We start from the raw sequence: 72089 nt of genomic DNA, 5'->3' as shown, positions 1-72089 counted from the left end.
GGTATTGGCATCATGTGGATCCGTGGTTTGCGGACCACAAAACGCTAACAGTTGTGAGCATGTAGCCTAAAAGAGCATTCGTTGTGACATTGTGACACAATGTATAGAAATGGAGAACATCTCCATAATAAAGTATACGCTTTTAACTAGAGAAATACATATACCAAACAAATGAATGCAAAATTAGTAAGAGGAAAAGGACATAATAAACCAAGCAGTAAAACTTTACACCAGTAGCAAACGCCATCAGATTAAAAGTGCCAGAAGAATGACTTGCACAGCGTGCCTAAGATCATAGCCGACGTCAGAAATGCCTTCCTATTCTCACTATTAGGTATGTTCTAGTGACTGCCTTTATACAGTTTTATTGAATAAGGAAGGAGCTCTGGCAGAATGATACATTGCCAATCTCAGACTTTTTACAGGTACTTATCATTTTGAACTCCCCATTTCAATGGGTTGTGCCATGATTGATGTAAAAAAATGAAAATCAGACATAACATAGTATGTGACCCTCTCTTAGAACCAGCCCTGTACCCCACATGGATCCAGAGATCCCCCCATTCATTGATCTTCTAGATTTCAGGCTGACAGCTCAGGGGTTGTGTCCTCTTCTCAGGGGAAGTGTCCTTTCTGCTCAACTCTCTCCCTATCAGAGCTGAAGGGTGTGCACCTTCTGCTGCAGCTCTTTCCTGACACTGTCACAGCTTCTAACAGTAGATTTAGCTGGTGACCGTTAAAGGACGGAACTGAGCATGTGCAACCACCTCATATTACTATACAGTTTAAACTCCAGGTGCGCCATTATAACGAAGCAAAGAAAATCTCACAACTGGAAAAAAATTTAACAAAGGAAATTACAAAAGTAACTAGTTTTTCATGCTGAATTACTGTATCTTAAAATAACATTTAATGGTGGCGCAACCGCTTTAAACCTGATTTGCAAAATAGCTGAAGATACCACGATAACCATCGTTTTACATAACTATTTTTCTTATTATCAAGAACAGCCGCTTAAGGTAAAAATTAGTATTTAATATGATTAAAACATGTTATGTATAAAGATGAATAATAATAATAGATCTCTACTTACTAGTGGCAGGCCACTTTCACACTAGCGGCAGCTTTCTCCGGCAGGCTGTTCTGGCGGGGGAACAGCCTGCCGGATCCGTGCTGCCGCTAGTGCACGCCTGCTGCCAGAAGTCCACTCATGTCGTAGTTTTATTCCGGTCGCCTATCGACATGTGAAAGTGGCCTAAGTGTTGAAAAGTAATTAGCTAATAAATACTGACTGTAGCAGTGCAGGAGGTGGACAGCAGATGATTAGCTGTCCAGCAGACGGCAGCAGTGCTACCAGCGCCCATGGGGCTTCACTACTAACGATTCCTAACATTTCTTCTCCAGTCAAGTAGGACACAGGAGATTCTGGTGGATACCAGTAAGATACTTTCACACTAGCGTTAATGTTTTCCGGTATTGAGATCCGTCATAGGGTCTCAATATCAGAAAAAAAAATGCTTCCGTTTTGTCCCCATTTATTGTCAATGGGGACAAAATGTAACTGAACAGAACGGAATGCTCCAAAATGTATTCCATTCTGTTCTCATACCAGAGACAAAATTGCAGCATGCTGCGGTTTGCTTTTCGTCCTGGGATGCGGAGCAAGACGGATCCGTCATGACCCACAATGCAAGTCAATGGGGACGGATCTGTTTTCTCTGACACAATCTGACATAGAAAATGGATCCGTTCCCCATTGACTTTCAGTGGAGTTCATGACGGATCCGTCTTGGCCATGTTAATACAACCGGAACCATTCATAACGGATGCAGATGGTTGTATTAGCAGTAACGGAAGAGTTTTTGCTGAACCCTGCCGGATCCAGCAAAAACGCTAGTGTGAAAGTAGCCTAAATGTCTTGAAATTTGGTCTCCGTTTTGAAACGAAAAGACACAGTCAGTGATAAACAGCAGACGTTTGAATTTGGCTTCTTTCCAGCTGGTCATGAAGCAGATGCCTCCCTCCCTGGCACTTACATGCTTCCTATCACTGTCAAATCCTAACAAATGTGGACATCAGGACAGAGATTATTTTGGCTTAGGAAATACTACCGATACTAAATATATTTTTTTTTTAATATATATTCTATTAACCCAGATGAAATATTGTAACGTGTCATTCCTGGCAAAAACACGGCCCCATGTGTAGATATCCTAACTTACAGGGCCAGATTTATCATTACTCTGACAGCTCACTCCACTTTCACATATGGCTAAAGTCAGTTTTAGCCAAGTCAGATTTATGATCGGCCCTTTAAGACTGTAATAAATGTGGTTTGATGGTAGCAGTTTATCCGTCAGTAAGCAGCTTTACAGAAGTCGCACATCTTTATGAAAAAGTCGCACGTTTTTATGAAAAAGTCGCATGTTCTATTAAAAAGTCTCATAAGATAAGCATGGTCCTCACTGGAGTGAAATTGCGACTTTTTTGCGACTTTTTAAATAGTCCCAATAGTAAATCTGTCTAGAGATTCATTTACATAAGAAAACACGCCCACTTTCAGAAAACTGGCGAGCATAGTGCAGAGCAGAAAAAAGTCGCAAATTTGTGCGCAGTTTTAGTGTTTGGGACTTTTTTTTGGGACTTTTTCACCCCATTATTCTGACCTGAGCTAATGATAAATCTGGCCCACAGTCTGTACAGCCCAGAGTTGCCTGCACAATTCTGCGACATTGGTGACAGGTTCAGCTCCTCGTTTTTAGGACATATATTTTAAATTCCTGCACAAAGATTGCTGTTACACTCCACCCCCCATGCTCCACACAGACACTGAACCAGCAGGAGGAATCAGACAGATGTGAACTTAAGTATCTGCAGAATTGTGAATGCAGCTGTGGATGAAAATGGGTTATGATAAAATCCGGAATTAGACTTACCGGTAATTCTGTTTCCATGAAATCACCATGACGGCCACACAGGAGGTTGACCCATGACCTCTGTAGGGGCAGGAACAGAGAAGAGGTTAAATTGCCCCCTCCCACCACCACTCCTCAGTGTTTCAAAGATTACTAAGTGCCAGACTCATAACACAATAGTTCAAGGTATTACATCATACCTCAAAAAGGGGAACAAGGTATTACTTCATACCAATAACAAAAAGAAAGGGGAAGAGAATTATGGGCCATCATGGTGATTTCATGGAAACAGAATTACCGGTAAGTCTATATCCGGATTTCCATTTCATCACCATGACGGCCACACAGGAGAATTATAAAATTAAACATTTAGGGGGGGGGGGGGGGGGCAACCGCCTGAAGGACTTTGCGTCCATATGAAAGGTCGGAGGACCTCGATAAATCCAAGCGGTAATGTTTAACAAAAATGTGTATGCTTGACCAGGTGGCTGCCCTGCATATGTCATCTAGGGAAGCCCCTGATTTTTCTGCAAAAGTGGTGGAAACTGCTCTAGTGGAGTGAGCTCGAACGTTTGCGGGTGGATCCAGGTTCTGAAGTTTGTACCAGAGAGAGATGGTATCTTTAATCTATCGGGCAATAGAGGACTTAGAGACTTTTAAGCCCTTATTTTTTCCTGCAAACTGGATGAGAAGACTGTAAACAATAGGAGGGGAGGATGATTTCCTGGCTTCTGTGATAGTTGGAAACTACCTTGGGCAAAAACCCCGGATCCAGTCTCAAAACAATCTTATCGTCGGAGATAGTCAGATATGGTTCCCTTATGGAGAGTGCTTGTATTTCTCCCAGTCTCCTGGCCGAGGTGATGGCGATGAGAAAGGCGGTTTTGAATGAGAGTAATTTTGTTGTGCAGTCTTCCAGAGGTTCAAAAGGAGGATGCGCAAGTCTGTTTAGGACTAGGTTTAGGTCCCAGGTAGGAGTACAAGATCTTAGGGAGGGCCTTAACCTGGTTGCTGCTCTAATAAACCGCTTAACCCACCTATGATCAGCGAGACTGGTGTCAAAGAAAGTACTAATTGCGGAAATTTGCACTTTCAATGTAGAGGGTTTAAGTCCCAGCTCCAGACCGTTCTGTAAGAAGTCAAGGAGATTCTGGATGTAAGGTTCTCTGAGGTTTGGTTCTGTCTCCCCAGACCATGAGCAGAACTTCTTCCATATCTTTAGGTATATTGCGGATGTTACTTTCTTCCGACAGCATTTCATTGTGGAAATGACTTTGTCAGAAAGACCTTGGTGTTTTAGTATGGCGACCTCAGGATCCAGGCTGTGAGCTTGAGAAACTGTGGATGAGGATGAAGAATAGGACCTTGAGGAAGAATGTCCTGGATGGGCGGTAACTTCCAGGGTTCCTCTACTGCTAGTTTCTGAAGTAGGGGGAACCAGCTCCTCTTTGGCCAAAAGGTCGTGATCAGTATAACTGTCGTCCTTCCTTCCATGATTTTCTGAATTACACTCGGAATCAGGGTGAGAGGGGGAAAAGCGTATGCCAAACCCCAATTCCATATTAGTGAGAGAGCATAGATTCTCCAGGGGTGGTCTCTCGGATTTAACGAACAGAATGTTCTTAGTTTTGTATTTTTTCTTGAGGCGAACAGGTCTATCATGGGTAGGCCCCATCTTCTGGTTATTGTCTCGAATACCTCCTGTTTCAATGACCACTCTTACTGGTCTATTTTCTGTCTGCTGAGAAAGTCTGCTTCCTGATTCAGAGAGCCCTTCAAGTGGACTGCTGAGATAGATTTCACTTCTTTCTCTGCCCAGGAGAATATTTCTTCCGCAATGCTCTGGAGTCTTTTTGATCGTGTACCTCCCTGGTGCCTGAGGTATTAAACAGTCGTCATGTTGTCCGATAGGATCTTTACGTGGCGGTTCTTTAGAAACCCCCTGGCTGCGTTCAGGGTCTTCCAGACAGCGTACTGTTCTCTGAAATTTGATGATTGATTAGACGTTTCCTTCCCCCAGGAGCCCTGGTAGTATCTGTCTTTGACCTTTGCCCCCAGCCTGATTTGCTGGCGTCTGTGAGAAGCGCAATTGATGGGGATTTGTTCCATGGGACTCCCCTGGACAAGTTTCTCTCCACCATCCACCAGGATAGGGATATCTTCACAGAGCTTGGGATCCGCAATCTGATGTCTAAAGATCCTAGTTTTCTGTTCCATTGATTCAGAAGCCAGTTTAGCATGACACGATAGTGGGCCTGAGCCTATTCTACTGAGGAGATAAGGGAAGTTAGGAGACCCAAGAAGCTCATCGCCTCTCTTATAGAACATTCTCTTTTTGATTGGAATCTTCTGACTTTTTGTTTGAGGGACTGGATTTTGACCTGAGGGAGAAAAGGTCTTTTGCTTTTGTGAGTCCAGGGTTACACCTAGGAAGTTCACGCTCGTAGAGGGATGTAGAACCGATTTTGTCCTGTTCACAATCCAGCCCAGCTCCGACAAACAGGACAAGAATATTTCTAAGTGTGGTAGAAGGAGTCTCGTCGAGTCGCCTAGGATTAGGAAATCATCCAGGTAAGGTACTATGTTGAGTCCTTCCTGTCTCATAGGGGCTACCATCTCTATTACCAGTTTTGTGAAGAGTCCCGGGGCAGAAGAGATCCCGAACGGGAGGGCTGTGAACTGGAAATGAAGGATCCGGTTGTGTAAGTTGTGAACTGCGAATTGCAGGAATCTTTGATGGTTGGGATGGATTGGCATGTGATAATATGCAGTCCTTAAAATCGATCGAGCACATGACTGCTCCCATGTTTATTAGGGGGATAATCGACTTCAGAGATTCCATTTTGAATTTCCTGTACAGAAAAAATTTGTTCAAGTGTCTATTTATTATTGTGCGAAAGGATCCTTCTTTCTTTCTTACTAGGAAGAGAGTTGAGCAGAATCCCTGATTTATCTGGGAAACTGGGACAGGAACTACTACTCCCTTTTCTACTAGTTCCCGATGCCTAAAAGAATGTTTTGCTTGGAATACCTGGAGCCTACATTGGTGATGACGAATTTTGTTGGGGGGGATAGAGGTGAATTCTATTTAGTATCCTGACTGGATGATTTCCAGAGCCCAAGGATTTTTAGTCGTTCTCTCCCAGGGACCGAGGAAGTCTATCAGCCTCCCCCCTAATATGGCGTCATTGCTTGTCATCAGACTTAGACTGGGGTTTGAGAAGGAAACCCCTTCCTTTACCCACTTTAGGGTAGGCTTAGCAACCTGATTTGCCCATGACTCTATAGAGTTTGTTTTGGCTAGTGTAGGGACGAAAGGACTGGTTCCTTCTATAGGGTCTATCTTCTGGGAATCCCTTCTTCCTATCAGCAGCCTTCTCTAAGATTTTATCTAAGACAGGCCCGAAAACGTATTCCCCCGAAAAGGGGATTGAGCAGAGCTTCATTTTGGAGGTTTTATCTCCTGACCAGGACTTCATCCATAGGGCTCCACGAGCAGCATTAGATAAGCTCGCGTCCCTTGCGCTGAATCTAATAGATTCAGCCGAGGCATCAGCCAAGAAACCTGCAGCAGATTTTAACAACGGTAAGGACTGAAGAATTTCTTCTGTGGAGGTTTTGTTCTTTAAATGGTTCTCCAGTTCGTTCAGCCATAAGAACATGGATCTGGCTACAGACGTGGCCGCTATATTAGTTTTAGGTCCGTACATGGATGCCTCCCATGATTTTTTATTAGAAGAGCATCCGCTTTACGTTCCATGGCATCCCTAAGCTGGGCCGCGTCTTCGAATGGCAGGGCGGTCTTTTTTTTACTTTGGCCACCTGAACGTCGACCTTTGGAATTTCATCAAATAATTTTGACTGAGATGGGTCAAATACTAGGCGATTTTTAAATTCTTTAGATATTCCTAGTCTTTTCTCTGGTTCGGACCATTCTTCTAATATCATGTCTCTGATGTTCTTGTTTATGGGGAATACTCTTGCCCTTTTTACTCGCAGCCCCCCGAACATTTCATCCTGGATTGAATGAGACCTGGGGGCCTCCTCAATCCCCATGGTGGCACGGACCGCTTTTAGCAGGTCATTCATCTCATCCGCAGAGAAATAAAATTTTCTATCGCCCTCAAAAATTTCTCCTTCGGAAAGGGAGACATCCCCGTCCCATGTTTTGGAGGAGGAAGCCTCATCCTCTATGTAATCTGAATCAGAATAAGAAGGAGCTTTTACTCTTGGGCGTTTAGGTTGGGGAAGGTCAGATACCCCGGACTTGGCGGCTCTCAGCTCCTCCTGTACCACCGAACGGATGCTTTCCGTAAGCGAAGGCTATTCCTGGCGGATTACTTCCGAAATGCAGTCTTTGCATAATTTTTTAGCATATCCCTCAGGTAATTTTTTTGAACAAGTTAAGCAACGTGGAGGCTTTTTAATCTCTTTCTGTGCCTCTTTTACCTCGGGATATGGAAAAAAGGAAAGAATGGAGGAGAGCAGTCAGGGAAATACATCAAGAATGTAGTAGGTTAACAAAAAAAATGGGGGTCCCACCAGGGGAACTTACGGAAGGCAGAATGGGGGCATCCAGTTCCATAGAACCCTGTAGCACAGGACCCGACATGCTGGGGGTGCCAGTGGTAGCTGGTACTTACTCAGACCTCAGATCAGCGTCTGCCATGGCTTGCCTGCTATTTATTCCTCTGCTTTCCGTCCCAGAGAGTTTCCGGGTTGGGTCACATGACCGGAACCCGGAAGTGACGTCAATTGTCCTCGCCGCTACACTGCCCGCCCCACCGGGGGAGAGGAGGAACTATGCGGCCCGGGAGCAGGCTCCAGATAAACCGGAACGAGTCCTCCCGATATCCCCAGCCGAGAATAAGCACGCGGCCGCCGGCGGACTGGGGATCTCCCGTCTGGAGCTAAGGTAACACCAGGAGACCGTCTTCGGAACCTCCTGGAGACGAGAAAAACAAAAAAGGATAATTTCCTCTTAATCTCCCTGGCGCGCAGGGAGACTCTTCTCCGCCCCTGGCCTCAGTAGGGACAAGAACACTGAGGAGTGGTGGTGGGAGGGGGAAATTTAACCTGTTCTCTGTTCCTGCCCCTACAGAGGTCATGGGTCAATCTCCTGTGTGGCCGTCATGGTGATGAAATGGAAATATATATCTATTTACAGAATATCTGATTTGTATAATAAATTATATATAAGTTAATTACAAAGTTATTCATGCGTGGATTACAGAAACTGTAAGATGCTGTTCAAATGAAGAGTGGTAGTATGTGCATGCCAATACTAGTGAAGGACTGATGCTACAGCACTGCGTTATGACACACGACCACTGGGGCATATGTATGACAACTATCTTAAGGTGGCTTGGTTAAAAATATCAACCAATCACAAGCCATAAATGATAGTTTAAAGGAAATGTGTCATCAAAAATTTTATCTGCCAGTTAAAACCAGATTGCGACACATCTCCTTTCTTCAAATGTGTTTTTATTTTCTGATTGCAGAATTTTTTGTATTCTATTTGCTGAACATGATTATGGGGGCCATCTTGCCTGCGCTGTTCTTAACAGCATTTAGAAAGCATTAAGAAAATTGCTTTACGGCAGCACCATGGTCCATAGACGCAATGGCCAGGTGGGGACCTCATTGACTTCTATGGTAGAGTTTTCTGGGCATGCTTTGTGCAGAGATCATTGTACAAGGAAAGAATAGATAAGATTTGATAATCACCTATTGTGAATTTTAGATCCTCTCATCTTTAAACAGAGGTTATATCATTACAGGCAGGATTAGAATGACAGATAAGCAGATAACTGCAGCAAGGTGATCTGTACAGACCAAGAAGTGGCGGCAATTATTAGGCTTAGTGGCCAATGCAAAAACTGTAGGATTTGATGGTTTTTGTCTAAATATAGATATTGACATGGAAACTTAAAAATATCAAAAATTCTTTAAAAATATGTTAAACATAAAAATGTGATTTAAAGGGTTTCTACCACCACATTTTCACCTATTTAGCTGTCAGACACTAGCGATCTGCTAGTGTCTGCTCTACCTAACCATGCTATTGTAATCCATTTCTGTGCAGCGGTTACCCTAAAAAACGTAGTTTTATTGGTATGCTAATGAGCCTCTAGGTGCTATGGGGGCGTCTTTTCAGCACCTAGAGGCTCCGTCCACTCACCATTTCTGCCGCCCAGCGCGCTCCAGCCCGCCCCTCTCCTCTAGATTGACAGACTACTTCTCTGCATCTCGGCCGAATTCCCGCGCCTGCGCCGCGTGCTTCTGTATTCGGCACAGGCACAGTGACTGTCTCCCTGCGCCAGCATCTTCACTGCGCCTGCGTCGATTACGGCGCAGGAAGCAGTCCAACAGTCACTGCGCCGAATACAGAAGCACACGGCGCTGGCGCGAGTGGGCTGTCAATCTAGAGGAGAGGGGCGGGCTGGAGCGCCTTTCAATTTGGATTGTGGTGTCTGCGTGAATGGAGGAGAGCATGTAAACGTCACGCTTGTCTCTCCATTTCACCGCGAGCAGTTCTTCGTTACACTAGGCAGCCCTCTGCCCCCTTGCAAGATGGGTGGTAACGAGCCGTTGGGGGAAGCCCACGCGACTAGTTCGCGCGGTGCCACAGGCGCCAATCTGTTCTAGGAACAAATGCCTGAAGAGGGGCACACTTGTGTAAAAATTGTCCACATAAAGATGGTACCCCTTGCCAAATAAGGGTGACACCAAGTCCCAGACTGTCTTCCCACTGCTCCCCAGGTAGTCAGGGCAACCGACCGGCTCCAGGGTCTGATCTTTTCCCTCATAGATCCGAAATTTGTGGGTATAGCCTGTGGCCCTTTCACAGAGCTTATACAATTTGACCCCATACCGGGCACGCTTGCTTGGGATGTATTGTTTGAAGCCAAGGCGCCCGGTAAAATGTATTAGGGACTCGTCTACGCAGATGTTTTGCTCGGGGGTATACAAATCTGCAAATTTCTGGTTGAAGTGGTCTATGAGGGGCCGAATTTTGTGGAGCCGGTCAAAAGCTGGGTGGCCTCTGGGACGGGAGGTGGTGTTGTCGCTAAAATGCAGGAAACGCAGGATGGTCTCAAAACGTGTCCTGGACATAGCAGCAGAGAACATGGGCATGTGATGAATCGGGTTCGTGGACCAATATGACCGCAATTCATGCTTTTTAGTTAGACCCATGTTGAGGAGAAGGCCCAGAAAAATTTTAAATTCGGAAACTTGGACTGGTTTCCACCGGAAAGACTGGGCATAAGAGCTTCCCGGGTTGGCGGATATAAATTGAGTGGCATACCGATTTGTTTCTGCCACGACTAAGTCCAAGAGCTCCGCAGTCAAGAACAGCTCAAAAAATCCCAGGGCCGAACCGATCTGAGCTGTCTTAACCCGAACTCCAGGTGCGGCTGAAGTTGGTGACTGCCAATCAGGGTTTGCCAGCACCTCAGGGACTCTAGGGGCTCTACGGGCCTGTCTGCGCGGTGGCTGCGACGGGGTAACTACTGCACGTGCCACCGTACCAGCTTCAACTGCCCTTCTGGTGCTCGCCACTTCACCAGGTTGTACGGCAGTGCTAATACTAGGTCCAGGAAGGGCTGCGCTGCTGGTGTATGCCTCACGACGTGATCCGACAGCGACAGCCCCACTCTGCTGCTCTTGAAGCAGATCCTGCGCAACCTGTGGTCTAGCGACACGGGGCCGGGTACGCCTGGTGCTATCAGGGGCCTCCACCTCCTCGTCCGAACTTTGGGTCAGAGAGCCACTGCTTTCTACAGGTTCATATTCTGACCCGCTAGATTCGTCAGATGAGGGTTCCCATTCCTCATCCGACTGGGTCAGAATCCTGTAGGCCTCTTCAGAAGAATACCCCCTGTTTGCCATTTGGACTACTAAATTTAGGGGTATTCCCTGAGTCTACCCAAGAAAAAAAGCAAGCCTGTCTTACAAAGGGGAGGCTAGCGAAGTACCGGAGGCCGCTGCGGTTGATAAAAAATATCAAAACTGATTTTTTTTATCGCCGCAGAGCTTGGAAAGTGATTGTGCAGTGATCAAAAAACAAAAAAAATTTTGTCACTGCGGCGGGGCGGGCGTGGGTGAACGCACGTGTGGGCGACCGATCAGGCCGGATCGGGCAAACACTGCGTTTTGGGTGGAGGGCGAGCTAAGGTGACACTAATACTATTATAGATCTGACTGTGAACAGTTTTGATCACTTACAGATACTATAAAAGTACAAATGCTGATTAGCGATACGCTAATCAGCGAATCAGTGACTGCGGTGCGGTGGGCTGGACGCTAACCGATCGCTAACTACCTAACCAAGGGGCCTAAACTATCCTAAAACTTAACAGTCAATACCAGTGAAAAAAAAAAGTGACAGTTTACACTGATCACTTTTTGTCTTTCACTAAGTGATTGACAGGGGGCGATCAAGGGGTTAATTTGGATGATGGGGGTGATGGAGGGTGATCTGGGGCTAAGGGTAGTGTTTGGTGGGTACTCACAGTGATGTCTGCTCCTCTGCTGGAACCAACCGATGAAAAGGACCAGCAGAGGAGCAGACAAGCCATTTAACACATCATATTTACTAATATGATCTGTTATCTGGCTTTTGATTTGATTTTTTGAAAATCGCCAGCCTGCCAGCCACGATCATTGGCTGGCAGGCTGGTGTCGAAATACTTCTTTAACTTTTGCCGGCCCGCGATGCGCATGCGCGGGCCGGCAATGCCCGAAATCTCGCGTCTCGCGAGAGGACGCACCGGCGCATCCACCCAGAGTAACAGGACCGCCGCAAAGACGCAATCCTGCGTACGGCGGTCCTGAGGAGGTTAAACAATAGGCCACTTTCTGATGACACCTTCTCTTTAACTCTTTTCGCTTGTTACCTCATCATCACTGAGTGCTGTGCTGTTGTCTTTCAAGAGGTTACCCACTTTGGATAACTCCATCTCTCACTGCTGTACATGCTAGCCATGTGGAATTCACAAGCAAGAACAAGACAAGGTGCCCATGAAAAAAATACATTGCCCATCCACATAATTGATCCGTTTCAAGAACAGAAGTCATTTGTCAACGGCCACTGGAGACCTGGCTCTCCATTTTGCTGAAGAATAAGGTTCTGAGCTGGTTACACCAATATCATTAACAAAACAAGTTTTTATAGAACATATGCAGACAACCCCTTTAAGTGGAAAATACTGTAATAATACTGTATGAATAAAGCATGCTACCATTAGACAGATAAAAATCAAGGATCAAACGTACATCCATAAGGCACTAGAATGGTTTTCCCGGTTTAGATAAAACTTTAAACAAAGCAGGATTTACTTTCACAACTCGTCAGTATACTTTATTATAGGATTCTTGCTTTTACTCTAGAATTGTTATTCTTCACGTCTTCTAATCTGCTCCCTGGTTGATATTTTTGGGAGTGTCTTAAGGTGCTTAAAGGGGTTGTCTAAGTTTTTAGGGTACCTGCTAAAATAATAATAATTTTTAAAAAAAATGATATTCCTGCGCCTGCCCTGATCCAGCTCCACTGCACCATCCTCTTCCCCAGGCTGCAGCCAGTCACATACTGTTTTGGACTGCAACAGTTCTGTATACCACGGCAGCCAATCAGTAGCCTCAGCGGTGTATGACACAAGACCGCTAAGGTCAGTGATTGGCTGCAGCGGTACACGGGATGTCACTGATGCAGCCACAATAATACATCACTGGCTGTAACCCAGGGAAGAGGATAGAGAGATGGCTCTGGATTGGAGAAGGCACATGAAAGTAAGGTAAGTTTTTCAATTATTTTACCAGGCTCCCAGCACTTTACTTGGTAAAATAATAAAAAACAGATAACCCTTTAATTGTAGGGGGATTTTACTGACTCTAAGGCTGACATCGGCCCCGCTGATAATAATGTACAGAATGGAACGCTTTTTAATGTTTAAACTATCGCAAAACCAACTTCTTTGTCTATGCAGCACATTGTGCAAATCCTAAAATGAAACTTTAGAGATATTCAGAGGCATCAGAAAGACCCAAAAGACTTCACATTCCTTACTCTTTATGATATCATTAGCTTATAAAAGGTAAAAGCATTTACATCTCACTTTTCATCTTTGCCAATACTATATGCTTATTATGATAAAACACAACTTAAACTCCCAAAAAATAATACTGAAATAAAAAGATGGCCCGTTATTTTTTTTATACAGTCAACTCTGGTTCCTTCAGTGCTCTACAATTACAGTAACAATAATCCCCCAGATTGAAAATACAACAATCTTTGGGGCTTCTGACATTTTGAAATAGTAGTATTAATCTCCATAGTGACATGTGGAGTAATTGAGAAGATAAAAGCGTGGGATCAATGATCCCCATGCCAAACAGTACATCCAGTCTGATATCATGCACTGGGTCAATTAGCATTTACAATTACTTACAGTGTACCCTCCATATATCCTGGATATACAGTATCCATGATAAACAGGGGATATACTCAATATATTGAGAGACCTTCAGCAAAATCTCTATGAGGCCGTTACTGAATCACATGGTGTTTAAAACCGCTGTAGGGAATGTTCCTAGACCTGTTTCTATGCACAACATCTGCAGCACTGTATGTAAAAAGTTTTTATAGGGCTGTTTTTTCACATTGCGGTTTTGTCCTACTGACTTCCACAAAAATAAAATTATTTCACGTTAAAATGCTGTGCCAGAAAATATTCGCAGCCAATGTAAGCGGCTGATTGGTGCTTGCAAACCAAATCTAAACATAGCAAATGAAGACAAGCGCTTATTTAAAAAAATAAAATAAATTTAAGTTACCCATAGCAACTAGATATCAACTATCCTTTCTTCTTTCAGACCAGACAAGAAATTGAAATAAATGATCTGATTTGTTTGTCTTTTGAGGTTTTCATACATGACGCTAAGAGTGGTCACTTATTGCATTACTTATCTCCAACTGGTGATGGACAGAGCTTAGATACATGTTAAACTGGTCTCTGTAGTCAATGCCAGGATATAAACTGCCGCAGCACTGGCATGGGGACTTGCCGGGCCTACTGCTGTGTATAAAATAAGGATTTAGCCAGTGCAACTCATTCTGTATTCCCATTATGCCGGTTTCACGCAAGCCTAATGCTGGTACATTTAGGGATCTATGAGGCTGTTAGTTTTATGTCATTAGACCCCTAAAAAGACTATGATATGGGGCAAAAATGTGTCCATATTATGCTCGTGTGAAATTGGCCTTACGTTGATTAAAGCAGATTCTTCTTCAAAATCACGCTCACAGTAGCGTAGTTATGACATAAATAAAACTGGATGGTAACCATCACTTTTTGAATGTGGTAGTAAGAGAACACAGTCCACAGAAAGGGTTTGTTCTACACAAATGAATGTGGCTGCTACTCCTATTTATGAGGAATAAAATAGCGAGTTGTCGTAAGCACAGTATATACGGCATACACTTTCTTGTCATCAGTCCCCAGTAACAGGAGAAAGGAAAATTCCCTAAGGGCAATTCTGCGACAGCAAACACATAATTGTGTGGCTGGATTCATAGCGTAAATTCTGTGGGTTCACTCTCCGTATTTGTAAAAAGTTAAATAGTCAGTGGAAATCCACGACAGAAACAGGCTAGCTGAGGTCTAATTATGTGCGGATTTCATTGTGGAATTTTCCTGCAGCAAGTGGATGAGATTTTTTTCAAATCTCACTTGAGCTGGTATTAGGCCCCTTTCACACGAACGATACAAACTGTGTCCGGATCTTTTCAGGAAAAAACTGATGGTTTTGCATGCAAGTGCATTCAATGTTGTCTGCGTTTGCGTCCAGTTTTTTTTTTTCACGCAGATGCTATCAGCTTTGATGCGTTTTTCGCACAAGTGAAAAAAAACAAAAAAAAACAGAAGAATTACAAACATCATCTCCTAGCAACCATCAGTGAAAAACGCTTTGTATCCAGGCAACATCCAGATGCAATGTGATTTTGGGACTGTTTTATTATAAAACGTTGCATTTCAGTTGCTTTTTGTTATTACTTTAGATTAGAATTTTTTTATCTAATTTAGAATAATGTTGATCTTGTATGTACAATATTTAAGTATCCTTCCTTAAATAAAAAAAAGTAATGTACATAAATGAAAATCCGGTCAGCGAAAGTATGTGCACTGCCATTTAATAATAGATAACCTGAAAACAGCAACAGCTCAGAAAACGAAGATTAAAATATATAAGAACTAAAAGTTAAAAACTGCGAATTTCATAGATCTTCCAGATTAAAGCATTTATACAAAATCGTTTTATAATGTAATAACTAAAAGATGCAAGTGACAAGCAAAGTAGGGTCTCTTTATTGAGTACACAAAAAATGTAAAAGCCAAAATTAGGTCCCTGCAAGATAAAATGTACCTTTTCCAAATTTTGCACTAAATAAAAGGCTTAAATCAACGGATTAAGTGCGACACCGAACAAATTATCCCTGGCTCAGCTTCCACTAATTAATCTGAATCCCGTGGATTAAATGCATGTCCAAATCTATGGTCCTTAAATATTCCAAACTATAATGTGACTGTAATAAATTAGTTCCTGCACACTATTAAATAAAGCAAAAACTGCAGATGAGTTTATTAGTTTGTCATGCAATCGTGCTGAAGATTTAAGGTGCTCTTCCATATAACCACAGGTAGTAGATCAGCTTCAAATCCTACCAAGTAGGCATCATGTCTGGAAACCAGACTCTGCCAAGATGCTTTGAAACTTCCCAATGAATTTGCTCCAAGTTATACTTCTGATCGGGGATTAAAACTTCCTCCATGATTGAAAGCTGGGACAGGCGACCACCACACATCTTTACAAACTCTACAAATGCAGAGCAAGAGACTTCGCACTCCCCAAGTCCGATGGCCGTCAGGCTCTTGCACCGCTCTGCAATGCGAATCAGTTCTTCATCAAGAGGTCGAAGTCCATTAGCGCAAACAACCAACTCCACGAGCCGAGGGCATGTCATGCCAACACGGCCAAGCACTTCTTTGCTTACAGATCTCCCAAAGTACAGGTGTGTGACTGGCGTTTCGTAGCGGAAAAACGGATCAAACTCCTCTTCGTAAAGGAAGAAGTACATGACTAGGTTCACCTTAGGAGAATGCTTTATTAAGGCATCCCAGCTGCTTTTCTGAATGGTGTGAAAGTGTGTTTGCCCTGGGTTCTCGCTGACAACATCGATACGCAGGTGTTCCAACCGCACGTGCTTTTCAGAGGACAATGCCAGCAGCAGCTCATCGCTCAGTAAATAGTAATTTAAAGCCAATTCCCGCAGACCATGACACTGATCTGCGACACATAAAATTCCTGAAATAAATGTAAAATTAGTTTAGTCACAACAAAAGATGCTTACATCACAGTGCCATAGTTAAATATTCATTTACTATGTTAGATTGCACAAAACAAGTTTTTAACTGGACGTAACATAAAAAAATGCTCCTGTGTCTAGATACTGCGGTTACACACTTGGTTACATACTAATGTGTCCAGAGTTGGTAGGAACAAGTCACGTCTAGGGCACCAATCCTTACCAGGTGGCCCAAGTAGTAGAAGGAATCATTCTACCTTTCACATGTACAAGAGGATCCTGGTGGTCGGACAGAACTACTGAGCATGTGTGACCACCAGTACGGGACACATTAGGCAGATGCTCTGACAGCCAATCAAAACAGACAACAAGTCTGTAACTGCAATATCTAGTACATTTTAATGACTCCAGTGAAAACTGATTTCATGTTGCGTGATGACAGAGTAAATTAAAGGTTATTTGAGGGCCGACGTCTTTAAAGTGGACTTCCACAGACAACAAAGGGTACATAAAAAAGTATGCCTGCTGCTAACGGCATCTGAGTGCAACTGCCCTGTGATCTGCAGTCACACAAAGCCTTTCCAGGACCGTTCATGGAATTACTTACTGCATGTAAGGATTCAAGGTTACTGTGAAGTTTTCATTTTCAGTCGAAGCTACATTCTAAATCTTGGTCATCATCATGGAGACCAGCCGGAGAAGAAAGGTAATAGTAAGGCTATTGCTATTACATAGATAAACAAAATATATTCTGATTGAACATCTACATGTACAGACAGTGCATCAACTGCAAGAAAAGATCAGCCAAGTTTTCATCAAAGAACGACATCTAAGAATGTTACCTGCAGGAGAAACGTGTGGACAGCTGCTCATTTTCAAAAGCTTCAGGGTGTGACTATTGTTGGCCACCAGCACTTTCAGAGATGGATCATCAACCGGAGTATCATCAATTTTTAGTGAGGATAGTGACTTTGAGTTGACAAACACAACAGTGAGAGCAGATATGAAGTGTGACTATGAAATTAAAGAAAAAAACGTGTTATTTCTGTCTAGTGACCTATAAATGTGGTCATGCTGCTAGTTCTTCAAATTGTTAATTAAGGTGACCATGCAGATCAGATGAATGTCAGCTAACCCAGTCAATTTTAGCATCAAATCTGGATGGGGATTTTCTGTGTCCCGACAACAGGAAATGTCAAGGCAAAGTCTTTAAAGGGGTTTTCCGAGACTTTAATACTGTTTACCTATCCTCAAGATAGGTCATTATCTGATCTGTGGGGGCCCAGGACCCCTGCCGATCAGCTGTTTGAGAAGGCAGTGGTGCTTGCAGTAGCAGGTGGCCTTCTCTCAGCTTTCCCTAGGCCATGTGACGACATGTCAATGGGGCTGAGCGCGATACCAAGCACAGCCGCTACCAAATGTATGGCGCTGTGCTTGGTAAGCTGCAACAAGGCCGGGGTACTCACCGGCGAGTCGGGTGCCTTCTAAAACAGCTGATCAGCGAGGGTCCCGGGTGTCGGACCCCCACCGATCACATACGGATGACCTATCCAGCAGATAGGTCATCAGTATAAAAGTCTTGGAAAACCCTTTTAACAATAAGTTATATTATCAAAAATGTGGATACCCCCATGGCTGCATTCCCGCCAGTCTTCCTTTTATGACCATCACTAGATCTACCTTTGATCCAAGGTTTGTTTCTTGCTAAGAAAATGAGTTTGCACTTTAGGGTGCGAATTACGGCTGCAGCACATGGACCCCCTGCAGTTCTGTTGAACCGATGTGCATACACATTAATGAACCTTTCTGCCATATTATGTATGTGGATGTCCCGAGTCTCCCCTGACAATAGATATTTGCGAGATAAACCACCACCAGATTATTCTCCTCATTGAGAACATGCAGCATGAATGTCTATGTGGGGTAGGGTTCGGCAGGAACGGGTGCTGGCAGGACAAGCAGACAGCCATACACACAAAATGTAAGAAAAAGAACTGGATCGCACATCCTCAATACTATGCTTTTATCTAACTGCTTCTCAGCATAATTAATATCGCTTCTCAGCGTGATTTATCGTATACCTACACCTATGCTGCATGCTAGACATGAGGCATTAGTATACAATTTGATCAAAAAGCATAGGCCCACTCACCGCGACAAGGTTGCCTTTTCGAATGGGACTGGTATCAGCACTCCTCCCTATTTGGCCCAGGTGCTTTTAATTAGCAGGAGACTGCATAAGGGTATATATTCCTACCTCTCAGTTGGAGTTCCTGAGAGTATGTGATAGGGTGAGTTCCATACCTGTTCACATGGTGAGAGTATGTGATGGGGTTGGTTCCACACCTGTTCACATGGTGCAGTACTGCACGGCGGCTGTTGTTGCTTTGGTGCCGTTCTGGTGGGTTGGTGGGGCCCAGTGCCATGGTGGCTTTGTCATGCAGCGGGGGCGCTGTTTGACTGCTGGGTCCCGCTACCTGCTGGGGTGGTGCTGCGGCGTCGGCGGTCGCCGTGCAGTGCTGCGCCAAATAAGAGGCAACCTTGTCGCGGTGAGTGGGCCTATGCTTTTTGATCAAATTGTATACTAATGCCTCATGTCTAGCATGCAGCATAGGGGTAGGTATACGATAAATTACGCTGAGAAGCGATATTAATTACGCTGAGAAGCAGTTAGATAAAAGCATAGTATTGAGGACGTGCGATCCAGTTCTGTTTCTTATATTTATACAGACAGCCATACACCATCTAGGGTGTATGACCACCTTAAAACTGGTATGTTAAGACATTTGACAGATTAGCTGATGAAATTCCTAAGGGTACTTTCACACTTGCGGCAGGACGGATCCGACATGCTGTTCACCATGTCGGATCCGTCCTGCGGCTATTTTGCCGTGCCCCCGGGCCGCCGCTCTGTCCCCATTGACTATAATGGGGACGGGGGCGGAGCTCCGGCGCAGCACGGCAAAAGGCCGCCGGACTAAAATTACTGCATGTCAGGTTTTTTAGTCCGGCGGCATAGCCGCAGGACGGATCCCACATGGTGAACAGCATGTCAGATCCGTCCTGCCGCAAGTTTGAAACTAGCCTAAGATGGTTTCATGGAGTTTCTATAAATCTATGTACATGCTACAGATGCAACTCCACTCACATGCATGGAAAGGATTTTCAGTGGCAGAAATTTTCTGAAAGAATAAATTTATTGTAAGGGTACGGCTACACTGCGATTTTGGGCGGGACACGCATTGTGCCAAAGTATAAGTGTAGCATGGCAGCCAAAAAAATGAATGGGGTCGCACTGCTGGACTTTTTGAGATTTGCTTGTGGTGGCAGCAGCAGCAGACTTAGGATTCACACTACGACTCCATTCATTTCTATGGCCTGCTTCACTTGTCATGCCCAAAATCGTTGTGTAGCTGTACTCTAATGGTGAAGAAAGCAGTCATATACAGTTGCAAGAAAAAGTATGTGAACCCTTTGGAATGATATTTTGCACAAATTGGTCATAAAATGTGATCTGGTCTTCATCTAAGTCACAACAATAGACAATCACAGTCTGCTTAAACTAATAACACACAAAGAATTAAATGTTACCATGTTTTTATTGAAAACCATGTACACATTCACAGTGCAGGTGGAAAAAGTATGTGAACCCTTGGATTTAATAACTGGTTGAACCTCCTTTGGCAGCAATAACTTCAACCAAACTTTTCCTGTAGTTGCAGATCAGACGTGCACAACGGTCAGGAGTAATCCTTGACCATTCCTCTTTACAGAACGGTTTCAGTTCAGCAATATTCTTGGGATGTCTGGTGTGAATCGCTTTCTTGAGGTCATGCCACAGCATCTCAATCGGGTTGAGGTCAGGACTCTGACTGGGCCACTCCAGAAGGCGTATTTTCTTCTGTTTAAGTCATTCTGTTGTTGATTTACTTCTATGCTTTGGGTCGTTGTCCTTTTGCAACACCCATCTTCTGTTGAGCTTCAGCTGGTGGACAGATGGCCTTAAGTTCTTCATTTTTCCTTCGATGATAGCAATCCGTCCAGGCCCTGACGCAGCAAAGCATCCCCAAACCATGATGCCCCCACCACCATACTTCACAGTTGGGATGAGGTTTTGATGTTGGTGTGCTGTGTCTCTTTTTCTCCACATATAGTGTTGTGTGTTTCTTCCAAACAACTCAACTTTGGTTTCATCTGTCCACAGAATATTTTGCCAGTACTGTTGTGGAACATCCAGGTGCTCTTGTGCAAACTGTAAACGTGCAGCAATGTTTTTTTTGGACAGCAGTGGCTTCCTCTGTGGTATCCTCCCATGAAATCCATTCTTGTTTAGTGTTTTACGTATCGTACATTCGCTACAGGGATGTTAGCATATGCCAGAGACTTTTGTAAGTCTTTAGCTGACACTCTAGGATTCTTCTTCACCTCATTGAGCAGTTTGCGCTGTGCTCTTGCAGTCATCTTTACAGGACGGTCACTCCTAGGGAGTGTAGCAGCAGTGCTGAACTTTCTCCATTTATAGACAATTTGTCTTACCGTGGACTGATGAACAGCAAGGCTTTTGGAGATACTTTTATAACCCTTTCCAGCTTTATGCAAGTCAACAATTCTTAATCGTAGGTCTTCTGAGAGCTCTTTTGTGCGAGGCATCATTCACATCAGGCAATGCTTCTTGTGAAAAGCAAACCCAGAACTGGTGTGTGTGTTTTATAGGGCAGGGCAGCTGTAACCAACACCTCCAATCTCATCTCATTGATTGGACTACAGTTGGCTGACACCTCATGCCAATTAGCTCTTGGAGATGTCATTAGTCTAGGGGTTCACATACTTTTTCCACCTGCACTGTGAATGTTTACATGGTGTGTTCAATAAAAACATGGTAACATTTAATTATTTGTGTGTTATTAGTTTAAGCAGACTGTGATTGTCTATTGTTGTGACTTAGATGAAGATCAAATCACATTTTATGACCAATTTGTGCAGAAATCCATATAATTCCAAAGGGTTCACATACTTTTTCTTGCAACTGTAGATGTGGTGAAATCGTTTTTACTTCATTATGATGCCATAGGACGGTTAAGGCTACAGGTCTATCCAAGCCCTTACCTTTGGTAAATCCATAAAGCTTGGTCGAGCAGTTGAAATCAGTCCAAGTGTTTTCAAAGAGCAGTTTACAAGTTGAGAAAGAATATCGCATGCAGCTTCTGCTGATTCCTTACTGCTATCAACCTAACAAGAAAGAAAAGCATAAATCATGATATCTACAGTGGCGAAAAATGCACACAACTTTCTAGCTAGAACAATTCGTAATAATGTGTAGAGCATAGAGGTTACAGCATCTCTGCATATTAAAGGCGTTCTCCGAAATTCGGATACTGATAACTAGTGTTGAGCGAACTTGTGTTTTAAGTTCGGCGTCTAAAGTTCGGGTTATCGAAGAATAGCGTTATGGATTCCGCTACTACGGACCATAACAGAATTTAGAATCCGTAACGCGATTCTTCGATAACCCGAACCTGAACTTTAGACGCTGAACTTAAAACACAAGTTCGCTCAACACTACTGATCACCTATGCTGATGATAGGTGATCAATAGAGTTGAGCGAAGCGAGCTTCGGATGCTTAATCCGAAGTCGCTTTGTTCAAAACTAGTACCTCAGAACTGGAGCAGAGTTCTGTTTCAGGTTTTATAGTTGTTTTCCCGCTCGACTTCATGAATAACTTGCTATGGGAGACGGATCTCTGTACAGTATAATTCCGAAGTTTTGAATGAAGCCACTTCGGATTAAGCTTGCATCGCTCAACTCTAGTCATCAATATCAGATTGGGGGTGAGTGCCGTAACCTCCTCGCAGCTTACCAAGCACAGAGCTATCCATTGAATAGTAGCCGTGCTTGGTATTGCAGCTCAGCCCCAATCACTTGAATAGGACTGAGCTGCGCCTAGGCCCCATGACCGATGAACTTCAAAGATTACTTTTTTGGCTTAGGAAGAGGCTCTTTGGAGTGCCTTGACCTCTTCAAACACCTGATCTGACTCCAGACACCCCTCCAATCTGATACTGATATCTGTCCTGAGGATAGGTTATCAATATCAGGATCTTGATAAACCCCACTAATTTAACAGTAATAATACAGTCTAATTAAATTAGTAGTACACATTTTCAATCAGAAAATTTGAGCTAGAGGCCTGTGGTACAACAACCAGGCAACTTACCAGACGCTGAAGAGTGAAAGCATTATCTCCAGTGTACCCCCACACATCAGTGTTAGTAAATGGCAATGTCACTCCATTTAATGTATATAAAAAACATTGCCCACATAAAACCAGACAGGATGGTCTGGTTTTCAACTATGCAATGTCCAAAGTGCTGCCTGGATTTGAAAGAGCAAACGCTTGAATATAAGTCGTTGCTATGGGCATGAGATGTTCTCTCGTCTCTACACCCTAGGCTTTATGTCTTCCCATTGTAAAGGGTTAGAAAAACCGACATCAACAACTTAAAGACCTGACACTACTCCCAACTCGTCTGTTTTAGTAACTAATTGCATTTCTCAAAAAATAACAATTCTGGAGCAATGTTGAACTATTCCTACTACGAAGTTTATGAATGAATTTCCTGGAATTCCATTACTGGACAATGTCAGGCTGTGCACAGATGCACCCTCTACTGGTAACATGCAGTAGTACCTTTATTCTTAAAGGGACTCTGTCACCACTTTCTAACCCCCCCTTTTCAAAGTATTGTTATCTGCATGGCGCCCCTGTGATTATAAATGTGTTGTTAGAAGTTAAATTCGCCGTCTCCTTTTGATAAAAAGAGCTTTTATCTAACCTGTCAATCTTCTTGATAAGGTGCCCAGGGCGTTTCTTTTCGTCTCAATCTGCCGCCCGCCGCCGCCACCGTTGGTGCCCAGCTCCTCCCCTCATGCTTTCAGCGCCGCCTGAATGTAATCAAATACGCCTCCGGCTCTCTCTCAGTGCCCCCTCCTCCTTTTCAAAGATCCCGCGCGTGCGCACAGGGCTGTGCCTGATGCGCCCGTGCGGACATTTACAATCAGCCTCATTGAGCGAAGTGCGCATGCGCGCACTTCGCTCAATGAGGCTGATTGTAAATGTCCGCACGGGCGCATCAGGCACAGCCCTGTGCGCACGCGCGGGATCTTTGAAAAGGAGGAGGGGGCACTGAGAGAGAGCCGGAGGCGTATTTGATTACATTCAGGCGGCGCTGAAAGCATGAGGGGAGGAGCTGGGCACCAACGGTGGCGGCGGCGGGCGGCAGATTGAGACGAAAAGAAACGCCCTGGGCACCTTATCAAGAAGATTGACAGGTTAGATAAAAGCTCTTTTTATCAAAAGGAGACGGCGAATTTAACTTCTAACAACACATTTATAATCACAGGGGCGCCATGCAGATAACAATACTTTGAAAAGGGGGGGTTAGAAAGTGGTGACAGAGTCCCTTTAAATTGTTGGCAGGAATGACACAAAATAGCATTTAAGAAAAGATGCTCCAGAATAGTCATCTCATGTGGACTACAATTATTTCCTAAAAGAGACATGTCAGGAGTGGCTGTAAGAAGGCAGAGAACTTAAAGGGCATCTCTAGGATTTAGTAACTGATGACCTACCCCTAGGATAGCTCACCAATACCAGAGTAGCTCCGGCGGTGGAAGTTGGCACCGGAACCACCCACTGGTGGACAGAGCTGGCTTTCACAGCGTTGCTCCTGTTCACTACAATACATGGCGAGGTATGGAGCTTTTCGGGAAAAAAGCAATTACGTTTTTCTAATCCTTTACATCCCCTTTAAAAGGAACACAATAAAAAAAAGAAAATGCACAAACAATAATAAACATCCCAGACCATCTCCTCTTTTGCTTTGATCTTATTTAATCTCATATTACAATTATATAAAGAAATCTTCTCTTTGTGTCTTAGAAGTGTACCTAGGAACCGAACCCGAGTACGGTTTCAGGTTTTAAAGTGGTTTTCCACTTTAAAAATCAATAACCGAAGTTATTTGGCTAATCGGAGCCCATACATTCTAATATTGTACGGAGACGAACCTCCGTACAGTATTATTCCGAAGATATGAACGAGGGGCCTGTAGATGTAGCATCTCTTTTCACTACTCCTATACTGAATGCATATTACTAGGTTACCGCTCACAAACAATATAATGATTTTATACCTTGAAGCTGACATACTGCAGGTGATTCGAGTGCCTCTTTATGATCTGTTTGATCAGATCAGGATGTGTCGCCTTAAAGTAAGAAGTAGCCGGCTGATTGAGCTCAAATTCAAAGCATCTCCAGAGGTCGGGCATGTGAAACACGTGATTCCAGTTTCTGCACACTTGGGAGGCATGTGCACGATCCAAAAGAGGCAAATACTGAAAAATCTGCAGAATGATGTCAGGAAGTAGATTCCCCCAATCGTGACCCTCAGAAGGCTCCGTGGCTTCGTCCCGGGTGCTTTTTGGCTTTTTTGACAATTCCCCCAACTCTCCGACTGATAACCCAATGCTGGTGTCACTGGCCATTCTTCCTCTTTTCATCCTACACATAAAACACATGACATTAGATAGTGGCAGAACAGTATGGGGTCAACGCAAAATGGGGGGGCATTTTTATCCCTTCACGAGACAAGGAAACCATTCGGTGTGAATAGCAGGAACTCGTACATATCGGGTACAGTGGACGGCATCAATAGGCATTTTCATACAAATTCTAAGTAATATGTATAATATCACACATGTGAGCAGAATATAGTATGAAATAAAACATGTAAGCCAAAAAGTGCTTCCTGCTCTGCACCAGCAGCCATTATTATCCTTCTTATAACATGTCATGGCTTTGGGGTATATCAGCATATTACACAGTATGGAGTCATGGAGAGCTTTATCACAACGCATGCAAATCTATATGTCCTGGAAGAAAATGGCAGACAATACCTATCTCCAAGGTCTCTTCATGCCATCACCGGAGATCTACTCATCTCTGAGAGGAGAAAGCCTTCCTTCCCCACAGTCCTTTACCTCTACAACCTCCGATCTGACAGTTAACAAGGATGGAGTAAAGAAGAGCTGGAGGGGATAATTACAGCATACAGAAAACCAGGCGGTATAGCTCCGATTGTGAGAGCAGCACGTTGTAATGTGACCCATTTGTATAAATGCATAATTAGATGAAAGCGTACCAGACATGGACGGGTAAATACCCTTATAAAAAACGGTTTGCTTTGTTTCCCGCTGTGTGCTATAAATAACAATGTGCCTACTTGTTATAAATTATTGCCACCCTGACCCGCATAAAACTGGCTTCACACAGCATTTTGCGGGGGGAAAAAATAAATAAATAAAACTTTCTTTGGCAGTTTTCATAACCAGTTTTTCAGCCAAAAATGCTGTGGCTAGATGTTACATTAAAGGGGTTGTCCCGAGATTTAAACTTATCACCTATTCACTTAAAGGGAACCTGTCATGTGGATATTTGATTATAATCTAACTAATTATATACAATCATTAACTACTAAAAAGTACCTTAGATGTATTTAGTTACTGGTGTGTCAGATGGTTACCTCATAATATACACACAAAGATGCCACATGCTAATGAGCTGATTCGAGTCCAGCGTGATGCCATTGAGTCCAGCGTATATTTAATTAACAGCTATAGCCACTCCCCTGCCCACCTGCTGCTGGTTCCTATGGGAACAAACTGTCATTCAGCAGCAGGTGGGCGGGGAGAGTCAGGAGCTCATGAATATTCATGACTCCTCATTATCAGATGGAGATTTTCAATACAAGATGTTGGCAGATTGACTGGGTCAATTAAAGAAAGTGACCCAGCATTGTGCTAAGAGAATCAGTCACTTATTTATGTTGCCCTTAGTTAGGACACCATAAAACTGGTGACAGGTTCCCTTTAAAGGGGCTGTTCAGCTCTTGGGATCTTTTTACAGACCACCCATAATGGCAGTGCTGATAATACTTACCTGATCCCAGCATCTGGGTTCTGGCTCCATTGCTGCCCCGCCAGCTCTGCGGGTTGCAGGTCTCCCCATGTCAACATCCTGCTTGACTGGCGGCAACAGTCATGTGTCACCCATGTATCATGCCACTGGCTGCAGCAGTCATGTGACCTGTACCCAACAGACTACAGGTCACGTGCGTCCAACCGGATGCTGACTTGGGGAAACCTGGGACCTATGGAGCCGGAACCTAGTGGCATGGATGAGGTAAGGATGATCACTGTGGGTCTGTAGAAAGGGTTGCAAGGTGTGAACAATCCCTCTAAGTGTCCGATTGGCGGGAGTCCTATTGATTGACCCCCTATGATCTTATGTCCCACATATGAATAAAGCGGTGGTCGAGCATATGTGCTGCCTCCCATTTCATTTCTCTGGGACTGATGGAAACAGCTGAATGGTGTACTAGGCTAGAGATTAATGGAGTGGCAATACACACACTACATACAAAAAACTTTGTTTTCTTAGTAGGATTTCCAAAAAACACAATAAAAAAAAAGTGTAAGGTTAAGTTCACAGTACATTTTTTTGCCCCACATGTATACTTTTGGGGGAAAAAAGATGAAAAGCATACTATACTATGCTTTTCCATCCTGTGGAGTCTAGTAAAAAAAAATGTATATGTTAAATGGATCCTTTTTTTAAAATTTTGTTTATAATGGGACCCTATGGTGAGGATTGCCACTGTACGGCTTCCATCTGAGGAATCTGTTTAATGTATACATGGCAGAGCATGTGTAGTACTCCGCTGTGCTACTCGGAATGAAGAGACTTTAAATGGGTTTTCGGAGATTTCTGGATAGGTCACCGATCAGCTGTTCGAGAATGCTCCGATGCGGCCTTCTGGCAGCTTACCACGCACAGTGCTGTACATTGTATAGCGGTTGTGACGGTATAGCAGCTCAGCCCCATTCACTCCCCGTGGTGCTCACAGGGACGCTAATACCTTCTGATCTCTTCAGGAAAAAGGTGATGGTTTTGTCTGCAATCGCGGTCAGTTTTTTCCACGCGGGTACAATCAATTTTAGATGTGTTTTTCATGTGTGTGAAAAAAAAACCCTGAAGAATAACAATCTACATCTCCTAGCAACCATCAGTAAAAAACACATCGCATCCGGATGCAATCCGTTTTTCACTGAAGCCCCATTCACTTCTATGGAACCAGAGATGTGTGGAAAAACGCAGAATATAGAACATGCTGCGATTTTTCTTGAACGCAGGGATGATGCGTGAAAAACAGCAATCATGTGCACAGACTCATTGAAATAAATGGGTCAGGATTCAGTCTGGATGCTTTATGCTTCACGCATTGCACCCTGACGGAAAACGAATTTGTGTGAAAGAGGCCTAAGGCCTATTTTTTCTTAGTGAAGGTAGATGATAACAAAACATATCCATACTGTTCAATCAGGTCAGTTTTGTGCAGTGAAGAGAGCATAGTCCATGGACTGACGCCCTGTACATGGATGTGTGCATGCTCCTGATGGTCATCATAAGAGCTTCATGACCATATGGCTGTGACGTCACCACGACCACGTGTCACTGTGTCCACGCTGCTAATTATACAAAGCCTATATCCTACAGAAATTCAACTTCTCCGCTGCGGATGGTAACCATAGACCCTTATTCTCAGAACTGGCGAGTGTCTAACTGCAGGTGCCTCATATAAATGTGATACGTTAAGCAATGGAATACAATATAAAAGACTGCAAAACAAAATAAAATGTATAAAACATTAAATGACAGGTGGCAATCTGAGGTTATCCTTTAGACATGCCATCTGATCTTTGTTTGTCCACTGTAATTACTTGCACTGCTGTACATACATAGCACTGCACAACCCTTAGGCCAGACACACATGAGCGAGTTCAATGTGAGAAACTCACAGCGTGTGGCAGTGGCAGTTCCCATTCTGACCTCCGCTCCTCTGACAGGTTTGTCCACTGTAATTACTTGCACTGCTGTACATACATAGCACTGCACAACCCTTAGGCCAAACACACACGAGTGAGTTCAATGTGAGAAACTCGCAGCGTGTGGCAGTGGGAGTTCCCATTCTGACCTCCGCTCCTCTGACAGGTTTGTCCACTGTAATTACCTGCACTGCTGTACATACATAGCACTGCACAACCCTTAGGCCAGACACACATGAGCGAGTTCCATGTGAGAAACTCGCAGCGTGTGGGAGTTCCCATTCTGACCTCCGCTCCTCTGACAGGTTTGTCCACTGTAATTACTTGCACTGCTGTACATACATAGCACTGCACAACCCTTAGGCCAGACACACACGAGTGAGTTCAATGTGAGAAACTCGCAGCGTGTGGCAGTGGGAGTTCCCATTCTGACTTCCGCTCCTCTGACGGGATTGCACAGCATTATAATTGTTTCTAAGGCTGTGTCTCCCTTCGAGACCTGGAATCTTTTTTATTACACTGACAGCATTAAGTCAGTGTAGTTCAGTGGATTCCAGGACTCTCAGGGTCACACAGCACTATAAATCATTATAACACTGTGCCATCCTGTCAGAGAAGCAGAGGTCAGAATGGGAACTCCCACTGCGACACGCTGCGAGTTTCTCACACTGAACCATCTCCTGTGTGCCTGGCCTTACTCATCTCATGACACACGACAAACATCAGCTCCCAACTAATTATCATAATTATACTGGAAAACAGGAAGTCGTTTAATCTCTTGGTCCACACCCAACGCACATACTAATAGATTGCTGGCCTGCATATCCACAACATCCTACGGGTGTCACAATTAGGTCTTCTGACTTCAGCCAAAGAAGGTTATTTTCTGTACATTTTTTCCTGTATAATTTACGTATTTCCTTATGATTTTCAAGATTACTCCGTTTACTTCCAGGGAATAAAAATCTCGTTACAGTGTCACAGTCTTGTAATGACCTGAGCTTCTGGAATGTTTTAACTGGCGTCTAAAAGGAGCTTACTGAGTTAATGATATTGATGACATGTCCTCAGGCTAGGTCCTCAATATCAGATTGGTGGGGCGGTTGACACCTGGCACAACCATCAATCAGCTGTCTATCCTCTGGATAGGGTAAAAATAGAGAGATAAGCAATTCATTAAGATCGTTAATAAGCCACTCACTTCAATCACAGTAGTGCCCCCATGTGAAGTCCAGTATGCAGAGAAGCGCGCACTAGCGGTCGGCGTGCCTCACATTCTACTGCACATGTGCTAGGTTGATAGACAATTTGCACCCTCTGGCCAATGAGAAAACAGGAGTCTGGTGACCTACAGGCATTCCAGAGTTTCAGAACCCTCCGCTATTGTCCTATAGGCGGGGCACTAATTTAAGGGATAAACTGGTCCATGCTGATTCCCTGTCATCTTCACGACATCTAAATCAGAAGACGGGTTGCTTCCCTTGTTTGGGCTGCTGCCACCAGCAGCATTATTACAGGTAACTCCTTTGTGCATCCCCATACAGGGAAGAAGTATTACATTAGACAACAGTTCACGTGTAATTCCTCATATGTGATTTACATTTTACGATGCCCCTATGGGCTATTATATGTGGGGAAACCACACAAAAGGTAAAGAAGAGAATCACACAACCTAAATCTAAGATCCGTAAGGCGTTTTTGGAGCTCCCTGTCCCGGAACACTTTTTTTAAATGTGGACACATTTCTCAATTGAGGTTCCAGATAATAGATGGGGTCGCATACCCTCGCTGTGGCGGTGACCGAGACACTCTACTAAAAAAAACTTGAACTTAAGTGGATCCACAAGTTGGACACACTAGAACCCAAAGGCCTCAATAGGGACTATAATTTGGGTATTTTTATTAAGTAGTTTGTTCCCTTGATGTATGCTGCAACTACCCTGTGTATAGGAGCGATTTGTAAGTTTGGTGCCCAACAAAATGTTTTGTTGTGTTTTATGTTCTTTTATATTTTTATCATACACTAATTCGTGTCTTTTCCTCTGCTTTTCCTTAGGTGGTGCCCTCCATACTTATTTTAGACTTGTTTGCCCGGGCCATCTTTGGATCAAATATTCCTCTCTCACTCCTCATGAAAACCGTTGATTATTATAAATGAGGGGTTGAATTATGTAAGATAGGTTGGATGAGATGCAACAGCCTTTCATGACTTTCTCTTTTCCCCCTCGATAATGTCAAATATTAGGGGTGACATGCTTATTAACGTACGCTGCCCCCCCTATAGACATTGGGGTTTAATGGCTGCAGCAACCCCTTGAGTAAGGTAGAGGGTCAATTGAAAATTGATCACTCCCTTATAGGGATTGCTGCCATCTGATTCTCTTTTGGGGGACCCATCTGAGGACTGGGAGAATCCTATGTGACGACTCCAGTCATATTGAGCCCCCTATTTTGATCAGATCATTATATAGCTGCTCTCTAACTTGTCTTCCATTCAGACCCCCATATTAACTAATAGATTTTACTGTCTTGTATTTCGGATTGTCAGGTGGGAGTACAGAGTTCTGCCAGTAGAATGGGATAAGATCGCTGAGTTGCCTATATGCGTCATTAGGTACTCCCCTCTCTTTTCTATTGGCTATAGAGCGATCTTTCCCTGCACTTGGCAACAGTGTATGTCACCAGACTCCTGTTTTCTCATTGGCCAGAGGGTGCAAATTGTCTAGTGCTGCGGATTTCTGCGTATACCTATCCTCTGGATAGGTCATCATCATGTGATGGGTGGGGGTCTGACACCTGGGACCCCTGCCGATCAACTATTTGAGAAGGCCCAGGTGCTACTGTAAGCATTGGTCTAAGGTAAACAGCAGGAAGGCAAACGGCTAAGTGGCGAGGGTCCAGGATGTAGGACCCCACCGATCAGATGCTGATGACCTATCCAGAGGATAGTTGGAAAACCTCTTTAGGTATCAATAACAGGAGGTATTAATGGCATATTTTTAAAATGGCCTACACAAAAAAAAAAAAACTATGATAAAACCCGTTAGAACTTTGGGTCATCCGTACAACCATCCTTACAAATGGGGCAGCAGCAATATGGCATAAAACTTCAAATGAAACGTTAGGTGGATACTTCAGTATGCCGTGAAGCAGTTATCTCCCCTGCAAAAGCGTGTGGCCGACGGTAATTGTTGTGCATTTTCATACATATACAATATTATCTAATGACATTATAATCAAAATGAATGCTCACCTCATTGCCTTAAAGAATAAGATCAGCCTGAACCAAAGTTATATTATATGGCTGAGGAAACCAAGATAAGTTCATGGCAAGTTCAGTTTATATTAAAAAAAAAAATAATTGTGAACATAAACGGACATTGTATTAAAAGTTAGTGCTAAAGACATGAGACCATCTGTAAGGAGTATGCCAAATCCCTAAAACATGTCTGTCTGGAGGGAACAAGGTTACTTGATAAGGAACTCATATCCTTGAGGCACACCTGCTGTATGAGGTTCAATTTATATATTCATAATTATATTATATATATATCTCTGTATGGTATATTTAGTTTATAACATATGTTAATCAATAATTCATATAATGTGTTATCTATGTGTAACAATGTATCGATTTATATATATGTCATACCATGTATTTACCATTTAGAAGGTATTGTAGAAGGTACAGAAACAAGTAAGTTTATGTTAATTGGGTTTCTGGGAAAAGTAAATGCCATTTCAAAACAATAGTTATTCATGAATGTAGATAAGTGAAATGTACAAGTTCCGATGCCAAGCATCAAAGCCGCTATATAAAAGTCAACCTATATTTTAAAAAGATAGGAGAAGACAGTCAACTCCCACAAGTCCAGGATATAGGTAATTAAAAGTGTCAGGAAAAGACCTTCCTCAATGATTTAGTGAGAAAGGTCAACGAGGTCCTGTGAACATATTATTAGATATTTAATTTTAAAGCTTAAAAGTTGGGATGTTCATCTACAGTACCGCAGTGCCATCTGGAGGCAGATGGATAATATTATATTATTTCATTATTTGTTCTATACCATATTATGAGTTTGTACAACGTCATGATGTTATTAGCATGCGAGTACACCCACCCTACCTGATTGGGAATCCCTAATCTAAAGGGGATGATTCTTAGATAAGGGGGGGGGAATAATTACTCGTGTGCGGAGTAGCATGAAAAGAAGCTAGCAAGAGAAAAAAAGCGAGAGCTGGAGATTAAGGGAGGAAGAGAGAGAAGTGGAGCTCTCTAGAGGGGTCTATCGAGATGAAAGCCATAATGAGATGCGCTATGATGGACCACCCAGCTTTCCTAGGAGCAGAAGTGAGATTACTACTAGGACTTGGTAAGAGACACAGAAAATGATATTTCATTTTATTAAGACTAATTTGATAGTGTGGGTGAAATTATACCATCTAGATTGGCGAATAAATAAATGATTAAATAAATTGATCATCTCCATATTGAGATGTAGTCTTAGGATATTGTGAGGCTTCATTCTACCTGCAGAAGAATCTAGACTCATAATCTAGCAAAGCATTACATGATTGCTTATATATATATATTGATAGAACATTCTTCGCCAAGCTAAGTGATGGATTCCCACAGGAAAGATTTATTTCAAATCCTTCCCATTTAAGATCCTAGATCCCTGTTATTTGTCTTAATAGTCTTACCAAAGTTATATATGTGAAAATAGTCCAGGATGGGGGGGAAGGATACAGTTATCTCTTCTAAGTTATATCCTTGAATGGATTTGCCCATGCCTGAAGTCATGTGATGTGTAGTTGGTTAGGGGGGGCAGAATGTATTTAGCATTCTATATTGATGTCTAGGATTAGACATGCCCATCTTGATATCATGAGGTTTTCTCTGAACAGAAGTAATATATATAACTTATGTTCATATTTTGATATCCTAACCTAATAATAGCTTGGTTATAATGTGACAAGTTATTTCCACTCACATGTATTGTTAAGCTTGTAATGCTTTATATTAACGCTATATATATTCATTTGCATGTATCATTGTGTTTATTTACTTATGTATGTTTATAATCTTGTAACCAATAAATCTGCATATTTTTATAATACCTGTGTATTATTGTATAATGCGGACCTACATTTTATCATTAACGTCATCTCACGTCAAAAATAACTTATTTATCTGAGGAAATAGTCGGACTCAGATGTGAATTGTATCAATTAGGTTGTCTACAATTCACCAGGTCATGATTTTAAGAATTTATGACAAATTTTATAAATTGTATTTTCTTATGGTTAATTATTTTTATGACCATAATTAATAATTCTTAATTGAATTATTACCCCCCGACATAATAAATCTGCGGCTTAAGAGGTGTTTTACAGCAAACTGGAGTGACTTACTGAAATGTTCTGACATAATGCTGTCAGTGGAGTTCAGTAGATACAAGTCTGGCAGTGCGATCCTGTGAGAGGAGCAGAGGTCAGAACGGGAAACCAGGCTTATACATACTGGGTGCTTCTCACGTTGAACTCGCTCATCTGAATCTGGCCTTACATTGACATCTGCCTTGTGAAGTCCAACAGGCTGTTCCTCTCTAATGGGATCCAGACGCTTTCCACGTACAGTTCTGGCATTTATGATGGAAATCAGCCAATGGGGATCTGGAGGTTTGCGGCATTATCTGGCTATGCCGGACACGTGAACTCCGGCATTGTTCGTCTGCTGGAACGGCCTGTCAGATTTCACAATGCAAATGTCAGCGTAGTCTTAAAGGGGTTATCCAAGACTATAAAATGCACCCCATATTCCCGGGCCCCTTACATTGAATATACTTACCTGGCTCCCCGCGCTGGTCACTGCACCGCCGCTGCAGATTCTCCCCATGCACGGATAAAAACATCCGATGTCGGGGAAGGGGAGAAGCCAATGGCAGGCGGGGATGTGCCTCCCTAGCGTCACCCGCTCGTCCCTGTCCCCACGCGCTCCCCCGACACCGGATATTTTCATTCGCGTGCCGGGAGAAACAGCAGCGGTGGTTCGGGGACCAGGCACAGGGGGCAGGGAACCAGGCAAGTATATTCATTGTGAGGGACCCAGGTATATGGGGTGCATTTTATAGCATTGGATAACCCCTTTAATTTGTGCCTTTTTAACACCACGCTCAGGCTGTCTAGCCCTGCACCGCATGTATCCAGGGGCTCAGGCTGGACGAGGGACAGACACTTTTCTCTGACTCTACACTAACTATTGGTTGACTTACTTTCAGACAGAATTTTTTACCAGAAATGTGGCCCAAACCGTAGCCTCTTAGGACATGCTCTTTTTCGGATTAGAAGGAGAAAATTTCTCTAAACTTAAACTTAGATGCACCAAACTATGCCACCTTTTGGTGCAATGTATGCCAATATCTAGGTGCACTCACGTTAGTAAATGTGGACCATTGTGCCTAAAAATGTGCTACTAAATTTTTTATATTGATGACTTATCCTCAGGATAGGTTACCAATACCATATCGGTGGGGGTCTGACTCCCGGCACCCCCAAAGATCAGCTGCTTGTGCAAGCGTTGCCTTCTCTTGACTACATACCTGTTCGTCATTCACTTGGACGGGAAGGCGCTGCCCCGTTAAAGTGAATAGGAAGGGTTAGCTGTAATTACTAGGGATCGACCGATTATCGGTTTTACCGATATTATCGGCCGATATTCAGTATTTTGACCGTTATCGGCATCTATTTTGCCGATATTCCGATAACTTATTGGGAACACAGATCGCGCTGCTGTCAGCGCTCTCCATGTTCCCTCAGCAGCACAGGGGAGAAGGAAGCAGTGTCTCCCTCCCCCTGTGCTTCTGCTGCTGGCGCCAATGAGAGTAGGGAGGACAAGAGGAGGGGCGGGGCTGTGGTCACTGCGCCACCAATGAAGATAAGTCTCTCATTAATTCATATACAGGAGGCAGGAGCTGGCTGCAGAATCACATAGCCGGCTCCCGACCTCTATGACAAGTAGCTGCGATCTGCGGTAGTTAACCCCTCAGGTGCCGCAGATCGCAGCTACCGCTCATAGAGGTCGGGAGTCGGCTATGTGATTCTGCAGCCAGCTCCTGCCTCCTGTATATGAATTAATGAGAGATTTCACTTCATTGGTGGTATTAATCATTAAAGGTGCAGTGCGCCCCCCCCCCGAATATTAACCCCTTAAGGACACAGCCTTATTTCACCTTAAGGACCAGGCCATTTTTTGCAAATCTGACCAGTGTCACTTTAAGTGCTGATAACTTTAAAACGCTTTGACTTATCCAGGCCGTTCTGAGAATGTTTTTTCGTCACATATTGTACTTCATGACACTGGTAAAATAAAGTAAAACAATAAATTCATTTTTATTTATAAAAAAATACCAAATTTACCAAAAATTTGTAAAAAATTGTAAATTTCAAAGTTTCAATTTCTCTACTTTTATAATACATAGCAATACCTCCAAAAATAGTTATTACTTTACATTCCCCATATGTCTACTTCATGTTTGGATCCTTTTGGGAATGATATTTTATTTTTTGGGGATGTTACAAGGCTTAGAAGTTTAGAAGGAAATCTTGAAATTTTTCAGAAATTTTCAAAAAAACAATTTTTAGGGACCAGTTCAGGTCTGAAGTCACTTTGCGAGGCTTACATAATAGAAACCACCCAAAAATGACCCCATTCTAGAAACTACACCCCTCAAGGTATTCAAAACTGATTTTACATCGTTACCCTTTAGGTGTTCCACAAGAATTAATGGAAAATAGATACAATTTCAAAATTTCACTTTTTTGGCAGATTTTCCATTTTAATATTTTTATTCCAGTTACAAAGCAAGGGTTAACAGCTAAACCAAACTCAATATTTATGGCCCTGATTCTGTAGTTTACAGAAACACCCCATATGTGGTCGTAAACCGCTGTACGGGCACACGGCAGGGCGCAGAAGGAAAGGAATGCCATACGGTTTTTGGAACGCAGATTTTACTGAACTGGTTTTTTTGACACCATGTCCCATTTGAAGCCCCCCTGATGCACCCCTAGAGTAGAAACTCCAAAAAAGTGACCCCATTTTAGAAACTACGGGATAGGGTGGCAGTTTTGTTGGTACTAGTTTAGGGTACATATAATTTTTGGTTGCTCTATATTACACTTTTTGTGAGGCAAGGTAACAAGAAATAGCTGTTTTGGCACCGTTTTTATTTTTTGTTATTTACAACATTCATCTGACAGGTTAGGCCATGTAATATTTTTATAGACCAGGTTGTCCCGGATGCGGCGATACCTAATATGTATACTTTTTTTTTATTTATGTAAGTTTTACACAATAATTTCTTTTTTTAAACAAAAAAAATCATGTTTTAGTGTTTCCATAGTCTGAGAGCCATAATTTTTTCAGTTTTTGGGCGATTACCTTGGGTAGGGTATGATTTTTGCGGGATGAGATGACGGTTTTAATGGCACTATTTTGTGGTGCGTGTGACTTTTTGATCGCTTGCTATTATACTTTTTGTGATGTAAGGTGACAAAAAATGGTTTATTTAGCACAGTTTTTATTTTTTACTGTGTTTATCTGAGGGGTTAGGTCATGTGATATTTTTATAGAGCCGGTCGATACGGACGCGCCAATACCTAATATGTATACTTTTTTTTTATTTATGTAACTTTTACACAATAATATCATTTTTGAAACAAAAAAAAGGATGTTTTAGTGTCTCCATATTCTGAGCCATAGTTTTTTTTATTTTTTGGGCGATTGTCTCAGGTAGGGGCTCATTTTTTGCGGGATGAGGTGACGATTAGATTGGCACTATTTTGGTGGGCAAACGCCTTTTTGATCGCTTGCTGTTGTACTTTTTGTGATGTAAGGTGACAAAAAAATGGTTTATGTAGCACAGTTTTTATTTTTTACGCTGTTCATCTGAGGGGTTAGGTCATGTGATATATTTATAGAGCCGGTCGATACGGACACGGCGATACCTAATATGTATACTTTTTACCAATTTTTTTTTATTTTATTTGGGGAAAATGACGTTTTAGTTTATTTTTACTTGAAACTTTCAATTTTTTGGGGGGGAAAACTTTATTTTTTCACTTTTTTTTTACCTTCTTTTTTGTCCCACTTTGGGACTTCAACTTTTGGGGGTCTAATCCCTTTTACAATGCACTCCAATAACTTCTGTATTGGAATGCATTGGCTGTATGAGTAATACTGTGTGTATTACTCATACAGCTTCCGGCCTGTGAGATCCAGGGGGCTGGATCTCACAGGCTCGTCACTGGAAGGAAGCGCGATGCCTTCCTTAGACATCGCGCTGCCTTCCATGCCATCGGGTCCCCCCTACAGCCGCATGGGGACCTGATGGCACCGCCGCCGAATAAGGTAAAAGCCGCAAACCGCAGGTCTGAATTGACCTGCGGTTTGCGGCGATCGCCAACACGGGGGGGGGGGGGGGGAGGCGTTGTGACAGGATGCTCGCTAAATGATTTCAGTGGACATCCTGTTGCGATTAACCCCCGCCGCTCTGCAATCGCGATTTAAAGTTAGGACGTACCGGTAAGTCCTTAAGGGGTTAATCATTGGTGGCGGCTATCGGCCTGAAAGTTCACAAATTATCGGTATCGGTCCTAAAAAATCAATATCGGTCAATCCCTAGTAATTACACTGCTCCTTGCTGCAGTTGCGACTGCTAGCAGGTAAACAGTGGAGAGAAGGCAGCGCTCATACGAGCACTGTGTTCTCTTCAAACAGCTGATCAGGGAGGGTGCTGGGAGTCGGACCCCAGCCAATCTGATATCGATGAACTATCCTCAGGATAGGTCATCAATATGTACTGGCTGCATAACACATTTAATTTCTAAGTTTAGGTAGACTTTAATGGGATTGAGTTGCAATACCAAGACCAGCCTCTAGAGCACTGTGCTTGGTATACTATGAAGGGGCCCTGTGAGTGCTGTGCCCCTTCAAACAGCTGATCGGCGGGGGTGCTGGGAGGTGGATTCCCACCAATCTGATATTGATAAACTATCCTGAGGATAGGTCATCAATAAAAATATTAAAAAAGTGGTCTCCCCCTTTAAGGAAATAAAGGAAGCTATGGCTCCTGAAATTTGGAGTGGCTGCCAAATTCGACAGTACCTTGTTGACCCTGTCTATGGACCTACCTATGGGTGCATACAGTCCATATATAGCCTTCAACAACAGAAGAATAATGCTCAGGTCAAAGTCCCTACAACAAAACTGCAGATTACCATGAAGACGTCACCAGAACGTGACTTACGTTTATCAAGCACTGCAGGAAATATAATCAGGCAAATTATTAAACCAAAACTACCGTCACGTCTCTCTGCCGTGTACATCACAACGTTTAGTCACTGTCCTATCCATCAACCAGGTAACAGCAGCAAAATACAAAGGTCTGATCAGAAGAACAATCTGATAAAGGTGGTGGGTAACGCCCAGCAGGACCTCTGGGGCTTCTCCATGCCTTCTCTCATGGCCTGCCTGGCCCTGCCTTCAGTGACTATGGAGGAGTCCTTCTAAGCAACGCACAACAGCAAAGGGACCAAACTGGCCTCCACTCGCTCACTCGGGGCCCATAATACCCACATGAGCTGTCCCCATACACCCACCAGAACCTTGGACTCACGGATGGTGACATCACTGGCCAGTTTTGGGGATATAGCAATGCGGTGAGTGCATAGGTGAAGCTCCTCCACCTACAGTATGTATGGGTATGTAGGTAAGCACAAGGACTCCAAGCAGAAACAACACTCATCATCTCCATGAATGGTGGGAGTCATCACTTACTACAGGACCATGGCCAATGAGACTGGTAAAACTATGAAGTAACCTACAGCTGAGAACACAGACAAAACACGTCACTGCTCCGGCCATATGTACTCTATACATGGAAGAAGCGGGACATGCACACATGGTGGCCGGGGACAGTACTACAGGAGGGTCACGTGACCCGCTACACCACACAGGACCCTTGGAGGGGCGTGTCACGTGATCCCAGTATAGGCAGTGGGTGAGCACCACGTGACGTCTGCCGTATATACTGTACCTGAGTGGCGGGTCGCTTTTGATTTACACAACAGTGGTCGATGTTCGTTGTCGTCTCCTGGTCGCATTAGCCCGGGACCGCCGTGTTGTAGCTCAGCCCCCCGTCACAACGCAGCCCACTCCCGGCACTCATCAGACAACTAGGCCCTGGCCGCGAGCACCCGACACGTCCCGGTGCCCTGCTCTCTGCCCGTGGCGCTTGTTCCCAGCCGCCTATGATTGTTATTGTTGGTCCGTCTGCTAAGATGGCGGCGGTAATGCGCGTTCCCTCATGAGATGGCAGCGACTGGAGGATGATGAGGCGGCCACATCTCCCCGCCAGAGCGCGCCCGGGGGAGTGAACTGCAGGAGAGGCCGGTCCACAGTCTAGTGGAGGGCTGCTGCCTGACTAATGCCGAGCTGTGCTGCACATTCCCAGAACTAATGACCGCTTACATCCTGCTGGGGCCGACTGGGAACCTTGTGGCCCTGGGAAAAAAATAAAAGTGGCCCCAGGCCCCAAAATTGACAAAAGGCAGCACAACAGAAGTAGGCAGGACAACAATACCATAGTGCAGCATAATATACTGCTCCAGCAGAACCATATACCACAGTGCAGTACAATACACTGCCCCAGCAGAACCAGATACCACCGTGCAGCACAATACACTGCCCCAGCAGAACCAGATACCACAGTGCAGTACAATATACTGCCCCAGCAGAACCAGATACCACCCTGCAGTACAATATACTGCCCCAGCAGAACCAGATACCACAGTGCAGTACAAAACACTGCCCAAGAAAACCCAATACCACCGTGCAGCACAATATACTGCCCCAGCAGAACCAGATACCACCGTGCAGCACAATTCACTGCCCCAGCGGAACCAGATACCACAGTGCAGTACAATTCACTGCCCCAGCAGAACCAGATACTACCGTGCAGCACAATACACTGCCCCAGCAGAACCAGATACCACCGTACAGCACAATACACTGCCCCAGCAGAACCAGATACCACAGTGCAGTACAATTCACTGCCCCAGCAGAACCAGATACCACAGTGCAGCACAATACACTGCCCCAGCAGAACCAGATACCACCGTGCAGCACAATATACTGCCCCAGCAGAACCAGATACCACAGTGCAGCATAATATACTGCTCCAGCAGAACCAGATACCACCGTGCAGCACAATATACTGCCCCAGCAGAACCAGATACCACCCTGCAGTACAATATACTGCCCCAGCAGAACCAGATACCACCCTGCAGTACAATATACTGCTCCAGCAGAACCAGATACCACAGTGCAGTACAATACACTGCCCCAGCAGAACCAGATACCACCGTGCAGCACAATACACTGCCCCAGCAGAACCAGATACCACCCTGCAGTACAATATACTGCCCCAGCAGAACCAGATACCACCCTGCAGTACCATATACTGCCCCAGCAGAACCAGATACCACCGTACAGCACAATACACTGCCCCAGCAGAACCAGATACCACAGTGCAGTACAATTCACTGCCCCAGCAGAACCAGATACCACAGTGCAGCACAATATACTGCTCCAGCAGAACCAGATACCACCGTGCAGCACAATACACTGCCCCAGCAGAACCAGATACCACCCCGCAGTACAATATACTGCCCCAGCAGAACCAGATACCACTGTGCAGTACAATATACTGCCCCAGCAGAACCAGATACCACAGGGCAGTACAATACACTGCCCCAGCAGAACCAGATACCACTGTGCAGCACAATACACTGCTCCAGCAGAACCAGATACCACCGTGCAGCACAATACACTGCCCCAGCAGAACCAGATACCACAGTGCAGTACAATACACTGCCCCAGCAGAACCAGATACCACCATGCAACACAATACACTGCCCCAGCAGAACTAGATACCACAGTGCAGTACAATACACTGCCCCAGCAGACCAGATACCACTGTGCAGCACAATACACTTCCCCAGCAGAACCAGATACCACAGTGCAGCACAATATATTGCTCCAGCAGAACCAGATACCACAGTGCAGTACAATATACTGCCCCAGCAGAACCAGATACCACAGTGCAGTACAATATACTGCCCCAGCAGAACCAGATACCACAGTGCAGTACAATACACTGCCCCAGCAGAACCAGATACCACCGTGCAGCACAACATACTGCCCCAGCAGAACCAGATACGACAGTGCAGTACAATACACTGCCCCAGCAGAACCAGATACCACAGTGCAGTACAATACACTGCCCCAGCAGAACCAGATACCACCGTGCAGCACAACATACTGCCCCAGCAGAACCAGATACCACAGTGCAGTACAATACACTGCCCAAGAAAACCCAATACCACCGTGCAGCACAATATACTGCCCCAGCAGAACCAGAAACCACCGTGCAGCACAATATACTGCTCCAGCAGAACCAGATACCACCGTGCAGCACAATACACTGCCCTACCAGAACCAAATACCACAGTGCAGTAGAATACACTGCCTCAGCAGAACCAGATACCACAGTGCAGTACAATATATTGCTCCAGCAGAACCAGATACCACTATGCAGCACAATACACTGCCCCAGCAGAACCAGATACCACAGTGCAGTACAATTCACTGCCCCAGCAGAACCAGATACCACAGTGCAGTACAATTCACTGCCCCAGCAGAACCAGATACTACCGTGCAGCACAATACACTGCCCCAGCAGAACCAGATACCACCGTACAGCACAATACACTGCCCCAGCAAAACCAGATACCACAGTGCAGTACAATACACTGCCCCAGCAGAACCAGATACCACCGTGCAGCACAATACACTGCCCCAGCAGAACCAGATACCACCCTGCAGTACAATATACTGCCCCAGCAGAACCAGAAACCACCCTGCAGTACAATATACTGCCCCAGCAGAACCAGATACCACCGTACAGCACAATACACTGCCCCAGCAGAACCAGATACCACAGTGCAGTACAATTCACTGCCCCAGCAGAACCAGATACCACAGTGCAGCACAATATACTGCTCCAGCAGAACCAGATACCACCGTGCAGCACAATACACTGCCCCTGCAGTACAATATACTGCCCCAGCAGAACCAGATACCACCCTGCAGTACAATATACTGCCCCAGCAGAACCAGATACCACCGTACAGCACAATACACTGCCCCAGCAGAACCAGATACCACAGTGCAGTACAATTCACTGCCCCAGCAGAACCAGATACCACAGTGCAGCACAATATACTGCTCCAGCAGAACCAGATACCACCGTGCAGCACAATAAACTGCCCCAGCAGAACTAGATACCACAGTGCAGCATAATATACTGCTCCAGCAGAACCAGATACCACCGTGCAGCACAATATACTGCCCCAGCAGAACCAGATACCACAGTGCAGTACAATTCACTGCCCCAGCAGAACCAGATACCACAGTGCAGTACAATTCACTGCCCCAGCAGAACCAGATACTACCGTGCAGCACAATACACTGCCCCAGCAGAACCAGATACCACCGTGCAGCACAACATACTGCCCCAGCAGAACCAGATACGACAGTGCAGTACAATACACTGCCCCAGCAGAACCAGATACCACAGTGCAGTACAATACACTGCCCCAGCAGAACCAGATACCACCGTGCAGCACAACATACTGCCCCAGCAGAACCAGATACCACAGTGCAGTGCAGTACAATACACTGCCCAAGAAAACCCAATACCACCGTGCAGCACAATATACTGCCCCAGCAGAACCAGAAACCACCGTGCAGCACAATATACTGCTCCAGCAGAACCAGATACCACCGTGCAGCACAATACACTGCCCCAGCAGAACCAGATACCACAGTGCAGTACAATTCACTGCCCCAGCAGAACCAGATACCACAGTGCAGTACAATTCACTGCCCCAGCAGAACCAGATACTACCGTGCAGCACAATACACTGCCCCAGCAGAACCAGATACCACCGTACAGCACAATACACTGCCCCAGCAAAACCAGATACCACAGTGCAGTACAATACACTGCCCCAGCAGAACCAGATACCACCGTGCAGCACAATACACTGCCCCAGCAGAACCAGATACCACCCTGCAGTACAATATACTGCCCCAGCAGAACCAGATACCACCCTGCAGTACAATATACTGCCCCAGCAGAACCAGATACCACCGTACAGCACAATACACTGCCCCAGCAGAACCAGATACCACAGTGCAGTACAATTCACTGCCCCAGCAGAACCAGATACCACAGTGCAGCACAATATACTGCTCCAGCAGAACCAGATACCACCGTGCAGCACAATACACTGCCCCTGCAGTACAATATACTGCCCCAGCAGAACCAGATACCACCCTGCAGTACAATATACTGCCCCAGCAGAACCAGATACCACCGTACAGCACAATACACTGCCCCAGCAGAACCAGATACCACAGTGCAGTACAATTCACTGCCCCAGCAGAACCAGATACCACAGTGCAGCACAATATACTGCTCCAGCAGAACCAGATACCACCGTGCAGCACAATAAACTGCCCCAGCAGAACTAGATACCACAGTGCAGCATAATATACTGCTCCAGCAGAACCAGATACCACAGTGCAGTACAGTACACTGCCCCAGCAGAACCAGATACCACAGTGCAGTACAATACACTGCCTCAGCAGAACCAGATACCACCGTGCAGCACAATACACTGCCCCAGCAGAACCAGATACCACCCTGCAGTACAATATACTGCCCCAGCAGAACCAGATACCACCCTGCAGTACAATATACTGCTCCAGCAGAACCAGATACCACCGTGCAGGACAATGCACTTTCCCAGCAGAACCAGATACCACCGTGCAGCACAATATACTGCCCAAGAAAACCCAATACCACCGTGCAGCACAATATACTGCCCCAGCAGAACCAAATACCACCGTGCAGCACAATATACTGCCTCAGGAGAACCAGATACCACCGTGCAGCACAATACACTGCTCCAGCAGAACCAGATACCACAGTGCAGAACAATACACTGCCACCGCAGAAGCAGATACCACAGTGCAGCACAAAATACTGTCCCAGCAGAACCAGATACCACCGTGCAGCAGAATTTTTAATAGTTGATTGTGCAGGTTTGACTTATTTGATATGTTTACATCACATTGGGCTGTAAGTCCCATGTATGTGCTTATCTGTATATACAAAGGCGAAAGTTTGTATATTTATTCTTCAAATTTGCTACATATACTCTTCATGATCCAACTTAAAGGGGTTGTCCGCTTTTGTAATATTGATGACCTAGCCTCAGGACAGGTCATCAATATCTGATTGCACTTCCACCTTTTAGCTGTTTAAAGAGACTGCAGCGCTTGTAATTCTTAGAGACTGTCCTGGCAAATATGCTCTGGGATGGGAATAGGTGGGGCTTACTCAAGCCCGCCCATAATTAGGTGTTAAAATGGAAGGTTTGGGGTGTTCCTAGGGGTTGGGCGTTGATTCCCCGATTTTACCAACTGAAATGTTGGTAAAGTATGGAGTCTGACCCCCATTGATCTGATATTGATGACCTATCCTGAGGATAGGTCATAAATGTAAAAAAAAGCAAACAACCCCTTTAAGATACAAGGGGGGTGGGGGGTCAAGTCCATCCGACAGGGTTTGGGAAGGTTCTAATAAAGTAATGGGTTTTTTATTTAGCGTGCATGTAACTGCAGTGCTCCAGACTAAAAAAATAAATAAACAAGAGCCATTGGCTCCTAAACTGAAACATTTTTAGTCGCCAAATTGAAAATATATATAATTATAATAAATAAAAAAATGATTTGAGAAGATGAGACGCAGGTCACAGTAATGAGCTAGCAGTACATATAGAAGAATACAGCACCACATACCTCTTACATCCAGTGACATCTGTCGAGTAGACCTTCTCTATCCTCTTCTCCTCCATTTGACCCAGACCTCCATAATGCCATCTAGAGTGCCCCCTGTATTTCCCCCCCACACAGTAGTATCTTCCCCCCTCACGTAGTAATTTTCTCCCACACTGCCCCCATATAGTAAATTCCCCACACATAGTAATTACTCCCCCACCGTAGAAATATGCTCCACAGTAATAATTTCCCCCCATATTGTCCTCTAGTGCCCCACTTATGGCTGGTAATGTCTCCCAGTGCCCCTTCTGGAAAGTAATGTCCCCCAGTGCCCTTCTTACAAACAGTAATGGCCCCCCAGTGCCCCCCTTATGGCCAGTAATGTCCCCCCTGCCCCCCGTACGGACAGTAATGTCCCCCCTGCCCACCGTACTGACAGTAATGTCCCCCACTGCCCCCATTACGGCCAGTAATGTCCTCCCAGTGCCCCCCTTACAGCCAGCAATTTCCCCCAGTGCCCCCATTACGGCCAGTAAAGTCCCCCTCCAGTGCCCGCCTTACGGCCAGTAATGTCCCCCTGTCACGGTAGGTAAGATAAGGGAAGTAAACAGAACAAGGCAAGGCAAACAAAAACAACTGACTAGGCCCCCACTTTCCCTAAGCTGCTATGCCCATGTGCATATCTGGATGGTAGATATGCACATGCCCACGTACCTAGGACTGTAACACACTGAACCAAACCCTAAGCTGTAGGGAAGAGGGAAAGAGATAACCCAGCTCCTTCTACAACCGAAGGAGCTAGCGTCACCCTAGAGGCCTAGTCAAAACAGACAGAAGGAAAAAGGGAAAAGGACTTATCTTGAGATGTGTTGGAGTAGACGATCCACCAAACTTCCAGAGCTCACACAAGGCATAACTATAACCCGCAAAGGCTATAGGGTGAGAGGGGAATAAATAGCCTCACCAATTACCTAAAGAACAACAGCTGGGAGGAGGTGGGATTCAGCTCAAACCCATAACAAAACAAACTGTCAGATCGAGTCACGTGCAGCAATTCTGACAGATCTCCTTAGAACACCTGCAGGGCGTTACAGTACCTTCCCCCCCCCCCCCCCCTCCCCCTCTACGGGTGACCTCCGGACACCCAGGACCAACTTTATCCGGGTGTGCCCTGTGAAAGGCCTTCACAAGGCGGCTAGCATTAACATCTGAAGCCGGAACCCACATTCTTTCCTCGGGACCATATCCCCTCCAATGCACCAGGTACTGAAGGGAACCCCGAAGAACACGTGAGTTGAGAATTCTAGAGATCTGAAACTCCAGATTACCATCAACCAAAACAGGAGGAGGAGGCAAAGGAGATGGTTCCACAGGATCCACGTATTTCTTCAACAAGGACCTGTGAACCACATTATGGATCTTCCAGGCCTGCGGAAGTTCCAGACGAAACGCCACCGGATTGACAATGGCTGAGATTTTGTAAGGGCCAATAAATCTTGGACCCAATTTCCAAGAGGGTACCTTCAGGACAACCACACCAAATCACCCACACACAGGTCCGGACCAGTCATACGTCTCTTGTCAGCCATCCGTTTATACACTGCGTGCAGAATTATTAGGCAAATGAGTATTTTGACCACATCATCCTCTTTATGCATGTTGTCTTACTCCAAGCTGTATAGGCTCGAAAGCCTACTACCAATTAAGCATATTAGGTGATGTGCATCTCTGTAATGAGAAGGGGTGTGGTCTAATGACATCAACACCCTATATTAGGTGTGCATAATTATTAGGCAACTTCCTTTCCTTTGGCAAAATGGGTCAAAAGAAGGACTTGACAGGCTCAGAAAAGTCAAAAATAGTGAGATATCTTGCAGAGGGATGCAGCACTCTTAAAATTGCAAAGCTTCTGAAGCGTGATCATCGAACAATCAAGCGTTTCATTCAAAATAGTCAACAGGGTCGCAAGAAGCGTGTGGAAAAACCAAGGCGCAAAATAACTGCCCATGAACTGAGAAAAGTCAAGCGTGCAGCTGCCAAGATGCCACTTGCCACCAGTTTGGCCATATTTCAGAGCTACAACATCACTGGAGTGCCCAAAAGCACAAGGTGTGCAATACTCAGAGACATGGCCAAGGTAAGAAAGGCTGAAAGACGACCACCACTGAACAAGACACACAAGCTTAAACGTCAAGACTGATTTTTCTAAGGTTTTATGGACTGATGAAATGAGAGTGAGTCTTGATGGGCCAGATGGATGGGCCCGTGGCTGGATTGGTAAAGGGCAGAGAGCTCCAGTCCGACTCAGACGCCAGCAAGGTGGAGGTGGAGTACTGGTTTGGGCTGGTATCATCAAAGATGAGCTTGTGGGGCCTTTTCGGGTTGAGGATGGAGTCAAGCTCAACTCCCAGTCCTACTGCCAGTTTCTGGAAGACACCTTCTTCAAGCAGTGGTACAGGAAGAAGTCTGCATCCTTCAAGAAAAACATGATTTTCATGCAGGACAATGCTCCATCACACGCGTCCAAGTACTCCACAGCGTGGCTGGCAAGAAAGGGTATAAAAGAAGAAAATCTAATGACATGGCCTCCTTGTTCACCTGATCTGAACCCCATTGAGAACCTGTGGTCCATCATCAAATGTGAGATTTACAAGGAGGGAAAACAGTACACCTCTCTGAACAGTGTCTGGGAGGCTGTGGTTGCTGCTGCACGCAATGTTGATGGTGAACAGATCAAAACACTGACAGAATCCATGGATGGCAGGCTTTTGAGTGTCCTTGCAAAGAAAGGTGGCTATATTGGTCACTGATTTGTTTTTGTTTTGTTTTTGAATGTCAGAAATGTATATTTGTGAATGTTGAGATGTTATATTGGTTTCACTGGTAAAAATAAATAATTGAAATGGGTATATATTTGTTTTTTGTTAAGTTGCCTAATAATTATGCACAGTAATAGTCACCTGCACACACAGATATCCCCCTAAAATAGCTAAAACTAGAAACAAACTAAAAACTACTTCCAAAAATATTCAGCTTTGATATTAATGAGTTTTTTGGGTTCATTGAGAACATGGTTGTTGTTCAATAATAAAATTAATCCTCAAAAATACAACTTGCCTAATAATTCTGCACTCCCTGTATCTTTCACCCATTTTTTTCAAATTAACTTGAATCTTCCGCCAGATAGATGACCAAGAGGAAGAGAATCTCTCCTCTTCTGGTATCCCAGAAGATTCGGTCTCAGAAAAGTAACAAACTGAGGGTGAAAACCATATGCGCCAAAAAATGGTGACTTATTAGTTGACTCCTGCCTACGGTTATTCAAGGCAAACTCAGCTAAAGACAAGAACGAGGACCACTCATCCTGATTCTCAGCGACAAAACACCTCAAATAGGTCTCTAGGTTTTGGTTAGTGCACTCAGTTTGACCATGCGACAGGATGAAAAGCCGGAAACCACTGAATACTCAGACAAGAACAAAACGCCCTCCTAAACCTGGAAACAAATTGCGTCCCCCTATCAGACACCACATCAGAGGGAATGCCATGTAATTTCACAATGTTATCAATAAAAACCTGAGCGAGAGTTTTCACATTGGGCAAACCTGATAATGGTACAAAGTGAGCCATCTTGCTGAAGCGGTCCACTACCACCAAAATCACAGTTTTCCCAGAGGAACTTGGCAAATCAGTAATGAAGTCCATGGACAAATGCGTCCAAGGACAAGATGGACAAAGGAAGAAGAGATACTGATGGCCGAGTGTGAGCCACCTTCGGGCGTGCACAGGTCTCACAAGCTGCTACATAACCCTTTAACACCTTTACGTACGCAACCCTGGCCACCAGAAGCTCTGGGAAATAAGATCTACAGTGAATCTACTTCCAGGATGTCCCGCAAGAACAGTATCATGATGTTCCTTGAACACTTTGTATCGCAGTTCAGAAGGAACAAACAACTTGCCTGGAGGACAAGAATCAGGGGCCTCCTCTCGAGCCCCCAACATGTCTCCAGCTCGGGGTAAAGAGCGGAAACCACCACCCCCTCATCCAAAATCGGAGTGGGATCCTCTGAATCTCCCCCCCCCCAGGAAAGCTACGTGACAACGCATCCGCTTCGATGTTTTTAATCCCAGGGCGATAGCTGACAACCAAATTGAAACTGGTAAAAAACAATGACCATCTAGCCTGCCTAGGATTCAAACGCTTTGTGGATTGCAGGTAAGCCAGATTCTTATGGTCAGTAAATATCGTAATCAGATGAGTGGCCCCTTCTAGCCAATAACGCCACTCTTCAAAGGCCAATTTGATGGCCAACAACTCCCTATTCCCAACATCATAATTTCTTTCGGCAGCCGAGAGTTTCTTTGACAAAAAAGCACACGGGCGCCATTTGCTAGGAGAGGGACCCTGCGACAAGACTGCTCCGACTCCCACTTCTGACGCGTCAACCTCCACAATGAAGAATTGAGACACATTAGGTTGCATCAGAATGGGAGCAGAAGCAAAACATTTCCTAATAGCAGAAAAAAAAAACTGTAATGCCTCATGCGACCAGACAGAGAAGTCAGCGCCCTTCCTAGTCATATCTGTCAAAGGCTTGACAATGGTGGAATAATTCAGGATGAATTTTCTGTAGTAATTAGTAAATCCTAAAAAACGCATCAGGGCTTTCTGATTCTCCAGCCGGTCGCATTCCAGTACCGCACTGACCTTTTTGGGATCCATACGAAAACCGGAGGCAGAAAGTAAGTTCCCCAAAAACGGCAGCTCCTGAACAGCAAACACACATTTTTCCAATTTAGCATACAATTTATTCTCCCGAAGGAGCAATAACACTTGTCTCAAATGATCATGATGAGTCTTCATATCGGGTGAGTAAATTAGTATCGAGGTCATCGAGGTAAATAACAACGAACCTCCCCACCAAATGATGAAAGATGTCATTGATAAAGCGCTGAAAGACTGCTGGAGCATTAGTTAAACCAAAGAGCATGACTAGGTTCTCGAAGTGACCCTCGGGGGTATTGAAGGCCGTTTTCCATTCATCTCCTTCCCTGATTCTGATCAGATTATAAGCTCCTCTTAAATCCAACTTAGAAAACACCTTGGCACCAACAATCTGATCAAATAGATCCGGAATCAAGGGAAGGGGATAAGGATCACGGACGATAATGAGATTCAGTTCACGGAAATCTAAGCACAGTCTAAGGGATCCGTCCTTCTTTACGAAAAAGAAGCCAGCGGCTGAGAAAGATTATATAACCAAGATTTTGGCAATTTTGCTCCAGGGATAAGATTGACCGGACAATCATACTCTCGGTGAGGGGGCAACTCCTGAGCTCCGCCATCCGAGACTACGTCCGAAAAATCGGAAAGGATCTGAGGCAACACCTTAGTGGACACCCCCGAAATAGAGGCACTAAGATAGTTGTTCATACAAAATTTACTCCAATTAATAATTTGACTTGTTTGCCAGTCAATGGTAGGGTTATGTTTTATCAACCATGGTAAACCCAGAACTATCGGAGCAGGCAACCCTTTCATAACAAAACAAGAAATTAACTCAACATGAGAACCACTCACCCTCAAATGAATATCCTGAACAATATGAGTTAGACATTTTTGCGAGAGGGGAGCGGAATCTATAGCAAACACTGGTATCTCTTTGCTTAATGCACTAGTTTTAAAACCATGACTCTGAAGAAATTGAAAATCAATAAGAGTAACCCCTGCGCTACTGTCAACAAATACCTTTAACTCAAAATTTCTAGAGTCTAGCGCCACCATGGCAGGCAGGAGGAATCGGGTACTGCAGGTAGGATACGAATATGCCTGCTCTGACTCCCCATTCACACTACCAAGAGTAAGAGGGGATTCCTTCAAAGGAAAAAAAAACTCCATTTGTTTTTCATTACCACTTCGAGGTTTAATAAAGGGGCACACATTAACAAAATGACCTTCTTTACCACAGAAGTAACAGTCTATTCAGCTTCCTAAAATTCCTATTACCAGAGCAAGAAGTAACCTGACCCAATTGCATAGGCTCCTCTCCAGCCCCTAATTCAAGTATCATAAGACCCCGAGGAGGGACTGATTCTCCACCAGACAGCACCCCCTGCCTGAGGGGAACCTTGCACCTCTCCCTAAGGGCTTATGCACACGACCGTTGTGCATAACGGTCCGTTTTTTACGGATCCGTGGTTCCGTTTCCACAATCCGTTGTGTTTCCGTATATACTCAGTTTCCGTTCCGTTTTTGCGGAAATGCATGTCCGTGTTGTTTCAGTATGTTATCCGTTTCTTGCGGATGATAAACGGAAACTGAAACAGGAAAAAAATCTAAACTTTTGACTCTTCCCCTTTTTACACACCCCCTATTTAAGATGGTCATGTGATGGTGCAGACTCCATTTTCTACAGCTTTTTGCAGCATTGAGAGCTTTGTTAGAAGTTGGTGTCTTGTTGGCATTGGTTTCTGATTTTGGCTCTTTGTTGTATTATGGCTGACTTTGAGGAAGACCTACTTCTGCACTGGCTGGTTTCTCGGCATGATGAACGGCAGCCTACTATGCTGAGCAACGAACCGAGGAGAAGGCATTGGGCTCACCTCATTGTCTCTCAGAGGCTCAGGAAGGGCCACTTCCACACGCTGTATATGGATTTGCGACAGCATCCTGAGAAATTTCATGGGTTCTGTCGTATGTCTGTGAGCAGCTTTGACATGTTGTTAGCGTCTCTGCGCCCTGGCCTCACATACCAGGACACAAACATGAGGCGCTGCATTTCTCCTGAGGAACGTCTCATCGTGACGTTGAGGTATGTCTATTTATTACAATGTTATTTAAAAAATCTGTTAATATTTATCTTGATATTAAGTGTGTTAGACTCACTTTGTTATGTGTAAATATCTGGGGTCATTAATTGAACTGTAGTAAAGTAAATCTATCTTAGTTGACCGTAGTAACCTGAATATCAAACCTTTCAGGTTGGACAGCTCCTTTATAAAAACAAATATCTAATGCAGGGATGTCCAACCTGCGGCTCTCCAGCAGTGTCAAAACCACAACTCCCAGTATGCCCAGTCTGCCTACAGCATGGTATGATGCGATTTGTATTTTTACAACAGCAGGATAGCCACAGTTTGCCCATCCCTGGTGTAATGTATGTATTTGATATGGGCAACTAAGCATGTTAGACTTTACAACACTATGATTAGTGCCCCCAGTAGTGGCTGTGTTATTAATTTAACTTTTTTTTTTGCGTATTCCTTCAGGTTTCTGGGAATTCATTTGCTAGTCTGCATTTTGAGTTCCTGCTGGGAGTGTCAACTATTTCTGGAATTGTTTGTCAAACATGTGAAGTGATTTGGCAGCGACTCCGGTAAGCGGTGATGCCAGCTGACGATTGGATCAGAATTGCTGAGGGCTTTCAGTTTGATGCGCAGTTTCCAAAGTGCATTGGGGCATTGGATGGCAAACACATTCGTGTTAAGAAGCCGCCTCACTCAGGGTCCCGGTACTACAATTATAAGCAATACTTTTCCATTGTGCTGTTGGCTTTAGATGACAGTACATATAAGTTTATAATTGTGGATATCGGGGCCTATGGGAGCACTGCAGATACACGCATTTTCAGTTCTTCAAGATTGAGTGAGCGACTTCATGCCAACCAACTTGCCCTCCCAGAGGCCAGATTGCTGCCCGGTTCTGCGGGTCCCCCAGCTCCATTTGTAATTGTGGCTGATGAAGGGTTTGCTTTGGCCCCACATGTCATGCGACCCTTCCCAATACGCAATATGGATGACAGGCAACTCATATTTAACTATCGGCTGACTAGAGCCCGTCGGTATGTAGAGTGTGCGTTTGGAATACTCACCAACAAGTGGAGAGTATTCCTGTCATCCTTACAGATGTCGCCGGACAATGCCACCCTTGTTATTAAAGCTTGTGTGATCCTGCATAACTTCGTCAGGATTCATGATGATCCCTTAGATGCTGGTTTAGTGGAGTCTGGTACCTCTTCTTCTTCATCTGGAGGATTGGACCAGACTCGTCATGGACGGCCTGGATCTGCTGGACTTGCATTTCGAGACCTCTATGCTGATTACTTTATCAGCCCTGAGGGATCATTACCGTGGCAGATGGACGTAGTTCTTGGCAGACAATGATGTTTTTTTATTTTATTATAGTAGATAGTGTAGGGACTCGCAAGACAAAGAGGACCCTTGACGTGGGCTTGCGGGCTGGGGTGTATTGTAGTCAAAACTGTTAAGACCAAAAGTTCAAAATATTTTATGGACAATGGCCATGATTTTGTGTAACATCAAAAGTGTCTAATGTTTTGCCTACATAAACCTTCTAATACCTCATTATACCTAATACATTACAGAATTAATTGTAATCCAGAATAACATGTTTATATGAGTATGAATGCTAACTATTTCCATTATCTATCCTTCTCTTTTCATAGGTTTGCATTGATGACACTTTACAATGGTTTTCAATTGTCCGGGTTGGGATTATCACACCTTGAAGAAGATGTCACCTATCTATATATGTTTGATGATTGTTTTCGCTATACATACTATACTTTTTTAAAATCATATGGTTTGTAAATAAATATAACTATTTGTTTGCATTGTCACTTGTGACCCTTGGCGTTTGAAATAAATAACTTTGTAAAAAAAAAAATTTTTCATTGAAAATAAAGAGATCCACTCAAAATTCGATTGACACTAATTTTTATATGTAAATTAAAAAATAAAGGCTTCACAATCAGCCTTAACTTAAATGTACAAAAAAAAGAACAACACATCACAATTCAAAAAGATCTCTGGTAAAAGGGCCACAAACTTTGCCTGGATCAACACCCACATCACCAGGTGGATTGTACTGTTGTTGGGTAGAGCTTGGTGTCGGGTACTGCAGGCGCCAAGAACTTTGGGGGTCCTGTGAATACAGGGGCATAGGATGACTGGTAGGGCGGATGTGCATTTGTGGCATGCTGGGTCCTGGTTGGGGCTGAAGAGACCGGGCATACACTCGCTCCTTCATGGCATTAATAAAGCGAAGTAGCTCCAGTGTGTCAGGTTTTGAGTCCATGATAGCGGTCACCGATGTCATCATAACCATATACATTGTGTTTTTTTCTTGGGGCCAGCCTTGGATCAGGGGAGCTAGGCCACCAAGCATCCTCTCCTCTTTACCTTCTTTCACTCAAATAATTGAGCACCTGGCCATCAACCACTGCTCAACTATCAAATTGAGAAGAAGGATTTGCCCTAGCCCCCCTTCTCTGCGGACGTGGCCTGGCCTCGGCTTCTGGACTGGAAGCAGTGACTCCTCCAGCTTCCACACCAGAAGCTTCTCCCTGCTTTTGGTAAGGGGGCAGCTCCTGTGTGTTGACATCCTCCTCACCGGTCACAGGATGTGGGGAATGTGTCCCAGTAGCAGCTTGTTCCTCCTCTTGCGAGTTGCTGGAATGTTGCCCTTTATCCTCAAGGTTGTCCACGGTGCTGAAATTGGAAATGAATGAGGATTAGCACCGTTTTTATATTTTTTGAACCATCATACATTATATCTTCATACATAAAATGAAACATACACTCACCTAAAGAATTATTAGGAACACCATACTAATACGGTGTTGGACCCCCTTTTGCCTTCAGAACTGCCTTAATTCTACGTGGCATTGATTCAACAAGTTGCTGATAGCATTCTTTAGAAATGTTGGCCCATATTGATAGGATAGCATCTTGCAGTTGATGGAGATTTGAGGGATGCACATCCAGGGCACGAACCTCCCGTTCCACCACATCCCAAAGATGCTCTATTGGGTTGAGATCTGGTGACTGTGGGGGCCATTTTAGTACAGTGAACTCATTGTCATGTTCAAGAAACCAATTTAAAATGATTTGAGCTTTGTGACATGGTGCATTATCCTGCTGGAAGTAGCCATCAGAGGATGGATACATGTTTTTCCGGTCTTCAACAGTCCAATTTTGGTGAGCTCGTGCAAATTATAGCCTCTTTTTCCTATTTGTAGTGGAGATGAGTGGTACCCAGTGGGGTCTTCTGCTGTTGTAGCCCATCCGCCTCAAGGTTGTGTGTGTTGTGGCTTCACAAATGCTTTGCTGCATACCTCGGTTGTAACGAGTGGTTATTTCAGTCAACGTTGCTCTTCTATCAGCTTGAATCAGTCGGCCCATGCTCCTCTGACCTCTAGCATCCACAAGGCATTTTTGCCCACAGGACTGCCGCATACTGGATGTTTTTCCCTTTTCACACCATTCTTTGTAAACCCTAGAAATGGTTGTGCGTGAAAATCCCAGTAACTGAGCAGATTGTGAAATACTCTGAATGTGAAATACTCAGATCGGCCCGTCTGGCACCAACAACCATGCCACGCTCAAAATTGCTTAAATCACCTTTCTTTCCCATTCTGACATTCAGTTTGGAGTTCAGGAGATTGTCTTGACCAGGACCACACCCCTAAATGCATTGAAGCAACTGCCATGTGATTGGTTGACTAGATAATTGCATTAATGAGAAATAGAACAGGTGTTCCTAATAATTCTTTAGGTGAGTGTATATTACTACTTGGTAGCAAACAAAGGTAGCATATACTTACGGCCTTAATTCCAAAACGGGACGCAGAAATTGTAGCTGGCGGGTATACATATATGGTTTTTTTCTTAAACCTCCATCACCGCTATGACCCTTGGATTGCATTAATTCCCGACGAAATTGGTCACGACAAGAATGCCATCTGGTTTTTACTTTTAGAACTGTTAAAACACAAGATACACAAAACAAATTAGAATAGACATGGGGGAAAAAAAGGAGATTTGTTCATAATATAAAATACTAGAATGGTACATTAGATTTAGAAAAAAAAATATTACTACTGGGGGGTGACCTTTTATATACTTAGGAAGCATGTAGATGTGATTATCTAAACATAATAATAAATTACGTTAAAAATCACTTATATGCTTTCTACATTGAGGGCAAAAGTGAGTAATGTATAATAGACAATACATCAACTTTCTATAAATTCTGCTAGTAGACAAGTTTTATATTCAAACAGGTACTGAGGGGGAGGTACATTTTTGCTATAAATGTGTATCACACCTGGATGTGCCCCTTCAGAGTTGCGCTGCAAATTACACAATAGGCCTGCTTCCCCAATGTGACATTGAAGACAAATGGTGATCATGCTGCAAATCCGCAGCGCCTGGGCTGAACTCCCATCGCTGCAAGGGGTGATATAGCATTATCTTAATTTAGGATATTATGTAACCCTTAAAACTGTTCTGTAATGTATTTGATAAAAACACTGACATAATGCTGCCAGTGTTATCTAATACATTCCAGAACTGTAAAAGGGTTAACATAGCATCATAAATCAATATAATGCTATTTGACCCCCGACAGTGCTGGGAGGTCAGGCCGGGAGCAGCGCTGCAGACTCACAGCATGACCAACGCTAGTCTGCAAGGGCCCTTTAGCTACACTGCTGCATCAAATGTACATATCAATATACTTTCATATAAAAACACATTACACATGGGTAATCTTACCTAACTCACGCCGCTTTTTGGAATTAGCCTTCTCCCATTGGCTGCCCATCATGTGTTGTGCCACCTCCTCTCATGCCCGCTCCTTGGCTACATGGTCATAGTAACCGTCACAGCGGGTGTCCCAGATTTGGGGTCTTTCTTGAATGTGTGTGATAACCTTCTCAACATCCATCTTCCAAATTTTCTTAAAGGCAGCTACACAAGGCCTCATGTGCTCTGCCAATATTTGGCAACAAGAAGCACATGGCAAAAGTAGGCTGGACTTAAAGCAGAAGAACACATGGATCCGCAAAAACGGAAGACAAGCGGATGACATACGGTTACATTCCGTATGTATTCCGATTTTTTTGTGGACACATTGACTTGAATGGAGCCAAGCAACGTGATTTGCGGACAATAATAGGACATGTTCTATCTTTTCACGGTCCGTAAATACGGAAACGGAATGCACACGGAGACACTTCAGTTTTTTTTGCTGATCCATTGAAATGAATGGTTCAGTATAAGTAACGCATACTGAACGCAAAAAACAGCCAGTATACTGAACGCAAAATACTGTCGTGTGCATGAGCCCTAAGATGTCTATCAATCCGTACGGCCAAAGACATGGCCGCCTCTAAAGAATCAGGATTTTCATTAAATGCAAGGGAATCTGACAGAACTGACTACGGAGTGCAGGATTATTCCACTCCGAGTCAGTCGCCCATCTTCTAAATTCAGCACAATATGACTCAGCAGTACGTTCTCCCTGGCACAAGCTGCGCAACTTAGATTCAGTCATAGAGACCCGGTCGGGGTCATCATAAATCAGGCCCAGGGCTCAGAAAAATTCATCCACCGACCTGAGGGACTATGAACCGATCGGCAGAGAAAAAGCCCAAGATTGAGCGTCACCTTTTAGCAGAGAAATAATAATCCCTACTCTTTGATTTTCGTCTCCAGATGAAATCGAACACAGACGAAAATATAATTTGCAGGACTCCCTGAACGGAACAAAGTTATCACTTCCCCCAGAAAACCTATCAGGGAGAGCGTGTGGCAGGCGCAGCACTATGAAGTGCCTTTTGCGCTGTGGCATTAGAAGAATTTTGGTATCTCTGACTTTTAGTCTAACCAGACTGTCTATTACTCTGTAATTCCTCTAGCGCCGTTCTATGGAAACAGTAGGTTTAAAGAGCACACCAAATGCTTCAAATAACTTCTTTATTAACTTCAACTTTTCTGCATATATAACACTGCCGCCTCCGCAGCAGATAGTCAATGTACATAACACGTGTTGAAAAGATATCACAAAATGGCGGTATGCATAAGATGGTGGTTCAACTGTTCAATTTTGGCATTCAACATAAAATGGTGGATATATTTCTCTCTTGAGTATCTGTACTCTCACTTTAAGTTATTTAAGCACTTTATGATCTCTCTCAGAGGTATATCTGAGGTCTAACTAACTGTTCACTTGCAGTATGCAGTTAGCATTGACTATTTGCAGATTGGTTGAGTATGATCTGGTATGGTTATGTGCAATTTGGGTTGCAATATGGAATCTGAATGCTTGCAATGGTATGCTTGCAATTGTAGCTTGCAATTTGAAACTTGCAATTGTATGGCTCAGTATGCTTGCAATTTGGTTGAACTATATTGGCCTCTTGTTCCCATAAAACTCAGCTCTCAGTGGAGTCAATGTTTCTTCAGCTCCTGTCTCTGGTGAATAATGATTCCAGGAGCTGTAGGAATTCCCAGACAGGCTGTGTGTGAGGCTGGCTGTGATTGGTGAAAACTCTTGCTGTGTGAGAAGCTGGCTGTGATTGGTCTAGACTTCTGCCCAGCAACAACAGATTAACACTATGCATTCTGTTGTTTCTGCTGTGTCACTGCTTACCTTACATTACAAAATGAATCTTAAAGGTATATTATTTTTTTCTGCTTCTGTGAACACATAATATAACAGTAATATGACATCCAAAACATGATGTCACAGTAAATAACTCTGCTTTTCTCTTTAACACATAAACATAGGAACTGTATTAAGGCTATTGGCAGGTTTAGCTATATACACATATAAGCTATACAAGCAACCTAGGACAGGTCTTAGCTGGCCAGCTACACTTCCACCAAAATTACCTATAATGATTTTAGTGGTAGGACTTGAACATGAATTTGAGGAATTTTCCATCAGGTTCTCAACTTCCAAGTGTCTTTTATCACTCTCAAGTAGAACAACTAACTTCAGGATAGGATGTTGCAACTTGAGTGGAGTAGTGAGACGTTTTCCTTTTTTGTCAGGTTTTGAGTCTCCTATTTGTAACAACACTCTTCTTACTAATTTGTCTTCATCCTTTTGAACTTCTAGAACTTTGGCCAATTTCCAATGATTTCTAGGTAAATCTTCTTTCACTAACACTATGTCACCAGCTTGGACATTTCTTCTGGGTGTTTGCCATTTACATCTTAGCATAAGATTGGCTACGTACTCTTTCCTCCATCTATTCCAAAACTGTTCTGATAGATATTGAACTCTTCGCCATCTCCTTCTAGCATATAAATCCTCTTTGGTGAACATAAGGTGAAGTAGATGGTTGGGAGTTAAAGGGTCCAAACTTGTTGGATCGCTGATGTTATCAACTGTAAGTGGACGACTGTTAACAATAGACATTACTTCATAGAATAGGGTCCTAAGTGAAGCGTCATTTATTTTTCCAGCGTTCTTTTTCAACACTGAACTTAACACATTTCTTACAGTTCTGATTTGTCTTTCCCAAACTCCTCCTGTATGGCTTGCATGTGGAGCATTCATGTGAAAATCACACTGTTTCTCTAACAAATACTCAGTTACTTTTTCTTTATCAATCTCTTTTAGAGCTTTCTTCAATTCATTCTTTGCTCCGACAAAATTAGATCCTTGGTCAGATCTAAGCTCTCTGAAGGTACCTCTAATGGCTATGAAACATCTGAAGGCGTTAATGAATGCATCAGTAGACATATCTTCTAACATTTCTAGGTGAATCGCTCTGGAGCTCAGAAATGTAAATATTATACCATATCTCTTGTACTCCGTGCGGTTTTGCTTGGTGATGAATGGGCCAAAACAATCCATTCCGCTATAAAGAAATGGTGGTGATGGGTTTACACGATCTGCCGGTAAATCTGCCATTTTTGCTCTTCGGTAGGTCTACGTGCCTTTCTGCAGACTACACATTTACTTATATACACTGCTCAAAAAAATAAAGGGAACACTTAAACAACACAATGTAACTCCAAGTCAATCACACTTCTGTGAAATCAAACTGTCCACTTAGGAAGCAACACTGAGTGACAATCAATTTCACATGCTGTTGTGCAAATGGGATAGACAACAGGTGGAAATTATAGGCAATTAGCAAGACACCCCAATAAAGGAGTGGTTCTGCAGGTGGTGACCTGACCACTTCTCAGTTCGTATGCTTCCTGGCTGATGTTTTGGTCACTTTTGAATGCTGGCAGTGCTTTCACTCTAGTGGTAGCATGAGACGGAGTCTACAACCCACACAAGTGGCTCAGGTAGTGCAGCTTATCCAGGATGGCACATCAATACGAGCTGTGGCAAGAAGGTTTGCTGTGTCTGTCAGCGTAGTGTCCAGAGCATGGAGGCGCTACCAGGAGACAGGCCAGTACATCAGGAGACGTGGAGAAGGCCGTAGGAGGGCAACAACCCAGCAGCATGACCGCTACCTCCGCCTTTGTGCAAGGAGGAACAGGTGGAGCACTGCCAGAGCCCTGCAAAATGACCTCCAGCCGGCCACAAATGTGCATGTGTCTGCTCAAACGGTCAGAAACAGACTCTAGGAGGGTGATATGAGGGCCCGACGTCCACAGGTGGGGGTTGTGCTTACAGCCCAACACCGTGCAGGACGTTTGGCATTTGCCAGAAAACACCAAGATTGGCAAATTCGCCACTGGCGTCCTGTGCTCTTCACAGATGAAAGCAGGTTCACACTGAGCACATGTGACAGATGTGACAGAGTCTGGAGACGCCGTGGAGAACGTTCTGCGGCCTGCAACATCCTCCAGCATGACCGGTTTGGCATTGGGTCAGTAATGGTGTGGGGTGGCATTTCTTTGGAGGGCCGCACAGCCCTCCATGTGCTCGCCAGAGGTAGCCTGACTGCCATTAGGTACCGAGATGAGATCCTCAGACCCCTTGTGAGACCATATGCTGGTGCGGTTGGCCCTGGGTTCCTCCTAATGCAAGACAATGCTAGACCTCATGTGGCTGGAGTGTGTCAGCAGTTCCTGCAAGACGAAGCCATTGATGCTATGGACTGGTCCGCCTGTACCCCAGACCTGAATCCAATTGAGCACATCTGGGACATCACGTCTCGCTCTATCCACCAACGTCACGTTGCACCACAGACTGTCCAGGAGTTGGCAGATGCTTTAGTCCAGGTCTGGGAGGAGATCCCTCAGGAGTCCGTCTGCCACCTCATCAGGAGCATGCACAGGCGTTGTAGGGAGGTCATACAGGCACGTGGAGGCCACACACACTACTGAGTCTCATTTTGACTTGTTTTAAGGACATTACATCAAAGTTGGATCAGCCTGTAGTGTGTTTTTCCACTTTAATTTTGAGGGTGCCTCCAAATCCAGACCTCCATGGGCTAAAAAATTTGATTTCCATTTTTTTTTTGTGTGATTTTGTTGTCAGCACATTCAACTATGTAAAGAACAAAGTATTTCAGAAGAATATTTAATTAATTCAGATGTAGGATGTGTTATTTTTGTGTTCCCTTTATTTTTTTGAGCAGTGTACTTTGCTATAACTTTGCTTCCTTTCACAATCCAGTAACCACCTTCTCTCAAACAGCTTTGGGTAAAGCTTCTTCCTTGATGCAAGGATTTGTTGTGGTAGTGATCAATAATCAATCTTGTCAAAGTAGAGTTTTTGGGTAGAATTGCTGGATGCTTCACTCTGCTAGGTAACGATGCATTTTCCAGTCTCTCTCCCACCTTCAGTATACCACCCTGCAGAACAAGATAAAGCTTGTACAATGGGTGGTTGTTTGGAAGCCTTTTAGGTTCTTCTCCAAGTCTCTTCAACTCTTCACTGTAGAATCTCTGTTGAATGAGTCTTATGACTGTTTCTTCAGCTTTCATTCTTTCTTCTACATTCAACAACTTCTTATTTCTGATTCCCTTTGCCAAACGTTGAATTCGAGCTACTACGTTTATGACTGTATTTCATTTTGAACATCTGGCTAGTCTTTCAAGTATGTCATCTTGACACTTGGCAGCAGTGCTCAATGTTTGTACAACTTTTACTTCTGGATCACCCATAGACAATTCTGTGTAACCTTTACTCTGTGTGATTTCCTTTTCCCAAAGGAACTCTGGACCTGTGAACCAATTTGAATTATTCAATTCAGTTACATTCAGGCCTCTTGAAGCATGATCTGCTGGGTTATGCTTTATGTCAATGTGATGCCAATGTTCCGGATTTGTTATTTCCAAAATTTTCTCAACTCTGTTGGCAACAAAGATATGGAATCTTCAAGCTTCGTTGTTTATGTATCCTAGGACAACTTGTGAGTCTGTCCAAAAATATTCTTCATCTATTTTTAATTCCAATTCTTCTCTCAGAAACTTACTTACTGATGCTGAAACTACGGCTGCTGTCAGTTCTAGTCTTGGTATTGTCTGAATACTGGTAGGTGCAACTCTGGCCTTCCCCATAACCAGGGCACAATGTATCTTTTCTTCTCCTATTACTCTGATGTAGGAGCACTGACCATATACATAACTACTGGCATCCGAAAAATGATGAAGTTCTATTTTCTTGTACTTTTCGAAATCACGAAGTACAAAACATCTGGGTATTCGAAACTTCTCTCAAGTTTTGCAAGTCTCTTATCCAACTCTCCCACCTTGGCCTCATATTTTCAGGTATGGGCTTATCCCATCCTAACATCTGTCTGCATAATTCTTGCAGTATTTCTTTTGCTCTGAGGATTACTGGGCCAAGAATCCCAATGGATGATCAAATATAGAAGCCACTGCGGAAAGAATGGTTCGTCTAGTTGCAACTTTCTCTTCAATAGATACTTCAAAGAAGAACTTGTCGTTCTCTACATTTCATCCCAATCTAAATACGTTCTGAACTGGAAGATGATCATAATTGAGATCTACATTCTTCATTGTTGCTGCATGTCCAGAGTCACTGATGGATTCCAGTACCTCTCTGTTGTTTGAGATGAATTTGTGAAGGCGCAGGTTTCCTCTTGCGCATAACTCTTGGCTTTCTTTCACTAGATTGATTGCAGATTCTGTAGACTCTAGACTTATGAGACCATCATCTATATAAAAGTTTTTCTTCAGAAAATTTGCAGCTGATGGGCAGTCCTTTTCATTCTGATTGGCCAGGTACTTCATACCATAATTGGCGCAAACCTGGAGAAGATGCTGCTCCAAACAAGTGTACTTTCATTCTGTATTCTGCTGGCTCTGTATCTGTATCTCCGTCCTCCGATGATAGAAACCTCAGGAAGTCTCTATCTTCATTTTTCACATGAAACTGGTGGAACATCTTTTCAACGTCACACATGGCCGCTACTGGATACCTTCTGAATCTACAGAGTACTTCAGGCAGAGCGTTTGTAAGATCTGGTCCTTTTAGTAGATGATCATTCAATGCAACACCATTGTACTTTGCTGAGCAATCAAATACTACTCTAATCTTATCTGGTGTCTTTGAGTGGTAAACACCTTGATGTGGGATGTACCACGCTTCTCCTTCTTTAGGTAGGTTATTAACTTTCTCTGCATGTCCTTCTTCGAGGATGTCTTCCATGAATTTCAAATAATCCTGCTTGAATTTGGGATCTCTTCCCATCTTTTTCTTCAAACATTTCAATCTTGCTAGGGCAAGATTTCTGTTATTTAGCAGACGAGGTCGTCTCTAAAAGGTAAGGGCATTTCAAGATGACCTTGTTGATTCTCCTGAATACTTTCTTCTAGAGTATGTATGAACTTTATGTCTTCTTGGGATACACTCTTTTCTTTAGAACTTATGTCTGCAAAGTCGGATTCAAGGATCTTGATTACTTTCGCTGGACTTACAGTTGGTAACTCTTGGACAGATATTCGATGACACAATCCTGTCACCTGTCTTGAGTTTGCAATCTGCTGTTTTCCTCCAACAACACCCCATCCTAGATCAGTTTGAACAGCATAGGGTTCACCTTTTACTTTTGTGATTACCTTTCGTGGTACCAAGGCTTCAGGACAATCGTAGCCTATCACAAGAAAAATAGTCGGCACTCACTCTGTTTGCATGTTGCACGGGATAGGAATGAAATCCACGTATATTCAAGGAAAATCCCAGCAGTCGTGTCTTCAATCAATAGGATATTTATTTCATCAAATTAGAAATGTCCACAATCCTGGACGCGTTGCGACTAGCATGCCTTCATCAGCAGATACAGGTATACAAAATGACCTAGTTTATATAAAGGGATATACTCCTCCCCTCATGACAACATCTGTGTCTGTGTCTCAGATTATACTTCACAATCACATGTATGCAAAAAAAAATATTCAAAATCATATACACATTTATATATATATATATATATATCTCATACATTGCCAAGGGGCCTCATATACCTGGCAATGTATGAGATATATATATATAAATGTGTATACGATTTTGAATAATTTTTTTTTGCATACATGTGATTGTGAAGTATAATCTGAGACACAGACCCATTTTTTGTGATTTACTAATGGGCGTATTTTCTTTGTTAATTATACATCCCTCCCATCACCTGTGTAGGTAATGGGAGTGGGAGATGTTGTCATGAGGGGAGGAGTATATCCCTTTATATAAACTAGGTCATTTTGTATACCTATATCTGCTGATGAAGGCATGCTAGCCGCAACGCGTCCAGGATTGTGGACATTTCTAATTTGATGAAATAAATATCCTATTGATTGAAGACACGACTGCTGGGATTTTCCTTGAATAATCGTAGCCTATCAACAGTCCAACACCAAACTCCTTCAGCGGGGACATTTCATGAGATATGACAGATAGGTGCTCCCATTTATTGGCTGTTTTACAGGTAGGTATGCGATCTTGATTTAGAGGTATATCGTCTTTTGTATAAACTGGAGATAGATCTAATGTTCAGTTTGAATGAAGTCCTCTAACTCTCAGTCATTTGACCCTTTGACTGTTCACTAATATGTCTCTCCCCGTCATTGTGGTGAGTTTGAGCGTCACTGGTTCTGTAGCCACGTGTAATTTCTTGCAGATTTCTTGATCAATGAAGGGGACATCACTCTGGGCATCCAGTAGCGCATAGGCGTATACCTTCTTGTTCCTCCTTTTAGGTTTTGAAATGCACACTGGTACAACCATTGATGTGCCATTGCTTTCTCCTTCCCTCACTCTACAAGAGAATACCAATACTTTATTTTCTTCCTCAGTATCTTTAGGTATTGAGGATTTATCTTTCTTTGGACGTTCTTCATGTAGTGGTGTAGGATGGCGTCCTTTGCAAATGCTGCATGTGGCTCTTTTCTTACACTCCTTAGTAACATGGCCTTTTCTTAGACAACCAAAACACAGTTGGTTCTCAAGTACACATTTTTTCTTATCTTCTGAGGACTTCTCCTTCAATTGTTGGCACTTATGTATGGAGTGGTTCTCTCCACAGAACATACACTTGAAGGTAGTCTGAAGATTTGTCGGTTCTGTCTCTCTACTGATCCCAGTAGTGACTTTGAACTTACTCTCGTAGGTATCTGGACCTTTAGCTGCTGTGTTGGTTGCAAAGCTAGTTGCTCTTGCACGTCTTCTCTCTCTTGCAGGCCTTTCTTCTAAGGATTTTAAGACATAAGATGATGTTACTGGATTACATGCTATCCGTGCTTCCTTATTGACAAACTCAGAGAACTCTCTAAAACTTGGGAAGTTCTTGCCTAGATCTAACTGTTCAGTCACATAGCGATTCCATCTAGAAGCCACTTCTTCAGGTAGCTTAGTTAGCATCCTGTGGTTTTCTAGATAGTCGTTCAGTACTTCCAGTCCTTGAACGTGTGGAAAGGCATTGCTGCATGCTTGCAGGAAGTCATCATATTCTTGGAGTCTAAAGTGTTCTTTAGGACCTATTTTAGGCCAGTTATTAAATTTCTCTCTAAAAGCTCTTTGTACTAAGAAAGGATGACCATATCTTGCATTAAATTTTTCCCAGGCTTGCTTGTAGGCTTCTTCGTCTTTTCTATAGAAGTTACCTTCAAGAACTTTCTTTGCTCCCCCACCAACATACAGTCCTGATCAAAAGTTTAAGATCACTTGAAAAATGGCAAAAAATCATATTTAGCATGGCTGGATCTTAACAAGGTTCCAAGTAGAGCTTCAACATGCAACAAGAAGAAATGGGAGTGAGACCAAAAAATTTTTGAGCATTCAATTTAATGAAAACAACGAATAAACTGAAACAGGCTGTTTTTCAGCTGATCAAAAGTTTAGGACCACACCTCCAAAAAAAAACTAGACTCCCCCAAAACAGAAATCCAACTTCCAAACATGAACTCAGTAATGAGTAGCTCCGCCGTTATTGTTTATCACTTCAAAAATTCGTTTCGGCATGCTTGATGCAAGCGTTTCCAAGAGGTGAGTGGGAACATTTCTCCAAGTGGTGAAGATGGCCGCACGAAGGCCATCTACTGTCTGGAACTGTTGTCCATTTTTGTAAACTTCCCTTGCCATCCATCCTCAAAGGTTCTCAATTGGATTTAGATCAGGGGAACACACAGGATGGGCCAAAAGAGTGATGTTATTCTCCTGGAAGAAGTCCCTTGTCCTGCGAGCATTGTGTACTGTAGCGTTGTCCTGTTGAAAAACCCAGTCGTTACCACACAGACGAGGGCCCTCAGTCATGAGGAATGCTCTCTGCAACATCTGGACATAGCCAGCGGCTGTTTGACGCCCCTGCACTTCCTAAAGCTCCATTATTCCACTGAAGGAAAAAGCACCCCAGACCATTATGGCGCCCCCTCCACTGTGGCGCGTAGAAAACATCTCAGGTGGGATCTGCTTGTCATGCCAGTAACGTTGGAAACCATCAGGACCATCAAGGTTAAATTTTTTCTCATCAGAGAATAAAACTTTCTTCCACCTTTGAATGTCCCATGTTTGGTGCTCTCTTGCAAAGTCCAAACGAGCAGTTCTGTGGCGTTCAAGGAGACGAGGTCTTTGAAGACATTTTTTGTTTTTAAAGCCCTTCAGTCTCAGATGCCCTCTGATGGTTATGGGGCTGCAGTCAGCACCAGTAAGGGCCTTAATTTGGGTCGAGAATCGTCCAGTGTCTTGACGGACAGCCAATTGGATCCTCCGGCTCAGTGCTGATGAAATTTTTTTGGGTCTTCCACTTGACTTTTTTGTTCCATAACCCTTAGGATCATTTAAGAAATTCCAAATGACTGTCTTACTGCGTCCCACCTCAGCAGCGATGGCGCGCTGTGAGAGACCCTGCTTATGCAGTTCAACAACCCGACCACGTTCAAAAAGGGAGAGTTTTTTTGCCTTTGCCATCACAATGTGTGACTACTAGAGATGGCCCGAACTATCCGACGGCGAACAGTTCCCGGCGAACATAGCTTGTTCGCGTTCGCCTCTGCCGGGCGAACACATGCGATGTTCGGTCCGCCCCCTATACATCATCATTGAGCAAACTTTGACCCTGTACCTCACAGTCAGCAGACACATTCCAGCCAATCAGCAGCATACCCTCCCTCCCAGACCCTCCCACCTCCTGCACAGCATCCATTTTAGATTCATTCTGAAGCTGCAGTCTTAGTGAGAGGAGGGAGACTGTAACTGCTGCTGATTTAATTGGGAAATCGATAGCTAGGCTAGTGAATTCAGTGTCCACTCCAGTCCTGAAAGACTCATCTGATCTCTGCTGTAAGGACAGCGTCCTGACAGCACCCCAAAAAGCCCTTTTTAGGGCTGCAACATTAGTCTGCTTTTTTTTTTTCCTTTATATACATATTGCAGTTGCCTGGCCTGCCTGTGTGTGAGGAGCTGCAGGCCCACAGACTGTAGTGTGCCCACTGCCAGTGCTCACCCCTGTCATTCCGTGTGGCACAGGACTTTGCTTAAAAAAAGGCACTTAATTTTTACACTTTAATCTAAGGTTAGTTGCCTGCCAGTGTGTGTCAGGCTGACTTCCACTGACTGTAGTGTGCCCACTGCCAGTGCCCACCACTCATACCGGCTGGCACAGGACTTTGCATAAAAAAGGCATTTAATTTTTACACTTTAGTGTAATTTCAGCTGCTTGCCTGCTGCTAGTGTGTGTCAGGCCGACTTCAACTGACTGTAGTGTGCCCACTGCCAGTGCCCACCCCTGTCATCCCGTGTGGCACAGGACTTTGCTTAAAAAAAAGGCACTTCATTTTTACACTTTAATCTAAGGTTAGTTGCCTGCCAGTGTGTGTCAGGCCGACTTCAACTGACTGTAGTGTGCCCACTGCCAGTGCCCACCCCTGTCATCCCGAGTGGCACAGGACTTTGCTTAAAAAATAGGCACTTAACTTTTACACTTTAATCTAAGGTTAGTTGCCTGCCAGTGTGTGTCAGGCTGACTTCCACTGACTGTAGTGTGCCCACTGCCAGTGCCCACCACTCATACCGGCTGGCACAGGACTTTGCTTAAAAAAGGCATTTAATTTTTACACTTTAATGTAATTTCAGCTGCTTGCCTGCTGCTAGTGTGTGTCAGGCCGACTTCAACTGACTGTAGTGTGCCCACTGCCAGTGCCCACCCCTGTCATACCGAGTGGCACAGGACTTTGCTTAAAAAATAGGCACTTAATTTTTACACTTTAATCTAAGGTTAGTTGCCTGCCAGTGTGTGTCAGGCTGACTTCCACTGACTGTAGTGTGCCCACTGCCAGTGCCCACCACTCATACCGGCTGGCACAGGACTTTGCATAAAAAAGGCATTTAATTTTTACACTTTAGTGTAATTTCAGCTGCTTGCCTGCTGCTAGTGTGTGTCAGGCCGACTTCAACTGACTGTAGTGTGCCCACTGCCAGTGCCCACCCCTGTCATCCCGTGTGGCACAGGACTTTGCTTAAAAAAAAGGCACTTCATTTTTACACTTTAATCTAAGGTTAGTTGCCTGCCAGTGTGTGTCAGGCCGACTTCAACTGACTGTAGTGTGCCCACTGCCAGTGCCCACCCCTGTCATCCCGAGTGGCACAGGACTTTGCTTAAAAAATAGGCACTTAATTTTTACACTTTAATCTAAGGTTAGTTGCCTGCCAGTGTGTGTCAGGCTGACTTCCACTGACTGTAGTGTGCCCACTGCCAGTGCCCACCACTCATACCGGCTGGCACAGGACTTTGCTTAAAAAAGGCATTTAATTTTTACACTTTAATGTAATTTCAGCTGCTTGCCTGCTGCTAGTGTGTGTCAGGCCGACTTCAACTGACTGTAGTGTGCCCACTGCCAGTGCCCACCCCTGTCATACCGAGTGGCACAGGACTTTGCTTAAAAAATAGGCACTTAATTTTTACACTTTAATCTAAGGTTAGTTGCCTGCCAGTGTGTGTCAGGCTGACTTCCACTGACTGTAGTGTGCCCACTGCCAGTGCCCACCACTCATACCGGCTGGCACAGGACTTTGCATAAAAAAGGCATTTAATTTTTACACTTTAGTGTAATTTCAGCTGCTTGCCTGCTGCTAGTGTGTGTCAGGCCGACTTCAACTGACTGTAGTGTGCCCACTGCCAGTGCCAACCACTGATACCGGGTGGCACAGTAGCTTGCCGATAAATAAGGCATTTAATTTTTAGACAGTAGTCTAAATTCAGTTGCTTGCCTGCTGCCAGTGTGTGTCAGGCCCGCTTCCACTGACTGTAGTGTGCCCACTGCCAGTGCCAACCACTGATACCGGGTGGCACAGTAGCTTGCCGATAAATAAGGCATTTAATTTTTAGACAGTAGTCTAAATTCAGTTGCTTGCCTGCTGCCAGTGTGTGTCAGGCCCTCTTCCACTGACTGTAGTGTGCCCACTGCCAGTGCCAACCACTCATACCGGGTGGCACAGTAGCTTGCCGATAAATAAGGCATTTAATTTTTACACTTTAGTGTAATTTCAGTTGCTTGCCTGCTGCCAGTGTGTGTCAGGCCCGCTTCTATTGACTGTAGTGTGCCCACTGCCAGTGCCAACCACTGATACCATCTCCCCGTTCGAAAAATCTATTCAATAAATGGCACCCAGATTGGGGACGTTAGAGGGATTAAACTGATGAGAATAGTACTACAGAAAATACCACTCATATCGGGTGTGACAGTAAATTGCACGGCGCAGACGCAGTCACCGTGGATAAAAACAAAGGGGAGGGAGCCAGCGTTTTTTTAACCATCTCCCCGTTCGAAAAATCAATTCAATTGACCTTTCGGGGACCCTTGGTGTTGTACGTGGCTGGGTGGAGGAAGAAACCTTCAATGACATCACCGGGACGTGGCTAGCTTGGTATCCAACCTTGTGCAAATGGGGAGTTTGCGGTTGTGCAAATGAACTGTTTGCGGTGCATTAAAAGGGGAGTTTGGTCTGTCAATGTCTGTGATGCGGGCGTAACCCTTACACTACCTGATCGATACAACATCATACCTGATCGTATACACACACTGGATGTTTTAAAGCACGTTATTCCAAACAATTTAGGAATGTTAGTTGATTTATGCCCTTTATGGATTAAAACCCGACTCTGCGTCCACTACGTAATTTTCCATGGGAGTTTTGCCATAGATCCCCCTCCGGCATGCCACAGTCCAGGTGTTAGACCCCTTGAAACAACTTTCTCATCACTATTGTGGCCAGAAAGAGTCCCTGTGGGTTTTAAAATTCGCCTGTCTATTGAAGTCTATGGCGGTTCGCCCGGTTCGCCAGTTCGCGAACATTTGCGGAAGTTCTCGTTCGCTGTTCGCGAACTGAAAATTTTATGTTCGCGACATCACTAGTGACTACCTGACAGAAAATGACAATGAATCCACATCTTTGCACAGATTTGGCCTTTTAAAGGCATGTGGTCCTAAGATTTGGATCAGCTGAAAAACAGCCTGTTTCAGTTTAATCGTTATTTTCAATTAATTGAATGCTCAAAAAATGTTGTCTCACTCGCATTTCTTCTAGTTGCATGTTGAAGCTCTACTTGGAACCTTGTTAAGATCCAGCCATGCTAAATAAGATTTTTTCCATTTTTCAAGTGGTCTTAAACTTTTGATCAGGACTGTATCTCTGAAGGTAGAATAACTTGTCAATTGGACTGAAGCAATGATGCTCAATGATCATTTCAAAACTTGCCTTCCACTCTATGAACTTCAGTACGTCTCCTGAAAATACAGTGGGTTCCGGCACGGGAAGTCTAGAGAGGACTGTTCTCTGTTGTCCTGTTGGGACAATAGTTGTAACACTCTTCTGAGCATTGCCGTGACATTTAGGAATGGTATCATCCGGTTCTATTTTCTCACTTAGTTCTGAATTAGGTGACTCCTTTTCTTTATCTTTTCTGGTAGAGATAGAGGATAAATTCACACACCTTTTTCCTAACACTGGACTAGGTATCTCTTTGTTTTTATGAGCAGGGATGGAAGGATAATAACTTATTTTCTCACTACAAGCTGGAGATTTCCTTTCATTCTCTTGAGTGTATGAAGAAAAATAGGAGTCCTTTTCTTCACTTAGTACAGATTTGAACCTATGACTACTCTGACTCATATCTTCTTCATGTACTCTAAGTCTGGCTTCTATGATCTTAACTTCTTTCTGCCTTTCCAGACTTTTTCATCTGTTGGCGCTGTGCTTCCATTTCAGCTTCCATCTGATGGCGCTGTGCCTTCTTTTCAGCTTCCATCTGATGGCGCTGTGCCTCCTTTTCAGCTTCCATCTGATGGCGTTGTGCATCCTTTTCAGCCATCAGTTGGCGCTGCGCCTCGATGGCAGCTTCCATCTCAATTTCTGCTCTTTTGACAGCAAGTTCTTCAGCTAATTCCTTTCTTTTGGCTGAAGTATTTGAGGACTCTGATATGTGGGTGGCACTTCTGCTAGCGAAGGAAGTCACACTTGAGATTGTGGTACCACCTGAGGACCTAGAATAGTCTCTCATAAAAAGCTCATTCATTCTACTTCTTGATTTAATGTCATCATAATTAGCTGTAGATGAAAGTTCTCTCATGAGCTTTACTAAATCTTTAGTGACTGCAGTACATGTGTCCATGTTCCTTACAATATCCTGGGAAGGTGTCGTAAACGACCGCA

The 72089-nt window shown here is 44.0% G+C and overlaps 1 protein-coding gene across 3 annotated transcripts; it reads right to left on the bottom strand.

The window, feature by feature from the left end:
• Positions 1-15085: 15085 nt before the first annotated feature.
• Positions 15086-39655, bottom strand: FBXL3 (F-box and leucine rich repeat protein 3). Of its 3 annotated transcripts, none has more exons than XM_040425339.1 (5): positions 39328-39655; positions 24479-24845; positions 21391-21513; positions 17127-17298; positions 15086-16283 (listed from the first exon to the last, which is right to left on the bottom strand). In XM_040425339.1, exons 2-5 carry the CDS (start codon positions 24842-24844, stop codon positions 15640-15642), a joined length of 1305 nt encoding a protein of 434 aa, XP_040281273.1. In that variant the 5' UTR covers position 24845; positions 39328-39655; the 3' UTR covers positions 15086-15639. The 3 variants fall into 3 exon arrangements, with proteins under 3 accessions (XP_040281273.1, XP_040281274.1, XP_040281272.1); XM_040425340.1 differs by lacking the exon at positions 39328-39655 and adding an exon at positions 38423-38435; XM_040425338.1 differs by having other exon boundaries at positions 15092-16283; positions 24479-24847; positions 39337-39655.
• Between the last annotated feature and the right edge of the window lie 32434 nt (positions 39656-72089).

This window comes from Bufo bufo, chromosome 3, assembly GCF_905171765.1.
Source record: "Bufo bufo chromosome 3, aBufBuf1.1, whole genome shotgun sequence".
Taxonomy (NCBI): Eukaryota; Metazoa; Chordata; class Amphibia; order Anura; family Bufonidae; genus Bufo; species Bufo bufo.
Note: the sequence above shows the minus strand (reverse complement) of the source record. Positions and strands in the feature narration are given on the sequence as shown.

Coding starts and splice junctions, on each gene's coding strand:
- FBXL3 (XM_040425339.1), bottom strand. CDS start 24,844: ATGAAAAGAGGAAGAATGGCCAGTGACACCAGCATTGGGTTATCAGTC. Junction 21,514..24,478: donor TGCAGTATGTCAGCTTCAAG/GTATAAAATCAT, acceptor CTTTCTTGTTAG/GTTGATAGCAGTAAGGAATC. Junction 17,299..21,390: donor GCTTTATGGATTTACCAAAG/GTAAGGGCTTGG, acceptor TTAATTTCATAG/TCACACTTCATATCTGCTCT.